Source organism: Ammospiza caudacuta, chromosome 1, assembly GCF_027887145.1.
Source record: "Ammospiza caudacuta isolate bAmmCau1 chromosome 1, bAmmCau1.pri, whole genome shotgun sequence".
Classification (NCBI taxonomy): Eukaryota; Metazoa; Chordata; class Aves; order Passeriformes; family Passerellidae; genus Ammospiza; species Ammospiza caudacuta.
Genome location: NC_080593.1, coordinates 127,901,061 through 127,973,149, shown reverse-complemented (window position 1 = coordinate 127,973,149; position 72,089 = coordinate 127,901,061). Strand labels below are relative to the sequence as shown.

Below are 72,089 nucleotides of genomic sequence, written 5' to 3'. Positions count from 1 at the left end.
GATAAGCAAGTTACTGCAAGAAAGGGCTGCTGATATCAAGCTGTGTTTGAGGGAGGTCTGGAGTGCATATTGAGATTATAACTTCCCTTATTCTTTGGTCCTTTTTAGAAAAGTTACCATTAAGACAACAGACAGTTGATTACTTAGAGAAGATTTTGGATTCCCTGATAAGTCTGTATGCATAACCACTCACAATCATCTGAAGAGATTAAAATTTAAGACCTAGAAATGACTGTAGCAGAAATTAAAAAAAATTACCATATACATTTCTTTTGGTGGCCTTCAAACGTGTTAATTTTTACAGATCCTACACCAGTGTTCTGCTTACTGACCTTTCAGGGCACATTATGCATTTTTATATTTACTGCTGCCTTTTCCAAAAATAGGGGTTCTACAGAATCACAAATGAGTAATAAAAAAAGAAATGCTGAGGAATTACTAAGTTAAAAATAGATAATACAATTAATCCTTGGCTTTAAAGGAAAAATAATGCATTTTAAACTCATACTTCCAGCACAATCCCATTAAAACCTAGGTAGGTCTTGGTCATATATTTGCTTGATCTTCTCACAATGATATTAATGCAATTAATTTTTATTACTTAGGACACAAAACAAAAGTAGTGGGAGTGTGAAAATATCTGGTTAGACTGTGCCCTTGAATTTCCAAGGAAGTTGGCTGCATGCTTATGTGGTTTTGGAAAGGCATAACATTCACTTTAACAGTGTGCTACTGGCTTTTACCAAAAACTAGTGAGATGTGAAAAAAGACCAAAGAAGTGCTTGCAGATATATTTCAGCATAGAAAGAAGCTTGTTACAGAAGTTAGGAAAAACTTTCTCATGCTTACCAGCCTCTACAGAAAATGTCATAATATACATCCTTTTAAAAGTAGCTTCCAAAGAAGTATACACTAAATACATGAAATCAGCACCTCATACAATTTATTACTATTGAAACTTGGCTGTTATAAAGTGGGGCTACTGAAAGCATAGTGTGAAGAATAAAGAAGGCAGATTTGATTCTGCCTTCTTGATTTGATTCCTGGCTGTGCACACACTGTAAGCAATGAAGAAGCTAGTCAGGCCACATTTGGGATGCTCATAGGATCACCTCCATAGGAGTAGAGGGGATTCATTAACTGCCCTCAGGATTTAATTCAGGAAAACTCTGTATTGGAAACTTCAGAGGACATAGAAGAAAGTATTTTCCTTTTAATAACAGGGTCTCATCATAGAACAGGCATGAAATTCAGGTTACCAGTTGTCCAGTTTCATCCTCAATCAATACGATTATCATGTTAATGTTTTTGTGGAAGCAAAGCTCTGCAACTTTTAGATTTGCATTGTCAAATATTTTATTTACATAGTGAAACATTTATTTTGATGCAAGGAGACTTCAAATTTGTCAATACCTGAGTCTTTTAATTAAGGGTAACAACAGGCAGACAACAGAAAAACAGAAAGACGGAAAGGTTGTAGTAGATCTTTTTTTTTGTGGTTGCTGTGGTGGTGAGTTTTTTACTTTTAAGACAGAGAAGACAGTAGCTGCTAGAGAAGTGGAAGAGATCTAAAAATTTGTGGAGAAAAAGGATTATCTGCACAATACAGTTGTGGCTTGATTGTAACTACTGAGCATTCAACAGAAGTTTGTGCCATATTAAGTCATATGATAGGCCCCGAGGAAGAGAATATCCAGAAATATGTCTGGAGTCCATAAGGAAGTCAAGAGAAGCATGCAGTGGAAGAGGAGAGGAAAAATCAGGTTTTTAAATATGAGCTTATGATTGATCTATGACTGTGTAAGCCATCACATGATCAAATGAAAGAAAAGGTGGAAGAAAAAGGAGATTCTGTATCAAGAAGTAGAGAAGAAATATAGTGGGGATAGTGAATGGTCACATCTTGAGTGGAAATCTTCAGGATATTTAGGAGATCATTGGAAAAAACAAAAGACACAGTGATACTCAGAAAAGCTGGAAGAGGAAAAAGTGAAACTTCAGATACAGGCTAAAAGAAGTTAGGTCTGCCCTACAGAGGAGTCCTTGTTAAAGATGAATAAATGTGCAATGGCAGATGGCAGAAAGATAGAACTGAAAGAGGAGTACAGTGTGAGTTTCAAGCCTCAGAAGAGCAGGCAAAATGATCCCTGTGGTACCACAAAATGTCCCCAACCCATTCATCAATTTTGGAGTTCCACGACAATGTTCCTGTATAGGAAATGATTGTATTGACTTAAAGAAAATATTCATAGAAATGCTGTAAATAATAATAAAAAAGCCTAGTCATGCAGCATGAAGCAACCACCACACCGCTTAGAATGTGGACCAAACGTTTGTTGGGCAGACAGACAATCAGAGAGCTGCATGACTCTGGTGAATTTTCCAAGATGTTCAGGTCAGAAGATTTGCAGCACAGTGACAAAATGGGAGACATTTGGAAAATGCATTGTCCAAGATGATCTCCTATCCCTTAGTCAACCTGAAAAGCCCACCCATCACTCTGTTATTGAAGCACACAAATTAGAGAGCTTATGCCAATAAAAGATCATGATCTAACAGCCAATCAAGACTATCATGTCTTCTTGAAAATCCCTTCCATGTTTTTGTACAGATTTGTGATGCCTGTTTAAAAGTTTTCAGTTTCTGTGTGGTAAGTACTAGAGTCTGGCTTACAGAGAATGGGGCTTACAAACTGCAGTAAAGCAAAAGGTGGCACAAATATACTCATTATTTGTCCTTTCACCAAGGAGGTCAGTGTGTAAGTGAGCCTTAAGAGGTTCCTTAAGAGCCCTGAGGACCAGGGAGAAAGCTTATGAGCATCAGCCTGGGAGGCACTGGCAAAATATGCAACATCTGTGCTTGGAGCAGATGAGACACACAGAACCTTGGACAAGCTGAGATCTTTATTCTCTCCCACTAATAACATTCTCAATAGGGTGCAGGTGCCTCCTGTTATTTTGAGGAATTCCATCTAGCTTCCACTGCCAGGACTAAAGAAGCCAAATATGCACAAAGTGCATCCACCCAGTGCACACTATTACATCTTGTAGCAGTTGCAGAATGGTGGTGGATAATTCACTGGGAAAGCTGGAGGCAAGCAGGCATGGTTTCCAGAGTCACTCAAATGCCGATATTATAAATACTATACATATGATGATGATGATCTGCTTTACCTATTTACAACATATGAGAAACTGGAGGTAATTTTGTTTATTACCACAATAATACTGGAATACTGATGAACTTATTAGCTGATCTGAAAATCTGGAAAGGACTCCCAAAAGCAATGGAAGTCCCTGTTCAAGACACTAGAGAAATTAGGGAAGTCACACTGGAAATTTAGTGTAAAATAATTACAATTATTTTGAGCATTTTATGGTCAATAGCATTTTTATAGCACCTTTTGTTATTGAAATTCTTCACATTTTTTTCCTGCTTACTTTTCCTTCACAGAAAAGCAGGAGAAGGACAAAAAGTGTTCTACAAAAAGAAACAGCACCTGTTTTATTATATGAAATGTAACACTTCTTTCTCCTCTGCATACATACACCAAATAAATATAGCCCATATGGCACTCAGAGTATGCATGTGCTCACATTCATGCCACACATAGTTATCCTTTCAAGAAGTCACCTGCTAACTTGTGCTATTCTGCAAACTGGAAGTGCTCCTACTGCTGCAATGCTACACTGAAGAAGATGCTGATCTGTAGGACAGATGTTATCCCTGAAAAAATTCTAAATCTGGTAGTGTATAAAACATTGATTTTTCTGCTGAATTAAGTATTGATTTAATTGGAGCTTTTTCTGCCTCCAATTTTGAGATCATGGAACACTTTTTCTAAGGCTTGTATATATTGCTTGGTGGTTTGCAATATTTCAGTAATGCCTTGAGGCTTTCTGTTTCATTGCAATTGCATTTACAGCAATAAACTGTTCAACAAACACTGAGTTTTATTAAACTGGCAAAATATGTGATAGAGAAAGCTAAACAAGCCTACAGTCAGCTGTGCCAAAAATAAACAAATGCTTTCTTTTAAATGCTAAAATAACAACAAACAAAGTTCAACAAAACCAAAATGCAGAATAATTCCAAAAGTGAAGTGTATATAAAATTAAATTTCACAAGAAGAATAGTCACACTATCCAGTTGCAGTTCCACTACAGCAGAGATTCATCATTCCATGTGTAAGGAAATCCTTAGCCATTTTCTCCTATCCATGGCCACAGTGTATTGCTCCTTCAACTTAACCGAGAGACTGGAGTGCCATCCCTGAGCTGGAGGAAACAATCTTCCTTTTTGAAAACTTTTTTAGGGTTAATTTTCACATGTCTGTATTGACTAGTTGAGAACCAGAGATCAGTTGTACCAGCACAACTGAGGATACTTGTGTTCTCAGGATGACAGCTGGACAAGGGAAGCAACTCTTCCCACACGCCTTGCTGCCTAATCTTACCTGTGGCATAAGTATGGCCCCCTAGGAATGATGCACTCTACAAGCTTTTCTCTTTGCTTTCTACTTTCCCTTCCCATCTTGTATTCCATGAACAAGTGTGCAAGAAGTAGAGGAAGCCATGACCTTGCAGCTGCTGAGCTTCTTCAGCACCCATGGAATGACCCTCAGGGTTCATCCTCCAACCACCTGGAGCAGCACTGCCATATTCCTGTCGAGCAGCAGCCAACTCACCCCACACGTGCTTTCAGTGTGAAATAAAATAGTTTGTTCAGTGTTTTGTTTTCAATTGACTACATACAGTATCTCCTCATTTCTTCTGTATCCTGTCTTGAGTATAATAAAGCTACAGTTTGCATTTTATGGTTCCATCAAGACTAGAAATATCCAAGATGGGTAATGCAGAGGTGAACAGTGAAAGGCAAGTCAACTGTTGTCATATTAGAAGGCAAGTTATTGTCTTTTCAGTCAAGTAATATAGGCAGTCATAGAAACATAAGATCCATCCTCCTCACTCCTATTTTGCCTGTTCTTAGTACCCTTCACTGACAAAGACACGATAATTTGCCCAAGCAGTCTCTTACAACACCTAATTACCTTCCCCATATTTTTTTAACTAGGTGGGTTGTAATTTTCCTGCAAATGGAACATGGACATGACTGATATAAAAGATCTCTTTCACTAGTCAGGGCTCCATAGCTTTCTTTTAAGCTGATCGTCTTGTTCAGAACATGCATATTTCAGAGGTTCCTGACATGAAAAGCATGATGGGTCTTCATGCCAGTGAAAAACTTTCTTCAAGGACACTCTTTTTCAAGTCTGGTGACTGCAGAAGATACACATAAACTGAGGAGCATGATAATTTCTTTAACTCACCCCTTAATAAAAACTGGCAAATGCCACTTCTTTACAATAGCTTTAGAAGAGAAGAACATCACCAGTGTGAAGAAAGAAGATGATCAGGAGCTTTGTGTTGAGAACTTTAACAGCCTATTCCCTAAGAGAGAGAGATCTCCTAAAAGCAGTTTCTTCTGTCTCATTTTCAGTGGCTGTAGCAAGGCTTAAGAAAGGACAGGATATACCCCTCTAGAGCTACTTCATCTAACTAAACACAGACATTGTTAATGAAGACATCTGCAGATGAGTTATTCTTTTCAATTCCCTTCACAGTTAATGGAAAAAAAGAGTTGCATTTGGCTGTGATTCAACTTATGCCTTGGACACCTTCTGTAGGATGAGATGTACCCCAAAATGCATAATTTGCTCCTCTGAGTACAAACTGAACCTGAGATAAATAGCTTGAATATAGACATCTAGACTGTATGGATTTAAAGCAAAGTGAGAGGAACCCTTCTGCTTCTGCTGCTGGCTTTTAACAGGAACAGTTTCCATGGATGGAGTAATTTTATTTGCAGGCAAAATCACAGCCTTGTTTTGATTAACTTTTTTCTGGAGCTGCAGTCCATTAACACTCACTCATGCAGATTGTAATGATGTATTGTATATTATTTTTAAATCTTATATAACAGCTCTAGTGTGCAACAATGTCACGGTAATTAGAATCACAGTTTTGACTATCATGAAGCATTTTCTGCTTGTGGTTCTAAAATATAATTTCTGTCATTTGGCAGCTACACTGCCAAGAATGTAGCAAGGTGAGGGAGATGTGTAAACAATTTACTCTAGCTTCCATTCCAAATCAAAGCTAATGACACCCCAGAAGAGTCAAAATCATCTGTTTCCACTATCAATCCATGGGAAAACTTCCTCCCCTCCAAAATTTTTCTTCCAAGATCAAGCAAAGAGGGCAAAGTTGAGCCTTCCTAGTAGCAGAGGGTGCAACTTAGGCTGCACTACAAAATGCATCTGTGGAGAAACTCCCCTGGCCATCTCATGGAACAGGCTCAGAGCAGAGGTTTGCACCTGCTGAGGGATACCTCCTATTGCAGTGTCCATGTTCTACTACTGCTCTTCTTCTGTTGCTGCCCCCACAAAGAAGCCCCAAGCTGAAGAACTGAATGAAGCAAAGAGTAGGTTAGCATTGAGAGAACCAGCAAGTGTCCAAATTCAGGATTATGTAGCAGGGTAAATAGTGAAGACATTCTTGGCCCTTTAATGAATTTCATTTGATTCCCAGCTGAGCTGTTTCAATATGTGTGTTGTGCTTGTGGCTCTGGTATAGCAAAAAACCAGCTGAGGCGGCTGCTATTAATATTGATGTGCTTTACTACTGCAATGATTGTGCTCACTGCAGCTCCCCCAGACATGCCCCACTCTTAGGACTCTACTTTTCTAACCTGTGACTTGAGTATGAGAGCAACTGGTTGGACTGGTAAAACAGCAGCTAGCTGGCAGTCGGAAGCTCGTAAAGGTTGGCCAAGCAGCCTCCAACACAGTTTGTAAGGAAAATGAGGGATTAAATTACAAATAATGAGATATATGTTGCCACTAAGTTTCTAAGAAGTCAAGGCAGGAGAAGGGCTGGAATACCTAGAAAAAGCAATGTTGAAATTTGACACCTCACAAACTTACCCAAACTGCAGCAGGACCTGGCAGTGCATGAATTGAGTAGCATGTCAAAGAAATGTGTGTGAATACTAAATAGCAATATGGTCAAAACCAGGAATAAGAACTTTCAATTTGGACAGTTAGATTATGCATAAATTTGGAGTAAATACTTTGTTTTGCTTTAGGAGTTTAGTTAAGTTACATGAATTCCCCATATTTTAATTTTCTCATCTCTAATACTGAGTTGAGAAACATGTATACAGAATCCAGTTATTTTTCTCAGTATGAGGCGATACCTTGCTCAAGGAACAGCATGGAAATAATTTCTGCCTCTGCTGAAGCAAGAATTGATTATCTAACAGTGACAAACTGTCACCATCATTTTGCCGTGGCAAGTAGAATAACTGAGTCCTCTTTCTTTTTAGGATAAAAACACAAATCCCTTTATACATGAATAAAACATGCTATCCTACAAAGAGATCATTTCCTCTCCAAATCCAGTGGTTGCCCAGACAAAATCATCTCAGAAACACCACAAAAATAATGAGATGTAGCTGAACAGAAGGAGAGAACACGAGAAAGGGAACAAAGTTAATAAATAAGGATGGGGAAAAGCACAGGAGAATTCTTTTCTGTGAGACAGACACAGGGTTCAGAAATGAGAAAAATTTTAAATGGTCAGGAGGGCGTTAAAGAAACATTCAGAGAGCAGACTTCAGTCCAGAGAGAGTACTGTAATTCTCTTAACTTCAGTACAATTTATTTCGAGTCAGTCAAAAAAGATCCCAAATGTATATGACACACTACTGCAGCTATGAGGAGATGAGTGGCTGGGCTGGGAGCAGTAGAGGTGAACGCAGGACGGAACATCAGACCCTCCTTGACAGCTGCCTGCTGTGTCCCCGCCATCCCTGAAGGAAATCCATGGGACGTGCTGAGCTGTAGAGCCCCAGATCAGAGCCCCTCCTGTCCCTTCCCGGCGGGCGGCTCGGGAGCTGGCACGGCTGCTGACCCGGGAGCGAGGCGTTCTCAGGTCCCAGCGCTGCTCGTCCTTTTTTCTTGAGCAGGAGACAAGCCCTCGTCCCCGCCGCCACACAGGCATGACATTTCTTCTGCTCTGCCCTCTCTCAGAGGGGCACTGCCGCCTGCAAGCACGGAGTGTGAGCCCTGGGAGGAGCGCGGGGCCTGGCCCGGCCCGGGCGGTGGGAGAGAACTCGGCGGAGGGCGGCGGCAGCGGGGCCTGCAGCGTGCCCGGACTGCTCCGTCCCGCACCCGGCACGGCTGCGGGGATCGCTCCGTGCCAGGCCCCGCTCCGTGCCAGGCCCGGGCCCCGCTCCCTGCCAGGCCAGGGCTCCCTGCCAAGGCCTACAGCGTGCTCGGAGCGCTCCGTCCCGCACCCGGCACGGCTGCGGGGAGCGCTCCGTGCCAGGCTCCGCTCCGTGACCGGCCCCGCTCCGTGCCAAGCCTCGCTCCGTGCCCAGGCCCCGCGCCGGCCACCTCCGGGCGGGGCTGGTCCCATGCCTGGCGCACACCGGCAGGGAACGGGGGCTGCCCTGGCCTGATGTCCCCTCCTCAGCTCCCGCCTGACCCCGGCAAAGGCGTCTCCTAACTACAAATTGTTTTTTCACTTTGATATAAGGAAAAACAGCTTCCAGCACTAAATTTAAGCCTCGGCAACATATTACAATTCGAGAATTCTTACACCTCTTTAATGCCCGCAGGCACAGTTAAGACTCCGCAAAACCTCTTAAGTATGCAGAGAGGTGTCTTTAGGAAAGCTATTTCAAGCTTTTGTATCCTCAGCTAGTAAACACGAACTTACACTACAGTAGTCTGTGGAGTCAGAAACTTGGATCTGCAGTGTTCGTTCGCCTCGCTGCCCTTTTAGAATCAGTCTCAGAAGGCTCTCAGGGTAGGGTTTAGAGTATCAAGCCATAGAGGAAGTGTTGTTTGACTGGCTTAAGAATCACTAACATTGTCAATTCATCAAGTTGATTTATATTTCTTTCCCTAGCTTTCCAAAATTGTGTCCTCTTTGCCTTTTCTCACGGCACACTGAATGATGTGATTCTGACATGTTCTCCATTCGTGATTGTCAATAGCCAGGAAGATTTATAGCCTAAGTTAAAAAAAAATTCCTCTGGATATGCTCTCCTCTTGTTCTTTAGCTTAGGAATCCAAAACGGGGAATTAGTTTTAAACTGACTGTAAATACTAATCCTGGAATTAAAATTCAAAATGATACCACTTTGCTATGTATGTTTCAATATATAATATTTTGTGTTGGTCAAAATTATATGAAAAAGCCTCAGATTTTTCAGGATGACTGAAAAAATTTTACTTGCCACTTTTTACTGGGGTAAAGCTGTGATAAAACCTAAAAGTATGTTAACCTGTTCTGTATATATTAATCATCATAGTAATTCTTTTAGAGCAAATGTATTAATTTAATTTTTACCTATTTTTTTCACTTTGTTAAGTTTTAAATTTGATGTAAGAAAATATCTGAAGCTCTAACATTAAGAAATGAATGCTGACTAGGATCAGACTCAAAGTCACCTACATTAAAGCACGAAGCCCTTTAATTGCATTATTCACATTTTTTTAATTCCCTATATTTTTCATCCACTTATTTAACTTCTGGGAGTGATCTTTAGCATCACTAAACAAGACAGTAATATCTTTAAAAGCTTCTCACATCAAATTAAGACTGTCCATATCTTGCATCTGAACAAGCAAATGAATCATTGATTCACACAGAGGAAAAATTCTCACTTTATTCATTCACAACATACATGGATCCTACATGTGTACATTCTTCCTTGTATCATGGCTGTCCTGGAGTTATTTCTCTTATGTCCTACTTTCTTGGAGGATGCCACCTTTGTTACATTACTACACGAATCCCCCAACATTACTGAACTAAAATGGGTCCTAGATGTTATTTATTAGGTGGTGAGCCCAAATGTCTCTATATGCCCCATATCTCATCCACAGGATGCATACTTTGCTTCCATTTGTGAGCTGCAAGTTAAACTATTCTGTGTTTCTTCCTTAGCAAGTATCACTTGTCTGAACAGCAATTCTAACTGGATTATTATTGAACTGACAGACTAATTTCACAATAAAGAGAAAGGTTTTTAATAGCGCACTTAAAAAAAAAAAACCAAAAAATTACCTTTTTTTTTCATTTTCAGTTGTTTAAATGAAGAACTAGCTGTGGTACCTACCAAATGCAGGTGGCAAGTTTTCTGTGCTTTAAAATAATGCCCTCAAACAACCTTTGCATTTACAACTTATTATGTGAAATTGGGATCCCTACCTTCCTACTTGGTTCCCATAGAAGTGGCAGAAAATAACAGATCCAGAAAAGAGATTTCACACACTGTTCCCTTTTTAGAACATTTTAAGCTTTATTAACAAAACACTTTAAACTTTGAATTAAGTGATGAAGCTCCTTGGCATCAGAAAACAGCTTTGAAAACCACTTTTTTAGTTTCCAAGAAGGAAAAGCTTAATACCAAAACCATTTCTGTTTCCAACTATAACAATATCTGGCATAATGTGATATTGTAACAGCAATTCCCGTCTCTTGGTGAGTGTGGATGGCTGTCTGTTCCACAGTAAGAGCAGAGGTATGCAGTGCAAGGGTCAGCTTTGAGCTTGGCAGAACACAGCATTTGTGATTTTAGGCAAGTCGTTCAAGACCACGTCCAAGAAAGGCAGCAGGCAACACTTACAGTGCATAACTTCAGGGCCTGGTCTCCTCTTACAGCTCAGGTGAAGGACTGCACAACTGGGGAATTGTCTAAATCTGGCTAGGACAGAGGTCACTGAGAACAGTAACTGGACTGAGTGCCTGTGGTGTACCATTGCCTGCCTCTTGCCAAGACAAAGTCGTGCGCAGGTGCACGAGCATGGAGCACAAGCACGGAACCAAAAGTCCAAACCTCTCCCAAACGCTTCAAACACACATTTCTGAAATTTCAGCTCCTTCAGTGTTAGATGATAGCTGATGGAGCTTTTAAAAGGATAAAAATATTGGATTTATATGCCTAAAAGTTCTGTGTGTCCCACATTAGGCATTCCAGCAGCACTGAACTCTCCAAGTTAATTTCTCTTTTTACCTCAGGTACTTTAGTGTTACCCATAATGTGCAGAGCCATGTGTGTGCTAAATTCTTTTTGCATCTGGATCATAATCATTCTGTATTCACTCCTTTATACGTGGAACAAGAATATCAGTTCCCTACTCATATACTATGAGAACAAATATATAAATATTTTTGTAAAGTGTTCAGATAATACAGACACTGGCATTTTAAAATTAGATGGAAGTACAGCTATGCTGTATATATGCTTATACTTCCATCTAATTTCAGATCTAAACAATGTAGTCAGTTAGAAGATCAAAAATCACTTTAGAGGGAAGAAAAATCAGGCACTTCCCCTCTTTCTAGGCCACCATTTGAATTCTAGATGAGGCCTTTTAGCTATCCAAGTTGTGATGGGTAATTACACTGTAGATAGTATTAAGAATTACTAGTTTATTCTAGTCAGAAGAGGAACATAAATGCAGAAAGCATTCTTTCTACTAAGGTTCATTTGTTGATGGAGCTAAGGGATTGATTTTGATTTTGACTGAGAGATTTCCCATGAAAGATCTTGTCAGAATTAAATGTCAGACAATTAAGTTTGTGGTGATATTTTCTAAAACCCAGTTTCTTTAGTATACATGAAGTTAAAAATCCATTACCTTTTTTTTCCCAATATGTTCAGCACAGCTACATCTATTTCTTACCAATGATACAGTATTGAAATCAGGAGCCTTATTTACTAAGAAACACTTTATCTCCACAGCAGAAGCTGTGATGCCAGAAGGTAAATAGTGGAGAGGACACAGAGCTGGGCACAGCTGGCCCCACTCCTGTCTGCATATACCTCAGAGCTTCTGACCATGGTTGGAAATTATCCCTGTGGTGGTTCACTGCCCACGGGGTGTCTGGGGCACATGAGTGTACTGGTTTTGCACAGCCTGGTTTTTGGTAGCAGGGGGGCCAGAGGTGGCTCCTGTGGGAAGCTGCTGGAAGCTTGCTGGCCAAAACTGGGCCAGTGAGAGAGGCTGGTAACGGCTCTGTGATGACATATTTGAGAAGGAAATCACAACAAAGTCAGCTTTTTCTCCTAGTCAGAGAAAGAGAGGAGGTGAGAACATGTGAAGGAAAATGGCATGGTGACACCAAAGTCAGTGGAGAAGCAGGGGCAGGAGGTGCTCCAGGCACTGGAGCCGAGACTCCTCTGCAGGCTGTGGTGCAGACCATGGTGAAGCAGCTGTGCCCCTGCAGTATGTGGGGATCCACGGGGGATGCAGAGATCCTCCCGCAGCCCGTGGGGATCCACGGGGGATGCAAAGATTCACCCACAGCCCGTGGGGATCCACGGGGGATGCAGAGATCCTCCCGCAGCCCGTGGGGATCCACGGGGGATGCAGAGATTCACCCACAGCCCGTGGGGGAGGTGGCCATGCCGGAGCGGGTGGATGCCTGCAGGAGGAGGTTGTGATCCCATGGGAGACCCGGCGGAGGGAGAGAGCCCTTGCTCCCAGGCTGGAGCAGCCTGTCCTTGGAGGACTGCACCCCAGGGAAGTGACCCACACCACAGCAGTTTTGGGAGGATTGTCTGCCTATGGAAGACACTCACATTTGCAGCAGCTGTGGTGGTGGACCCACGCCGGAGAAGTTCACGGAGAACTGTCTCCCGTGGGAGGGACCCCACGACCTCACAGGAGTAGGATTCCTTTCCTGGGGCAGGATGAAAATCTCGGTGATGAATTGACCAAACCCCCACGCCCTGTCTCCCTGGACTGTCGGCGGGAACGAGGGAGGAGCTGAGTGGAAAAAGTTGTTTTAAGGGCTTATTTTACGTCTCGTTATCTTACTCTGATTCTGTTAGTAATAAATTTCACTTTGCAACCTTAAATTGAGCCTGTTTTCGCCTTGAAGTGTTTCTCTCTGTCCTTACCTCACTCATGAAACTGGTGGTTTTTTTCCCTCTCCGATGCCCAGCTGTGGCCGGGGAGGGTGAGCGAGCGACTCTCGTGGGTGCCTGGAGATGGGCCGGTGTCAAACCACGCACAGAGAAACCGATGGTTCGCCCTTGACGGTTCATGCGCGTCACCAGGATACCGGGGGCAGGACAAACACTGGCAGTTCTCATGCTGAACCCAAACCACACGGGGCACCTCTGCGCTCGCCGTGTGTTTAAGGTGTACAACCTCATCCCGTGCGAACTGGTCCTGGACAGTTTATAAGGACTGTACCACAGGAAATTAACCTGCAGCCCTTAGTGCCACCTGCAGTTTGGGCTCTGAGGTTTTAACGCCGGTGCCCGCGGGCGGGACAGGAACGGCGCGCCGCGGACTGCGGGTCACGCGTGGCCCCGTCACCCCGCTCCCGACGCGAGCACGGACTAACGGAGCCCAAAGAAAGGCCCGGCGAGACGGGCGCTGGCTGAAGCTCCGGCCTTTCGGGGAGTCCCCTCCAGCGGGACAAGGCTCTCTCTGCTCGCCGCGACGGTGCCGGAGGGGATGGAAGGAGGCCCGCGCGGCCCCGGCCGCGCTGCGCGGGCGCTGCGGGCGTGAGGCGGGCGCGCACCATTGCCGGGCTCTGCTCCGCCGGGCCGGCCCCGCTCCCGCCCTCCCGCCAATGACGGCCGGGGCCGTCACCGCGCTGCGTCACGGCGCGGCCGCCAAGATGGCGAAGGTGTCGGAGATGTACGACGTGACTTGGGAAGGTAACGCCGCGCAGCCGGCGGTCCCCGCCCGGGGCAGGGGCTGTGCCCGGCCCGACTGGCCCCCGGCCGTGGGGAGAGGGCGGCGCTCCTGGATCGCGGCGGGCTCGGGCCGGCGCCGGGCGGCCGTACCCAGGCCTGGGGAACAGCAGCGAGGGGCGGCGGTTCTGGCGGCCGCCCGGCTCCTCGGGCTGTGGGCAGCCCGGCCGCAAAAGAGGCGACCTGTGCTCGGCCCTTCGGTGCCCGCGGGTCCCGGACGGTGCCGCGCACCTGGCCCGGAGTGTCCCGCGCTGCCCCGTGCGCGGCGGGCCGGCCTCCCCTCGCCTCCGCTCCGCGGGGACCGGCCCCGCGTCTCCAGGCACGGTGCGGCCGCTGCGTCGCCGCTTGCCGGCCTTCTCCCCCTCGGTACAGCGCTTGCCAGCAAACGTGGTCTCTTGGCAGGGTCAGCAGTTCGCGTCATAGTTCATCTTTTGGTGAACTAAGAATTTCCAGATACTCTCGTAAAGTTCGATTATAAACATTTATGGGGCAGCTTCAAGAAAGTCTGAAGTGACACAAGTTTTTAAGAATCCCACCCTCCGGGTCTTTACAGCTTTCATGTCTGTTCGATCAAAATGGTGATTTATTTTTCATATAGCAATACTGTCTGAGCTTTATTTGACATTCTCAGTGGTTATTTTTCCATAACTGATATTAACATGTGAGCTCAAGACAACACTCAAGCCCTATCAAGAATCCTCAGTCTCCTATCAAGAATAAATGAATGGTTTAGAGTAACAGTTTTGGCCATAAAGGGGGAACCTTTTGCTATGTACTATGCACTGCAAGCATTATAGTGTAGAGAAGACAATGCAGACAGAAGTTGCGTGATCCTGGGTTTTCATTTACGTACTGCCAATCTGTGAAGAAATAATTGAGTAGTAGAACAATTCCCCAATCATTAATTAATGCTTAGTTTGATTTTATAGCTAACAGGAGGAATGTTGGGAAAACCTTGATTAACCATTCTTTTATATCTCTTGAATGAATGTATAGGACTTGTGAAGCTCAGCTTGGGTGGAGATCACATAGATCATTACTGGTATTACTGTTAGGTTTTCACAGAAGTTGCCCTAAATCACCTTGTGTTGAAAAATTTTCCAGTTTTTATTATTCTTTAGCAGATGTTGTTGCAAAATGCAGGACATAGTTGTTTGGGGGTTTTTTTGTGGTTTTTTTTTTTTTTTTCTGTTTGTTCTTGGGTATTGATGACAGAAAAGAGCAATGAGGTTTTTCACAGGGTGGGTAACACACATGTGGACATCTCTCTGTACATTTAGCCCTAGATTGTTTTGGCCCACAGTATTGCAGAGTGTATGCTTATACTCTAACTTGGAGGCCGGGTAGAATATTCAAGCATACTGCTTCTGGTCTTGGCTAATTCATTATTTCCTACTCTTAGAAATAATCTTCACATTTTGTTTCCAAGAATTCTGATTGACAGTTGTGGCGCTGTGCTAGGTGTAGAGTTTTGTATATGGGTGGGTTTAAAAGAGAAATTTCAGAGGACCAGCTTATGAGTTTTATCATATCAACTTCTCAGTCTCTAAGTATTCATCCAGATGAAAGGCTGGTGTGTGTTGGTACAAGGGACTGACTCCACTTTGGAAGGTCCGCATTTGAAAAAGTTTTTTTTTTTCTCTATTGCAAGAGATGAAAAGTAAAGTGAAAAAGGAATCTTGCAACAGACCATGCAAGGACTCTTCTTAAAAAAGATAGCTTTTCTCTTTTCTGTGTGTGAGCTTTAACAGATCCTGGTGCAAGGTAGCTTTTCATAGGTGAAGTGATCCAGCAGTGTTGTGACCTAGTTCCTAGTACCGCAATTCTAGGAATTTTATGTAGCTCATTTTGAATCTCTTTAAAATGCCTAATTTATGTGAAACTGGGGTATGTCCTTTATATACCAGGCTTTTCTAAACAAGACATTTTATACTTATATATTGCTTAAATATGAATCTGCGATTCAAGGTTAGGAAGGAATAACATGTAACAAATGAAATTTTTTGTACCTTGCTTTGCTTTTCACTCAGGTTCTTTGAGACAGAGGTAAGAATTAAATTTTTTTAGGTACCTGCATGGTACAGGTGGTTAGGAAAGATAACTGAAAATAACTGTGTTTTCCAGTGGAAGCTGTGGTTTTTATTTTTTATTTCTTTACTTTGTTGCTGTATCTCAAGCTTTAAAGTGTGTTTGGAAATCTGTGTAGCAGGAAAACATCTTGTTTAACTTTATGGTCTTGATCGATGGACTTAGATGATTCAATACCACAGAGTGCTGTGGTATTGAAAGAGAAGTTTATATGTTGCTGTGTAACATATATTTTACAGCAAAGCTCATTTACTTGAGACAAAGATGGTATGTTGATCCTTTCTTTTTTTTTTAATACTGGTTGTAATTATTCTAGAGAAAATGGCATATTTCCTGCTTCCTTCATAAATAAAAGAGTTAGAAACTATGTGGAGTGACAGGAAACCAAAAACTGTGGGTGTAGCCATGGAGTTGATGTAGTAGATTTGCACATCACTTGGTACCTGGTGATGTGTAGCCTCTTACTAGGACTTTCTTAAGCTGTGTAGAACTTTGTAGAATAAACATTTATCATATTTTCAGTGATACATGAAAGATTAATTTGTCCCATGAATGGAAATATTTAAAAAAGCAAACACCTGTGTAACTTCATTTTAGCAGCAGGTTTTGGAGTACACAAGTGTAAAACTAGCACAATCTGCAAACAGGCAGCCGTTCAAGAACTATTAAAATAACAATTAACTTTCACAGAAGATGCATCTGACATATTGTCAGAATTGGACAGAACGAGCCAGGTTTACTTTTCTTAACCTTGCACAGCAGCATAATGGTGTTAAACACATCACACGCTGCTAAAGGGAAGCGGTGCCTTTCAGCTGTCACTGCTGAGCTTTTTGGGGATCTTTGAGTGCTGTCACAGCAATTCTTGTTTCAGTCAATAATTCTCTTAAGTGGTTATCAAAATGAAAAAGAGAAAGGAATGGCATATTCTTTAAACTAGCTTTCTTTTGATATAAGTTGAAAAAGTGAAGAGGTATTTTTTTTTAGATTTTTATTAGCTCTGAATGCCTCTTGCTTAAGTTCTCTGTAACATTAAATTAGTACTGCTGCTTTCTGTATTAAAAATTGCACTCCTTAAAAATTTTCATTACTATGTTAATGTGAGACTTTTTTCAAGGAACTCTTTGTCATTTTGGAAAATATCATAAAATGCTTTATAAGATGAAGTTTACCAGTGTTTGTATTCCTTGAAAATATGTGTATCTGGGAACATGTTATATACAAAAAAAAAAATCCAAATTAATTTAGAAACTGAGAACTTCTGTTTTTAATGTTTGGTGGCAAACTTTCTTTCTGTGACTTAGAAACTGAATTCATATTGAGTTTGTATGGCAAGTCTCTAGGAAATAGGGAACAGCCTAGCATTTCCTCTCTGTAATAATCTATGTGCAATTAACTGCTTCTGATGTGGCTTTGTTGTGTTCTGTGCTGTCTTTGCTTTCTTTTAGCTGTTCCTAATTTTCAGTTGTAATCAGAGGGTCAGATCAGTTTCCTCTGGGTTTTTTGTATGGGTTTTTGGGATTACAGCAGGCAAAGGTGAGATGCTGGGTTTTTTTTTAATTGAAGCCCTTTTGACAGCAGAGTTGCCAGGATTTGAGGCAGCATCTGCAGCACCCAGAGTGATGGCTGTGCCTCTGCCTGCACCTGCCACACGAGAGTGCACAGAGGTGGGCTGTGGGTGAAGATTTGGTGGCTGTAACAGAGATGTCAATATACAAATGAGCTCTGGAAATACAATGGCTGTGGGGTCCCCGAGTGGCTGCTGTGGTAGCAGCAATATACCAAGGTGACGTTCTGGAGTTTGCAATTTCTGTCTACCCCAAAGTGATGATTTCCTTCATTTCATCAGGTGCTTTTAGATATCAAGGACTTGAAAACTATGATCCAATTCATCAGTGAAAGTGTAGGTACTTATAGGAGGATTATTTCATATCTGGTTGCTCAGGCCAAAGGAGCTGGCACCTTCCTGGACACAAAAGTGAAATACAGGTTGTGTCCCTTGGCTTGCGTGGTTTTGGGCAAAAGCCAACATTGTCCTGAGTGCCTCCCTTCCCCAGACCTTGTAACATTTTGATTTACACGTGCCATGCGTGCCAATTTAGAAAACCCCAAATCTAAAACAAATGTATCAATTGTTCAGCACCAGCCTATAGGTGACCGGGGAAGTTTTAATTAAAACGTGGACATTTCTTTACCTTACTTGGTTTTTTCTTCCAAAATATGTAATTGTGTCTCACCAGCCTTTTATTATGTCTCCAATATTCAAGTTATTATTGTTCGACTCTTTTGATAGATTTCTTAGTAAAAAATTCATTTTTTGACAACATTGTAAAAAGACTTGTGTAGTTTTACTGCAGTTCTTAGTGTTTTGTTTCTTCTACCTTTTACATAAAATTCAGTATTTTTAAAATCAGTAAATGTTTTGTTCATCAGCTGATGTTCTATTCTTTGTCCTAGAACTTTTTTTTCCATTGCTGTAAATGTTGGACTTGTGTGATGAATGGTAGATGTACCTTCTGTTAATACATAATTCAGACACTATTCCATTTGGAATCACACTGGAATGAAGGCATTGATAATTTCCAAGTAAATGAGTGGGTGGAAATCAGACAGCTTGTTTATTTTTAGGCGTTTAGCTTGTCAGCTTTTGTGAATGTTTGTGTTCACTCACATTCTTGCCGTCTAACGTTGAATTTCCAGGGACCATCATATGTCTAGAACCATTCAGCTTTGCCCATGTATATGTAATGTAACCCTGTGGTGGTTTTGGTTGAATTTCAAAACACAAAATGTAGCACAATAACAGTCTTATGAGCAATCTGAGATCACTTCAGGTAGATGGAACAACTTTTAGTGCTTAATTTTTAACTGTCATTTACATTAACTCTGTGTTTTGAAGTGCAAGAAAAACTGGCAGTGTTTAGATCTATCGCTGTATTTGTTTTTCCAGATGTTGTAAAGTTTTAGAAAAATACTAGCAACAGTTATCCTGGTATTACTATCCTCTTATTACTAAAACCACTATCTAGTAATGAAAACTATTTTCCTTAAGTTTTCTCAAAATTTGTTCTTGTGTATAGAACAGCTATACTTATATAAATATATGTGCATATAAAATCACATTCTTAGCAATTTCCTGGTCTAGAGGATAAACAAAGCTCAGGCAAGGTAGTGTTCTCTACCTGACTTAATGAATCTCTCTGCTCTCTTGGAGATCTTAAATGTACTTTTGAAACAAAAATCTTAATAATAAAATAAGCTGTCATTTCTACCTTGCCTAGGTAGCCAGTGATATTTTTTGTACCTTTGGACACTTCCCTCGTGTAGAAAGCCTTCACATCCATGTGTACTTTTATTGAAGCTCCTTTCTCTAGGAATGTGTAGATTGCTTTGAGAGGGGAAGTTCTATTGTTTTTCCTAGAATTTCAAGTGAAAATTTATCCACCTGTAGCAGAAATGCAATTTTAGTGTTGTTTGTAGATGTGTGAAACTAATCAGGAGAAACCTCTTGTAGCCTCTCTTACCTAAAAATGGATAAACTTTATTATTTATTGGATAACTAGATATACATTTTTTTACTTCATGTGTTACTGTCCCTTCTGAGAGACTGCTAACTTAGAATTTGAATTGATAATGTTGGAGCATCAGCACAGTTTGGGTAATAAGGTTTCAGAGATCTGTTCTCTAGTAATTTTTTAATTTTAGTAGAAGTCACTTTTGTAGCTCTGTTGCTCTTTAATCCCATTCTTCAGATGTGTGTCTTATTGGTCATATGCACATTCAAATGCCATTACTATCTGAAAATCTCAGGGGTTTTTTGCCCCTTTGCCCACAGATATGCGTGATAAAATGAGAAAATGGAGGGAAGAAAACTACCGAAACAGTGAACAGATAGTGGATGTTGGAGAAGAGTTAATTAATGAATATGCATCTAAACTTGGAGATGACAGTAAGTAAACAATTACTATTTTAAAAGTTACCTTGTCTGATTCAGTTTTCGTTTTTCAGTCTGTATTTTAGTTAGCAGCCTTTATATGGTCTTCCAGTATGTGCTGATGTTGATGAAGTATATATTGCTTTCTTAGTCTAATAGGCTTCCAGAATTCCAAGTGCTTATTTCTTCCCCAAATGTGGGCTGCAGTGAAAACAGCCCTAAAAATTACATGATAGAACTGTTAGCTTGCTATATTAGTATTTAGACTGCAGTGTGAAAACTTAATTTGAAACTATTACTAAGATATTATTTGCATGATTTTCTATTCTTCAACACTGTGACAGAAATTGAAGCAAGTCCTCACAGGGATCTGTCTAGAACATGGCAGTTAGGATGTTGGGAAAAATAGAGAATTAGACCTTTCTTGCCTTTCAAGATGTCAGAAAGTACTTTGGCACTAAAAGCGCTAAATTGCTTAAATAAGTTGTTGATTAATTCCAGCAGTTTCTTAATTTGTTCGTGTTTCAGCCATGATTTTTGGGAGTAGAAGAGGAAGAATGTACAGACAGAAATTAATCCTGTTTACATGATAGGTGCTTCCTATTATCTTAAACAAACCCCAAACCAATTATCTGCACTTATTGTCTCTTTGTGTCCAGTTTGGATAATTTATGAGCAGGTGATGATTGCTGCCCTGGACTGCAGTCGAGATGATTTGGCATTGGTAAGTTTTCAAATGACTTTTCTTTCACACTGTATGTATTCATCCTGGGTGTCTCTTCCAGATAGTTTTCTGGAAGTTACAGCATATTCTGAACCCCAGAGCTTGGACTGGTAGAAAGAATATCTATCAAGAAATGCACAGCTATGAAGAAACTGCCACCACCTACGTCCTCTAAGGCATAACTTTTGTTTAGACAGATCACATCTCTTCCAATAGCCATGAAAATATTTACAGCTATTCTGGTATGGGCTAAAGGTCAAGAATAATATTGAGGTTGCCATATTTTACAGAGAGTGTTTGTTTATTGAAAACCTCTCAAATTATATTGGTTTTCTGAATGTTTTGAGGTAAAATGACCCATCTTACATATATTATATGTCATGTTGGCTACCCTGAAAGAAAATCACATATTGGAGCAGGTCTTCAAGATTAATATGAGCTGCACTGCATAGTGTGTAAGGAAAGGCTGTGTTAAATCTTAGGAAAGCCAAAAATGATTTCTGAATACTGATGGAAAGTAAGGTATAAAGAAGGTGGGCACATATATTCATAGGTGTGCAACAAAGACAAGTGTAAGACATAACCTGTAACAAAGGCAATTCCACTTACATATTATGAAAAATTTAGTGAATTCTTTATGACAAATGGCACATTGAAGCTATGGAAACTCCTTTGGAAATGCTTAAGAATATTTAGGTGTATGGCTCTGCACTCCCTTGGAAACTGGCTCTGTTTTGAGTGGGGATTTGGAGCAGGTGGCCTCCAAAAGTTCATTGCAATCCATGTTGTTTGGTGGTTGTTGGTGAAAATATTGTTAATGGATATTTGAGTCAATTTTTATGCAAATTTATTTGAATGATATAAATAAGAATTGAGATAGAATTAACTTACTTTGAACTATAACCTGTTTGTTAAATTAAAAACAAAAAAAGCCACTGAAACAAACAAACAGAACAACCCGGTCAGCTTAGCTGATCCTTGAAAGGCAAAATCAGGAAGATGCAAAAGTTTGTGTTACAGGAAAATGTTAATAATCTTTTCACTGCTCTTTCACAAAACAGTCAGAAGAAAACAGAGGCTTACCTCTGATGCCCTGAATGCCATCAAGCTTGAGCTTATTCTAAGTGAAAAGCCATTTTCAGGGCTCCAGGTCTTTCACTGCAACTACTCCTCTAGTGCCTTGTTCTCCATCAGATGACAAAATACCTCATAAAATCTTTGAGGTTTGTGTGATGTCATTTGGGTAAAACTAAATTCAAGGAGGGTGAAGATAGGCAGAGCTAGACAGGATTATCTCAACATATATATATATATATATATATATATATATATATATATATGTTAAAATGGAATATGCTGGAAAATGTAGTACAAGACTTTAAACTTGTGAACCCACTGAACTTCCCTCTCTTTTGTCCCTCAGAAGAAAATACTGTTGTAGTATAGCTGTTTGTTTAAACAAAAACAAATAGACTTACTGTTTAAATAAATACATTTCTGTGTGCTGATTTATATGTAAAACAGATTTGGTCTTTATTTTCAGGGTCTTTTAAAGAAGACTTTCACAAAATTGTTGACGGAGCCAGTGTTGAAAGATCAGTTGTGAAACGTTCTTTGTTTTTACTAACCCTTGCAGGGAGTTTAAATTTCAGTGTCTGCCCTTTAAGGAATATTGCTTGAGATGAGAGAATGCAACATTTGGTATGCAGCTTGGAAATGAGATTAAAAGCATAGGTGGAAACTTAGAGGATTTTATTTTTAATTTGATTGATTTATAATAAATAAGTAGTTAATTCGAACAAGTTAACATCATCTGTGGCATTTTACTAGAGCTGTACCTCCAAAGTAGACAAACAGCTTTGGCTCTTCTGTTTTTTTAGCAGTGAGAGTTTGACAGCTGGGATGCATTTTGCTTGGGGGATAGGTATTGTCTACTCCAAATGAGAAGCTGAGGTAGTTTTCAGAGTGATTTCTTTGACTTTAGTCTTTTATTTTCCTTTCCTTAATCATTACTTTGTCCTTTCTGTCCTGCACCAAAACCCCATGTGTACTGCATGCCCCTGCTGTAGCCAGCCAGTTGGTTCACACAGGTGGTTTACTGTAGTCACCTGTTGTTGGCAGCACTTGCATTACTAGTGTTTTACCTGCTGAAGTCCAGATTTATATTTCTCTGCCTTTGTCTGATGTTTAAAAAGTCAGAAAGCAAATGAAGTGCAAGTTGAAATTTCACATGCAAATTGTGTTTGCCATTGTAACTGAGAGAATTCTGAGAGAAAATCACAAGTAGATTACAGACATGGTGCAAAACCAGTCCTCAATAAAATAAATTATTATGGAGAACAAGTCCCAGTTTAAAAAGAGGACATTCAGTGCTGCTGAGTCCAGAACATTTTGAAGATAATAGCTGGTGTAGTTTATTCATATGCTTTTGGCTTTATTAGTGTTACAGTGAGTTGTTCATGACTTTCCTACAACTTTTTCTGTCACTTTATTGTGTCTGATAGCTTAATCTACAGTTTATTTTGGCCACTGGACTGCTGTGTTTAGTTGAGTAATGGTTGTGTAGTGAGATCTAATGTGAACAATTCCCATCTTGCATTACTCCTGCACTTGAGCACTACTTTCATATTGTCAGTGAGGATTTTTTAGGTGTAAAAGTCCATCTACAGATTGTGGACTTAAGTATTGTAATTGTTGGGGGTTTTTTTTTTGTACTTTTTTTGAGAAAAATACTACATGTGTTTATAAAAGTCACTGTCTTCCAGGGTTCACTGATCACTAGACCACAGGATGGATTTATTGTATGCAAAAGTTTTTTTTAAAGTGTACAAGGTTGTCAGGGTTTTAAAAGCTGGAGTGAATCTACTTTTCTGGAGTTTTATGTAATTTCTTCTGTCTCTTAAGAATTTTCAGAGATTAGTTCTGTCATCATGTAACATGCTGCTAAGTACATGTAGTTTTTTATGACTAGAGCAACAGCAGTTCACCTAGATATCACTCAAAGTGCCAGTAAGCAATTTCTGTGCTAAACCTGAGCCTTTCTATGTGAAATTGCATTGTAAGGATCTTGGTTCTTTGCAAATTAAGTTGATTTTGATGCAAGTAGTCTGTTCTTGTTTGAGGCTAAGCATCACAACTTTGGTCACTGTTGCTTTTCTCTCTTCTGTTTCTTAGCATCTGGGAGAGATGAGAATATTCCTCTTGGATGTGCTTTAGCAACCTGGTTTTCTACAAAAACAAAGAGGGATCCTACTGATTGCTGCTGATTTGTACTTTGTCCTTTGACCAGTGGATTTGATGAGATGGAGCAGATTATGTGGATAGGCCTCCGTTCTTCAGAACCTTATGTCTGAAGGACAAGTTTCTAAGTTGTGTTGCATAAATAAGTGCCTGGAAGAGGATTCAGTGTGAAGCTTTTAATGTGATGCACACCACTGGTCTGTTTTGAAAGCCTGTGGACTGTCCTGCTCCCACTGTCATGAGTCAGCTGGGAACTTCACAATGCTATTTAGCCAATCCATGATGTTGTTATGAGTTAGCTTGCTGTGGGGAAGTTGTGACTCAGTCCCTCTACCAAACGTCCTCTGCTAATCCAGAAAAATCTGCCTGGGATGAATTCTTTTTATCCAGCCCAGGTGTCTCATTGATTTCAGGAGTTAAAAATTATGCCTTGTCTGCCAGCAGCCTGTACCCAAGCCAGTGGCAGATATTTTCTTTGGATTTCAAAGTTTTATTTTAAAAATAAACACAGAGCATTGTGTTAGTATAGTTTGTTCCATTGTGAAATATCCATTTATTAAAGAAGTATCACTTAAGCTCTCACTGTCTTTGGTTTTTTTTACTGTCTTGTGTTACTGTGGGGCAACTAAATAGAATTCAAGGTTTAATAGTGTCAGAGCTGTTTTAGTAGGTGATTTAGTGTAATTTTCTGAGCAAATAACTACTTCAAAGGAGGCCTGAGCATCTAATGCCCTGTATGGAAGATACTTCTTAAAATCAGTCATCTAACATACAGAATTTCAGTTTCCAGCCTTCTGTTTGTCAATGCATTTTATTGCTTGTTTCAAAAATTGGTATCTACTTTTACTCACAACTGGCATGGCAGACAGTTGAATTATGAGCGAAGGCCTTTTTTTTCTGATTTTTTTTTTCTTCTTCTAGCTTCTGTGAAGATAATTATATTCACAATAGTATTTCTGGTTCTTTGTGTAGTTTTGTCTTCAGGAACTGAGGCGGCAGTTTCCTGGAAGCCACAGAGTTAAACGATTAACTGGAATGAGATTTGAAGCCATGGAAAGGTAAAACCTGAATTTTAAAAAATGTACTTCCTCTCTGAACACATTTGCTCTTTCTTAAAAAAACATTCAGCCATTGCAGAATGGCAAAATAATGCTGGGCAGTTTCTTTATAGGAAATAACAGTGTCCATGATCATATTAAGATTTTTAGACATCTGTATTGCGGTTTTGCGGGTACTGTGCAGTGTTTCATTTTGCAATCTTCCCATCAGAGATCATAGATTAGAAGGATCTCTTACTTCACAGAGTGAACCATTATACTGCACAGTAGAACACAGCACAGTTTTTTGGCAAATTCTGTGAGGCCTGGGTTTCATCTCAGAGAGCTAGGGCAGCATGTGAAAATCAGTGCCACCGGTTTTTTTGCTTCAACTGTTCTTCTGTACTCCTGATTACTGCAGGGTGTAGCTCTTTACCCTTCTTTCCTAAATGTGGGTAAATGAACTTGAAAAGGATTAAATCTATAGAGTTTGTTACAGAAAGAGATCAAACAACAAACAGAATTGAATGGCTGAACATAAAATTCAGACTGACCTTTTTGAAATATCATTTGGAAGGGTTATAACATACTAAGTTCAACAGAAATTACTAAAATAATGAACAGATCTTGCACCTTTCCATATGAATGACCTCAGGACTTGAGGATTAACTTTATTGTATACATTTCTCCTTGGATACATCTTTGTTGTCAACATTCTGTTCTATAGCACTTGTCTTGGGTGTTAAGAATGACTTCCAGTGCATTTGAATGGTAGGAAATCTGTTCCATGCCACGTTTTGCACAAAGTTGGTGAGTTGGGAGCCTTTGGGCCATCTTGATAAAAAGGAATTGGAAGCACTGCCTAAATGCTTTTTTAAAAGATATTTATTTAGCATGTGTTCTTCATCCATTACATTCTTGCAAAATTAGCTTTGAAAATGATATTTGATATGAAACACTGATAAATGTCCATTGCTTGGATCCAGAGTGAATAAATGGACTCCATTCACAGGAGCTGTCTCAGGGCAGCCCGATGCTCTGTTTCACACTCACTTCATATAAGGTGCATATTTTTGAAGAATTTCCATTAAACTTAGCTCTCTTGTCTTCATTTTACATATGATATGAAGACAGAGCATTACAGCAGTTTTTCCCCCTTCCTGAAACCTGTTCAGAAGTACAATGGATCATAATTCTGTTCAGGCTTATGTGTCTGCATTAAAGATGTTACTGCATGGGACCTGATCTTTGTGGGAGATGAGTGCTGCACAGACATCATGTGTGGTTTCTCCAATAAAGCACTATTGAGATCAGAGTATCAAGGAGCAGAGAAAGTAACAAAACCCGAAGTTTTGTGTCCGTGGGTTTTCTCTAGAAGTCAGAGCAGAAAGAGGCTTCAGCTTGGGGTTGTTTTGAACAGGAACCCATCTGCAGGTGCTCTAAGCCTTGCCCCAGAGGAATATGTCTGTCTTCCCCGACTTAAAAAGAAAGATTTAGGCAGCAGGCATCATGTTTCACTTCAACTGAAGTGAATTTACTAAATTCTAAGTGACTTGTAGGATCTAGGGAGGATCCTGCTTTCCCCGACAGGAAAAGGAAACAGTGAAGACCATTCCTATAGACTGGGACATCCTGTAGGCACTTGTTAATAAAAAGAATAACGTTCTGGAACTTCACCATGTAAAGCTGGGATTATGGCCATCAGATTCAGTCTTCTAAACGCATTTGACAAAGCAGCAACTAAGAGAACACAAATACAGCATTTTACAGCACGTCTGCTCAAGTCTGCAGCAGTTGCCTTCTGCTTGTTTCTGCTTTTGTGCTTCCTTTCACAGTAGTTCCTACACCTTAGGGTAGCTGGAGTGGACAGCTGAGCTCTGGTAGCATCAGCAGTGCTTAGGGAACAGGGCAAGTCTGTAAATGAGTGTCTAAGGTGATGTCTAAGGAATGTGGAGCATCAGAAGTCCATCAGTACTATCTTTGACAAACTGCTTGTCAAACTACACATGAAGACACAATGTATGCCCTAGTTCTGTGGCAATAGCACAACAGCTGTGTAGTGAAATATGGTTTGAATTGAATTATTTCATTTATTGGGACCGTGTACATAGCTGACTGAACACACAGAGTTGTTTCCCAGAAAGTTTGAAGGTTTGAAGTGCTCATAGCACCTGAAGTAACCTGTTTCAAGCACACTTCAGATAGCAGAATTAATTTGCTTCAGATAGCAAATAATAAAAGTGGGAAATGGTGGAAAATACTTTCTGTTAAGATTTGTGTTATAATCTGTGGTAGACTCCTATAGGAGTCTTTCCAGTTTCCTGTATGCAGCTACTTACACTTTTTAAAGTCACAACAGAAGGAACTTTACATGAAGTTTCAAGTTACAGCAATGAAGTGGAATGTCATTATTTTGGATGGCTTTTCGAATTTTGGAGTTTCTGTTTCTTGGGAGATGTGAAAGGAGGAGTAGGGATGTGGTGGTTGAACCTATTCAGTAGACATGAAGAGAACAGGCAGAAGAGTGAGATGCTGGGTGTAAAATATCCAAGTTGCTCCTGAAACAGTATTTCATGAAGCAATTTCCATGTGTTTTTCTTAATTGGTGACCAAAAATACTGCTGTTTATACTAAGCACTCTCAAAATAATTTTCTATAAATACAGTTTGCTTAGCATATGTATATTATATTTGAGTACAAAAAAATGCAGGAGGGTTATTAGCTATTGCAGGGAGAGTCAGAAGTTCTGTATTAGCAGAAATAAATGTGAATGATTTCTTTGTACAGGTATGATGATGCTATCCAGTTATACGACAGAATTTTACAGGAAGATTCAACTAATACAGTAAGTTTAAAAGATAATTCTAAACTGCACTGATGCGTTGTTTGAAATTGTGACTATATTTTATGTTTCAATGTGGAAAAATGTATCTGTATTGCTGTATTTGTTTCCTTTAGTTTTATGTTAAAATAACCAATGTCACCATTTCATAATGGGAAGATGTGATCTATTACTTTCTTAAACACTGATTTTAGGAGACAGATTATAATTAGTGATCTTTCCAGAAGTCTTAGTGGTGTTTAGAGCTGGGCCTTTCAACTCTTTCATTTCCCAGAATGTAGAGTATTTAAAAGACTAATATAGTCTGTCACGTCTTCTGTGCTTCTGTGCATAATCTTACTTAAGGATTAACTATTAATACACTCAGGTACTGCTTGAATAGCAGTTATTTTGATTCATGTCTGGGACATTTTACTAGCTCTTGAATCAAAATGCATAAAGCATGCCAATTGCATAAAACAAAATGTGAGACAGACTGTACTGTTCTTCTAAGCATTTTTTGAATACTGTTTGTAAAAGCCACTGTGAGCTATTAGGTGCCAAAATAGAAGTCTAGAGAAACTCATAGCAATATATTTTCATTGATCTTATTTCCCTCAAGGATAAAACTTGAAATATGAAGAAACTATGGAGTTTCAGATTTTTTATAACCTAGATATTTATTGGAAAATAAATAAAATATTATTAATCATTGAGTGTATGTTACTTGGTTTTGAGGAGCTGTCTGTTGGGTAAACTTCTGGGTAAATGTAATACTTGGACTATTTCAGGTGTTTTGGCAATCTCATGTTAACCTTCCTAGGTGTCAGTTGACCTTTCCTTGGTCAGCTTATTTTATGTGGTCTGCTATTCAGGAGGGGAAAATCCACAGAAACATTTTGAGCACTTGGACACCAGTGATTGGTTGGAGGCTGTCTGTTAGCAGTGCTAGAACTCACAGATTTTGTGCAGGGGTAAAAGGAACTATTTCAGTTCTTCACTGTTCTTTTTCATTCTCCCTGAAATAGTAGAAGCTTGAGTTCAATGAGTTTTGAACACAAGATGCATAGGTGTCCATAGTAAATGGTGGATTTTATCGCTGCATGGCCCAGAAAGTTTGACATGAAATCTTCAGAGTCGTGTTGGACCAATATGGAACCCATTTGCAGTGAAATCACAGAATGGGTCACCTTGGTACATGTTTTATGACCTTTTGCTGACACCAGTGGGAAATGGAGCACCATATTACAGTGGCTTTTATGGACCACAGATCTTTGAAGTATGCATTTTTGGCAGTTTTACTTTTTGCTCATCTCAACATAGCTAACATCACCTGAGGGCTTTGTTGGATGGCATTACAAAACAAAATTATATTTAAATAAGTAAAATGCATTATTGTTCTTCATTTGAATTTTCTCCATAACCAAATCATAAAGATTCATAAACTTGTAATATTTAGACGCAGATGTTGTAAATATTAGAACAATTGTGTAGTTGAAGTTCTTAATTCTAATAATAGAATTGGAGAATGTTAAATGCAAAGGAAAGTTCCTTGCTATATAACTAGAATTGGTTGGGAAAGGCTTGCATGTCAAGAGTGAAAGTTAAGTAAAAAGTTTTGGTAAGTTGTCATGTGTAGATTTCTTTGTGTCATTTACCTGTTAATTATTTCCATGAACACATGTGGCTGCTGTAGGAAAATAAATATTTCAAGATTTTAGAAAAGCAACTGTTGCTGAGTTTGTCTTGGCATTCACCTAACTTTATAGAAATTTCTTCTGGTCTGCTGACACATGGAGTTGCTTATATGCATTAAATATTTTGGCAAGTGCTTTAAGTGAAACATAGACATTTGTTCACACAAATCATGTAAAAATCATAGCTTGCATTGACTGATCAAAAGGTAGCATGGAAAAAGATTTTTCCAAAAAATTCCTTCTTTTAGACACATAGCAGAATTTTCCATTATAAAAAGTAAAGTTTGAACTCAAATTATGTAATGGACATTTACACTTTCATGTGAAGTTTTGTTGCTGAAATTACATTAACAGTAATTACTTAATTTCTTAGGATAGAATTCAAAATGGTCTTTATTTTTTAAAATCGGATCATCTCTTAAGTTTTCTCTCACTCTGCACTTACTTTCTGAAAAAGATGAGTCATTTGACAATGGAACAGTGTTAATGTCACCTCAGAGATTTTGTTTCATTTTTCAAAGCATGTAGATGTTGAGTCATAGCCTCTTTTCTAAAGACTTTAATGAGTGAAATGTGACTCTTGTGAAATGCATAGCTTGCATACATTTCAATAGGGTGAGAATTAGAATCTTTTCCATTCTTGTCTGTTTTGGTTGAAAGATGGTCAAACTGACAAATTCCTCTTATTAAGGCTGCATATTATTTTCTATCATAAGGCTCTTTTATTAATTAAAATTTCATGTAGTGTCCAATTGAAAATGTTTATAGTGATGCAGAACATTGACTGATTTGTTTGTAGATCTTCAGATAAAATGCTTATTCTGTTTCTCAGAACAAAATAAAAGAGAGTTATTGATTTTTTTAGTAGCATTGGTAGAAAGGGTTTTTCTGTTTGCTTTTGCTCTTTATGTATTTCATTGAGAAGTCCTTATCCTGCTCTGCTTTGGAGGAAAGTCTTTTAGTTAGACAGCTAAATATTTTTAATTAGTTGGGCTCTTTTTGAGGTGATCTGTTCAGCAGAGCAGAAAAGCTTGTTGATGAGAAAGGAAATTGATTTAATGTATTCCAGACTTAGATTGGAGTCTAACCTGCTTCTGTCATCCTAGTGCACCTGCAGTGTTTCTCTTGATTATTCAGCTCAACCATCAATAAAATTGCAGAGCACTTGGTCAACACCAGGGGAAAATGAGATAAGGCACAAAGTTCTGCCTTAATTCTAATCCATAGAATCTGAAGTCTTTATTAGGATAATTCTTCAGCTGTTTTTCTTGACGTTTTTCAACCAAGCTTTTCATGCAAGACACTGTCTGCTTCCTTAGCTTAGAACATAGTGGATAGTCTCATTACCATCATGGGTTTAGTAATATAATTGTGTGAATATAATTGTGTGAATTTAAAATTTTTGTAGTAAGGCAGTGTTCTCATCAACTCTGTTGTTTATAGGAGTGGACAGGAACAAGTGTATGCCTATGGTCACATGCAGTTACCCTTTTTCTTATTATTTTGAGATTCTTTTTGTAGATGAGCTGGACATATTTCAGAAGAGGCAGAGGAGGTGGTTGAAGACCTCTGGAAATCCAGAATACTGGAAGGATTCAGAGCAGTATCTTACTACTTAGTGTCATGCAAATAGACAGCAGTTATATACAATGAGTATCTGAGTGCATCTCTTTCTGTGACTGTGCATTACTGCCTTCTAGACTGTATGGGTAACCTTTCTTTCCCTACCTCCTTGTCTCCACTGATAAGATGAGAATAATGAGCACTAAATTTGAGCACTGGATACCTGTTTATCATCTGAACTGTGATATTCCTTAAAACTGCTGCAGTAGCTGTGAATTAATTTTTAACAGGGACCTCCTGTGGAGATCTTGCAGCTTTGTACATTTATCTATACGTTGCTCTGAGCTGCAAAAGGGAAAACTGCTCACCAAATGAAACATCTACTAAAGTGCTGAATTTTCTGAGGTGATGTGTGTTTCCTTAAATATATTTGCCACACTTCCAGGAAAGACAGAACTAGACCTGCACATAGGTGTGTACAGTGATAGTTTTAAAGGGAGTTGAAAAAGATAGCTTGGCACTGACTAACACAGGATGGAGTTGGTGAGAGTTGTGAAGAATGGCTGCTACTACTTCAGTTAGTTCCAGCTGAGGGCTCATGGGGACGTTGGGAATGCACTATGTGGTCCTAAAAAAATGGAGATTTTGGTTTTGACGCAGCATCATTCACCATTGCAGGGTAAATCTTTTTTTGCCTTACGTTCAGTCATGATCGGTGAAGTGAGAGAGCAGAGTGCATTCCACCATTTGTCCCATGTTTTGTGTGCATAGCACTTTTAAATGTTGATGGAGATTTTGTCTCTTGAAATTAAGTATTTGAGAACAGAAGAGCAGCTGTACTGTAGTTGTGGCAAAAGTCCATTTTACTTGTTCTGGGTCTGGCAGATACCAGAAGTGTATAAGAGCAGAGCAATGACAGTATGCTGTGGTCTGTTCTGCCAGTTTCTATTCATCTTCATGTTGCAGTTTTCCTGTGCTAGAAGTGTTAACTCTCTTTTTAAGAGCTTTTCATGAAATTTCTGCATAGATGTATTTTTAAACTTGCTTAAGTTTGCCATGCCTACATCTACAATATAATTGAGAAATCAAATGTTATTTTTAATAGATAAAAATCTATTAGTCTATAAATCTCCCATTTGTGGTTTTTATTCCATTCCCACACCTTCAATCTAACAATTTTATTTAATGCCTCTGAATTTGCCTGTTACTGTCAGCAGTTGTTTTCACTTTATTAATACTCATGACTTTAGGGATTTTTTATGCTTTTCTTCCCTCTAAGCTAAGAAGTCCTAATGTGCAGCTGTTCTTGTTGCCGTTCTGTGCCTCAAAACTCTGCTACTGTTCTCTGTGTAATTTCTGTGGTTTTTCCTATATTTGGGTGAGAAATGAGAGGGCTGAATGGCAGTCAGTGTTAGAAATGCAGGAGCATTATGGACTTACAAATAACAAAGTGATGCCATGGATGTGTCTCTTCTGTATTCTTTTCTGATCACTCCAATATCACAGTATTTTCAGTTTGGGGTTTTGGGGCAGAGTTTTTTGATTTTTTAAGATGGTTTCTGGGCACTGAATTGATGTTTTATATAACTGTTTATTGCAAGTCCAGTGTTTCCCTCCTAACCAGACAAACTCAGGGTTTTTGTGTACATTAAATTAGTGTTGTTTGACCCTATATGCAGCCATTTATGTAGATTAAATTTCACGGGTCGTTTTATTGTGCTGGTAAAAGTACTCATTATGATTAATTATTGTGAATGCTATTCTTTGGAGTTGTCTTTTGTTCTTTACACTTAAATAAGTCCTTATCAACATTTAACTTTACATCACTATTAATTCCCTTGTTAGATCTCTTATCAAGAGTGTTGAGCAGTAGTTTTTAATACAGGTGGTTCTGGGATTCTCAGTGCAGAGAACCCTTTTCTTTCTTTTATATCTTTTGACTTATTTATCCATGTGAAGACCTTCCCTTGTTAGGCTGTGGTAACTCTAGATTCCTTCAGAGCTTGCAGCTTCGAGGTGAGACATCTTGGTGAAATTATATTTTAAGTCAAAGATGACTTTTACATGGATCTTTATTCATCTACACTTAAGGACTCCTTGAAGAACTCCACTAGATAAGGGAAGCCTTACTTTTCTCTGTGTAAACTGTTCTTACTTTTTGTTGGTATGTAACATTTTTCATGTTTGCTAATTCCAGGAAAATATTTCAGTGGATCAAATTCTTAGACCAAATACACATTTGCTAAAATGTTAAAAGAAAAGAAAAAAATTCTTTTTAAGGTGAAAAGTATCATGTGTTAAATCATATATTAGTTATACAGATAAGAAATTCTTTCTTTCCTAGGGGTCTCAATCACTGACAATTCTCCTCCTAATACTTTCTTTAGAGCCATGAAATTTAGAACAATGTTAGACTCTCTGTTGGTATGTTTTATTAATGAAATGCAGAAGTTGATAAATGTTCAAGTCCTCACGTCATTTTGAATCTACTTAATGCTAATTAAAAAGAATCATGACAAATGGAGGATTAGTTCTTATGCCAGATTGGGGATTACTAGTCTTCAAAAGAAATACCTTAGAAAGGTTCACTCCTTAATAAATTTGTGCATACTGAAGCAGCTTACTCCATATGATACTGATTCTTTAAGTATTTCTTTAAGATGCATATATCTTTTCATAAAGAATTATGGATTTACAGAATTAGCCAATAACCATTCTAGTGTTTTGCTTTAAACTCTGGAAAATTGAGGGGGAAATCTGTGTCACAGTATCTGTGTGTTCAAATTCTGCAGATCGTGTTACAGCACTGGAGGTTTTGCCTTTTCCTTTTTACTTAAGGTGGAAGGAGAAAGAAGATTGAGTTAATTTAGTTGAGGCTTGTTCTAGGAAGTCTTACTGTTGTGATGTGAAGAACTGAAATGGACCCCTTCAATGCTATTTTTAAAATTTTTGTCAATGTAAGTGTTTGTGACTATTTTAGTAGGCTTCCTAGACATCAAAATAATTTCAGATCCCTGTATTTAAAAAATAATTTCTCAAGAATATTCTTGGTGGACTTGAAATTAATAATTGAACAAATTTGAACTCTCCATTTTGCAGTTTTTTAATATCTTGCAATAGGTCCCTTAAAAATAAGTTTGTGTTTTGAGATGTGAGGTTTTTGGTGAAGAGGGCCTTTAACATAGTTGAATATGAAATTGCCTGCTTTTCTTTTATCAGCTGGTTGTAAGGCAGTTAATATATAGGAAATGTGGTATAAATGCTAGGTAAAGCTTCTGAAGAATTGGTGTGAGTTCTGGCTTTACTTAACAAATAACTATTTTTGTATGCTAAAGTGGTTATTAGTGTTGGCAGCGGTTCTGTGCAGTAAACCATTTTGTTTAGTTTTTATGGGAATAAATAAAAATTGATGCTATGAGTGTAAATTGCCATTAGTTATGCAATTGTCCTCAGGATTCTCAGGAAACTGTGTGAGCTCCAGCTCACAGAGCAGCACTTAAGCTGACTCACACAGTGAGCTCAGGAGCAATATAAGTGAGAACAAGAATTAGAAGTTTACAGCACACAAACTGTGGTCCATGTTTTGTTTGTAATGCAGGCCTTTTTGTATATATTTTTCTAAATGTACTGACTGCTGAAATTATTGAATTTTTTTAAAATTTAAAAACTGATAGACTTCATGTTTGAAAGAAAGTAGGAATAGGAACTCAGATAGAAGAGTAGTTTGTAAATACCATTAAAAGCAACAGTAGTTTGTTTTCATGTCTTCATTTTTTCAGCTGTCATATCAATCCTGTGAATTACTGAAAACCTCTTTGCATATCTCTTGGCTTTATGACTTTATTCATGTAATGGAAAACGTTGGAATCTGGGTTAAAAAAAACTCTGCATTCTCACTGAATTCTTTCCAGTGCTTTTAAAAAGACTTTCAGAAATTCTGTGCTACTAGACAATATTATGTTCTTCCTCAGGATGTTAGCACTGTTTTGAGTGGCTGAGCCTCTCTTTTGTAAACTTGGAGTTCTGTGTAAATAAACTTATCTCCCAGCATTTTGAGGGTGAAGAGAGTGCAGATTTAAAGCCCAGATGTTGCTATATTTTTGGTGATGAGGAAGGTCGACAAAAAAGTTGTAAAAGTGTAATTTTGAATAAATTTCTTGGGATTTGGTGCAGCAGGGAGATTCTGTCAGATGTGAACGTAACTCATTTAATTCCTAAGTGCTACCGTCAGAATATGTTAATTGTGTCTAATGCTTTTGTCCTTGTTATTTGATTGCATTAGATTACATGCTTGCTATAGGTAAACATCAGTTTATATTTGTGACAAGAAATAGTTGTAGCTTTTCATAAATTAATGTCTTGAGGCTCCTGTGATTTATGTTACTTGTGAGTGCTGTGGTTAAGAAATAAAGCAGCTATGGAAAAAAATCTGTTTCCAGACTCTTTTGGAGGAGTGACTTGGATGCAATTGAAGAAGTTGCATTAGAAACAGAGAGTGACTTATGCAGACTGTTCCTGTTTGCCATTACAAATTAAGTTTTTATATGCATTGATTGATTTTATATATTTAATAGATTATTTTAGTTCTCAAGGGTTTACTTTAATCAGCCCCTTGATTTCTTTAAATTTTGAGAATAACTGTGTTGTTAATCCAAGAGCTACATTTATAAAGTCAATAGTCTGTTACCTGCAAAAACCCTTCTGTCTTCCTAGGCTGTAATTACTTGATTCATTCCTTTGGCTGAGTACATTGTTATCCCCACTTTTCCTCTTTTCATGTTTCAGGCTCAGTGGGCTGTGCATAATGTCAGCTTTGGGTAGTGGGTTAACACTGCCCTGGTGTTCCCACCATAGAAGGGGTGACCTGCTTTACAATTGCTTTGAGAACTCCAAAAAACGTGACAGCAAACATTGGTTTGGTTGAGGTTTTTTTGTTTGTTATTTTGTGATGTTATTTTGTTTTGCTTGTTACAGCAGCATGATAAACATGTGGGATTATTCTTTTTGAATTTAAAGAAAATAAATTTAGTTATGCTGTTATTTTTAGAAAAGCAAAAATAAAATAGAGAGTGTGTTATTGTTACAGTAATAAATGTGTCAGCAGTTAAAATTTCCTGTTATGGCTTTTAGCCAGATGTCTCCCAGTAAAAGTAGAATGATGTATGTACCTTCACAGGTTGCAGTTGGAGAAAGAAGCAGTGGAAACCACACTTGTTGTGTTCTCATTTGGCCTCTGATTATTCTTCTCTCTGTCTGTGTCGTACATTTAGTCAGAAGGGTGAAATATTTTTTTTCCTCACTTGAGTTGTTTTCTCTGTATTTCCATTGAAAACTTATTTGTGAGGGAGATAAAGGGAATGAATTAAAAGGAAATTAATTAAATGTCAAAAGCATTTTTAGCTTTTCTGTTTTAGTGCTTGAAGTAATTTACCACTCTCTTGGAAGTAATTGATTTGCTCACAATGGATTAAAGGGTAAAAAATTATTTAGGAGAGTAGTTATGTTTAAAATGCTGTAAATATACAAGAACTTTTGTAGGGTATATGTGACTGTGAACTTAGGGTACATCATGAAGAAGGTTATTTCAGAGCTATCTGAAATTCAAAGATTAAAATTGTTCAATGTTTTGTTGAAGAGTTGTCCTATCAAGGCTTCTGAAAGATGATACCCAACTATATAAACTCTTTAGAAGATATGAAATAGAATTAGAGCTATGAAGGGGATAAACAGTGGGATTTAATTACTAGAGAAGTGTGCTTTGTATTTTTTGTCACTAATATTATCTCATGGAGAAGTGGCAAACGAGGGTGTGTGTGCGTGTTGACATCATGAACACCAGACTGTTGTCTCATGTCTGACCACAGTAGTTTTGTCACCCGAGAGCATGGGGATTAGAGGCAAGGAAGGAGGCTGATGGCATTCCTTTTTTGTGTTATGTTCTGCTGGAATTGTGTTTTCCTTCCATTTGGTCAGATTTCTGATCTGATGACTTTCAGGCTGGCTGAGGTGTACTGTTTGCTCCCAGCTGGGGAGATTCCTTTGTTTTGAAACACACTCAGTTGGTTTGAGCATGGTCCTGGTAACATCAAGGTCACAGGTTCAGTCTCTGTGAGGACCATTCTCTTAAGAGCTGGACTCAATAAAATCCTCGTGAGTCCTGAAAACTGTAACCAGCATCATTTAGAAGCTGAATATTGGATTAAAGTATGGAATAATCAGCTATTACAATCCTCTATATCTTTCCTCCTTCTGGTCTCTGACGACTTTTATGGACTTCAAAATTTAAATATAAAAATTCTTATAACTCATTTTTATGTTGTTTAAGTTGAATTACATTTTCTATCCACATGTCAAAGTACTGCTCAGTTTTTGGCATTGAAATAGAGATTTTGTATTCCCTTTACATTGCAGAGCCTACTTTGTGCTCCAAGAATGATGAGAGACTTGTTTAGGGAATTGGTGTGTATTTAGCATTAGTTAAAGGTGCCATTCAGCCCTTCAACAAGAATATTTTATAGTGGCTGAAAGCCATACTTACACAGGGACAACCAAGATGCATCTGTGGCATTCTCTAGGACTCAGTCACCATTTCTTCTCTACAGCCATAGATCTTGTGAATGACAAGGTGGGGGTAGTTGGAATGGCTGAAGATTAGCATCCCCTGCTGTTTTGTAATTATCAGAATCTGGACAGTCATTTATTTGAATGAAATAATGCATACAGTTTGTGCCTCCAAAGAAAAGCATACATAATGTGATTGTAAGAAGAGATTTTCAGTCTCTCAGTGGGATGTGATAGGGTATGTTTATAAACCTCAACCTAGCAGTGTCTCTGCAGTGGAATTCCACTGGTATTGAGATAATAATTTGCACAGTCAAATTGCTTTCCTTACAAAAACCCAGGGAATTATGAGGCCTAATCCTTTATTAATGTCAACCCATAGGCAGCAAGAAAGCGTAAGATTGCCATTCGAAAAGCCCAGGGGAAAAATCTCGAGGCCATCCGAGAGCTGAATGAGTATCTGGAACAGTGAGTGTCTCTTACAAGAATACGGATTGTGTTTTGCTATTCTGATAAATCTTTTTAATTAAAGTGGAATTTGCATTTAATTTACGCTTTTGCTTCAGTGCTAGTCATTTACAGAATCCCTTGCACATTCTTTCTTTTTTTCTTTTTTCCCTCTCTTGTATCCTCTATACAGATTTGTTGGTGACCAAGAAGCTTGGCATGAACTTGCAGAACTTTACATCAATGAACACGAGTAAGTTGTTTGCTAAGTCTGCATAAAAAATATTAATTTGAAACCCACTCTGTCTAAGTCAAAAACCACAGTGATTTTTTTTAAGAACTAATGTTACAAAAGTATGCTGTCTCATTTCCAATATACTAGGCCTCAACTGGAAATAATTACCAGACTTATTTGGCTACCAAATACTTTAAAAAGGCATTTGTTTGTCAAACAAAAAGAGTTTACTTAATTACCTGTATGTTTCAGTAGTTCTTAAAAATCTGATATTTAAAAGAATTGGTTTGAGGGCAGCAGTGAACAGCACATACTTCCCATCATTTTTTGTTCATGTTATGTATTTTACTTCTTAGAGATATTAAATTCTCTACCTCTTAAATCAGTTGATCCCAGCAACCGATATTCCAGTTTTCTTTTAGCCTACCTCTCCCAGAACTTTTAGTAACCTCTTAAAAAAAGCCCACAAAGCAAAACATGGATCCAGAGTTGGAGGCATCTGGTCGCCTGGGTACAAAACCCAGTGCGATCAAGAATGCTGAATGTTGTAGTAACTTGCTTATTGGATATTTAATGTTTTTGTTAGCTTTTTTTATTGCTGTAGTGACAGGAGGAAATCCCAGTGTGAGAGGATTAGCTCCAAAGCCTTAGTGCAAGTTTTCTAATATCACAGCATTAATTCAGACCTCCACCAAAAGGCGTATCTTTTTTTTTTCCCTGTTTTCTTTGGTTCTTCAGGCCAGCCTGAATTATATCACAATTGTTTCCTTCTTTCCTTTTAAGAAGGTAGTAAAAGAATCAAATTGTCAAGGAAGAAATAGCCATTCTCACCCTGAGGAAAAAATTATTCCCCAATCACCTCTCCTTGCACCCCATTCTCAAAGAAAATAGTTATTAAACTCTTTTAAATGATGACTTCAGGAATAAACTAGAATTTTGATATCCACACTTCCATTTGTTTGGGGAAATCTACCAGCCACTTTTCCAAGAAAATAGCTATTAAAAAAAAAAAATTGGCTGGAAAGATATTTAAGTTTGTCAAATCTGTCAGTACGAAAGTGAATGATAGAGTGGTTCAAACATACGTATTCCATTATTGGGTTGGGTTTTTTTGCTATAATCTTTATTATGAAATTGTGCAATAAAACCCGAGAAAGAAATTGCTTTTGCTTGTATTTGTTTTGGTCTGTAATTCCAATAAAAAGCAATATGTTGAACTTCAGTTGATGGAAAGAATTCATTGTCCTCACTATACTTCCATAAGCATCATTATTATCATTTTGATATTAAGGAAAAATCAGGCTCTTGGCTAAAAGCAATTAAAAATTAAGTTTTAAAAGAGAATGCAGTTCGTCAGTTTATATGTTTTATCAGGGTCACAATCACAGGCTTGTGAAATCACCATGCTCTCACTTTTGTTCATAAATACACATAGATGTACAAGGTTTACACAGTCCTCAGTTCTACCCTGTTCTGCAGTGAGGACTCTGGCTCCTGCTTTTGGAGAATGAGGTTGCTGCCCTTTTATCTCCAGATTAATAAATTATACAGATACATGACAATCATAACATGCACTAGAGAAAACCACAACATATTTATTTTAGGATACAAGATTTTACAGATAATATGGCTTAATATGGTCTCATAATTGCTAAATTGCTTTTACTGCAATATTAAATATCTGCCCACACAGTCATTATAAACCTTGTATCTCTGAATTTTGGAATCCTATGGCATAAACTGAGCAATAGTGCTATCACATATCACTAAATGATGCAAATTCTGCAGACAGTTCTATTTGAAAGATTACAAAACTAAGGTTCTTCACAATAAACCTGCATTTTGAGCTTGATTTCCTAGTTCTTTCTGAAAATTTACACTAAGAAACTCAAGGACTAGCCTTCTCAAATGATAAGGATTTGCCCATTTGGAGAGGTCTGATGCTATTTTCATGCATAGATTTGGAGTGTTTGAATTTTAGAACTGTTCTTAGTATGTTGGTTTTTTTGTCTCAATTCTATGGTTCACTGTTGGTAGGTAAGGTTAATTGACAGTGTAAATGCTGTGATCAGTAGCTGCATTTATTAATCCTCAGGTAGTCGAATTTTCTTAGGAAAAAAAGGAATTATTTTGCAGTTTCAGTTCAGTGTCTTAAAATACCTAATACCTATTTCTACTCATCACTAATGCTGATGAGAAACGGCACTTATTAATAAGAGATTTATATATTAAATGTTTTTTTGTGAGCTATTCCAGTTGTACCTAGACCATCAGATTTTGTGTATTTTCCCCCTGTCCGTGATATAAAAAAAGCAACTTGGTTCTAAACTTTATTTTTAAATGAAGCATTTTAATTAATTGTGAATCATGTGATTTTATGAGGGGAAAAGTAAGGCTTGTGTTGTGCTGGAAAAAAACTGAAGCAAAGAGCTGTGTACTCATGTCTCATTTTATCACTGTTTTTTGTATTTTGCAGCTATGCAAAGGCAGCCTTCTGCTTAGAGGAGCTTATGATGACTAATCCACACAACCACTTATATTGTCAGCAATATGCTGAAGTAGGTATTTCAGAAAAATCAATTACTTCTGATTACATTTTCTGGTTTTATGTTAGAGAAGTGGTGAAAATGGTTTCTTTAATTTTTTCCCTAGGAGATTTTAAGAGTTCACAGAGAATGCTAACATCTCATAGAACTGAACATGTTCTGAAAACTGTGTTTTCATACTCAGTGACTCAGTCACAGTGTGACTAAGCTAAATATAACAGTTAGGGGAAGAATTATTCAAGATAAAAGCTAATTTTAAATGAACTCTTCTTATTGAAGTTTTTATGCACTTTTCAAAAAAGTGCTTGAGAAGCTAAACTTTTCTACAACAATGCTGTCTAGGAGGTTATGATACATTGCCTGTTACTGTGGACTCAGATCTTGGAATCCACATATGAAATTCTGCCTGAAGGAGCTCTGGTGGAAGAGAGGTAAAAGCTAGAGGTAAAGTTAGAAGTTTTAGCTCAAGGTTTTAGCCATTTGAATTTGTCTTTTCTCTCCAGATTATTTTTTCCCCTAAATTATACTGTTAACTGCTTAGAATAGGTTTAATTTGTTTAGTTAACATGGGTAAAATTCGGTTGACATTAAAACTTGAAAGCCTAAGTAGCTTTCTCATAGAAAGACTTTGAAGCATATCTTCTAGTATTTATCTCTCTTTTTGTTGATCTAATATCTGAAAAAATGAATAGAAAAACAATGGACTAATCCTCTAAACTTTGTGTGCTATTTTGAATACATAAAGAAAGGCATTATGTTGTTTTGTTTTCATGCTGAACTGTTTTCATGCATGCTGTGGGAAAATAGTGTCAGTATGAATTTCTGGTAGTCAGAATTAGGATTTAAAGTTTGTGCTGCTTTTCATAAGAGACAGTCCCAAGCTTTCAGGTATTTATAGATGAAAAATCTTGTAACAATGTACTAATGAAATTAATGCTGGGGTTTTTTCTCTTATAGTTAAATTTTTTAAAATGTATACATTGTGAAGAGCTTGGATTTCTCCCAGGCCAGTATTTGGCCTTTGATAGGACTCACCTGATTTGAAATGCCATGTGAAACAAACTTGGAGTGAATTTTTGTAATATCATTGCTTCAAAGTGATTGCCTGAGGTATGAATGGCATGCAAGTTTCAGGCGTTTACCATTTTTGCAGGTTAAATACACTCAGGGGGGGCTTGAAAACCTTGAGCTGTCAAGAAAGTATTTTGCACAAGCACTGAAGCTTAACAACAGAAATATGAGAGCTCTATTTGGACTTTACATGGTAAGCATAATTATGTATTTTCCATGTTATCATTCTGAATATGTTTATGCGTGTATATTATCCTTTCCCATTTGCTGTTTTCCCCCTGATTTGTAACTTAATAGCTCAGATTATTAGCACTGTTTTAAAATATGGGGTATTTTTCATACCTTTGGAGTATGGATAATTTTGTGCTAGTAACTACTCCTTACTGAAGTGCTCTTCACCTTTAAGTCTTGCCTGTATTTTCAAAAGAATTATTGTTATTGGCACAGGAAGGTAACTTCTTGAAAAAGGATTTAAAGTCATGCATCCTCTCTAGAAGATGATGAATTGCTGAAAAACACCAGCACGGTAGCAGTGATTCCTTGCACAGTGGATTTATTTATATAAGTAAAAAACTTTGTTTAGTTCTTAAGTAATATTTTTTATTCTTTCAGGTGAGGGTGAGCATATTTTATCTAGAGTCTTATCTGCTTTTAAAATGTGTTTTCTGATGCTACAGGGGAAAATGTCATGTTTTTAATGGCAGCTTGGACAGACAAGTGATGTATTTTATATTGTCTCTGGTAAAAAAATGGATGTGGAAAACTAATTCATAGCTTTCACTTTAGGAGAAGCAAATTGGGTTAGCTGATCATGTCCAGGTTTGGTTCTTAACTCAGTACAGAACTGAACTGAAATCTAATGTAGCTTTAAATAGAGCAAACAATAGTTTAAAAAGTCTAGCTGAATCTTATCTGGATGCTGCTTGCTGGTAATAACTTTTACATTTTTTTTTTTGTTATTTTCCATTATCACTGTGCATGGGGCTTGGACTGTAAGGATGCTCAGTGTTCTCAGCTTATTTCATGCACATAAATTTTATAATTACACTGGGTTTTGTTTTTTATTTTATTGTATTCCTAGTCTGCCAGTCATATCGCTTCCAATCCAAAAGCAAGTGCGAAAATGAAAAAAGATAATATGAAATATGCCAGCTGGGCAGCAAACCAAATAAACAGAGCATATCAGGTTAGTACTTCATTGCTTTATGATACTCTTAACTTGATCTATAGTTCTTTTCTGCACTTCTATCAGCTGCTTTTCAAGAGGTTAAATATTGCATGTAAATCAGCATAGTCTGCTTGGTTTTTTTTTACATTCTGCTTCTGTTTGATTTCCTGGAAACCTTCATTAATAAAAGGTTAATGTTTCCTGGAAACTTTAATTAATAATTTAAAAGTTACTAATTGCTATCATTTACTTAATAGCTTTAAACATATTTTTCCTACTAGCATTAACTGAATGTACATTACTGTAATATTGACCTTCAAGACTTGATTCTACAGCTATTTTGGTAAAACTTGGTATATCTTAATTCTTAGAGTGACTTTGTTATCCACTTCTGCTTTACTAAAAAACAAATGAAAATTCTAGGGTTTTTGTTTTCCTTGAATTTACTCTAACCTTTCATAATCATATTTAATTGCCTTAATATTTGTGGCTGAAGTTGGTGTTATGTAGTTATGTAAAAAAGTGCTCATTGAGTTGTGAAAACCTAGATTTTTTAAGCCATAATCAAAGCTTGCTGAAGTCATTGGGAGTGTTTCCAACTTTTTAAAAAGTTATGTGTAAATTTTTATATTTCCTGTTGTATTATGAGCCTGTATTTCTTTCTATAACTATGAGTGAAAACATGTTTTAGCTCATAGGCTCTTCTGTCTGTGTATCCCAAATATATTATGTGTATTTGATTCCCTTACGGCTATTCTTAATGATCTGCCAATCAAAGTTTATATAAAAGTAATCCTGGATATCAACATCATGCTGTCCAATTCTTCCCACAACTTTTTTGTTGAGCAAATGTATTGATATTAAATGCAATGACTCAATGACTTTGTATATATGTAGCTCTTTTTAATCCCTGCAATATTTCAGTATTGGAACCCAATATTTAATTTTTTTCTTCTTGCTACTATTTCACAGTTAATACTACCAAATGGCCTTTTTACAAGCAGCATCTATTAGGGAATTAAATTAGATTTTCCTTTTACAGACAGTGCAGTTTTCTTAATATTTAATTGCATTTCAGTTCCTTGCCAAGCGTGCAGCTTCTTGTGGCTGATGTGTTTTTGATATATTCCAAGTTAGAGATATTTTCCATTTCTCCTACTTGGCCCTGTAGCTTCTGACTGCACAGTGAAGAGCATTTATCCCTGGGGACATAATGAAGCATTTTTTAATATGTGCCCAAAGTTTATTTCTCTTCTGCTCTCTAAATCGCTCTGCTTTTCAGTAATAAACCATTTACCTGCTCATGATGGTAAGGTGTTTATGAATTAACTACTTTGTCTGACGTTCCATAAATAACCAAGGCTTCTTTTGACTTGAAGTAAACCTGACATTCCTGTAAGCACAGTGCAGATGGAAAATTCAAGTATTGCAGGACTAAAACCAAACAAAACCCAAAACCCCCCAAAAAACAGCAACAAAATGCCCCACAAAAACAACAACAACAACAAAATCCAAAGAAAAAAAAAAACCAAACACAAATCCAACCAAAACAACCAACCACTTACAAAAAACCGTTCAAGAATGGAATACGCCATGGATTCATAATTGACAGAACAATACAGGTTTTAAAAGATGTGTGAATTTTTAGTGAAAACCAGTATTCCATGTTTTATATCTTAGTAAAATCAACTGCTTAGATTATGGGTTTGCATATGTTTTAAGTAAATATTGTGACTAGAGTTCAAAGTACTGGTAGAGACTTGTTAGCACTTCTGGGAAGCAGTCTCTTTCAGGGTGCAGCAGGGTGGAAATTTAAAACCAGTGAGGGCCATGGAATGGCCTAGAAGACCTGGAAATAGGCATCTCCTGGTTCTAAATATAATGGATGTTGAATTGTGACAGTTTCTAGTTAACTGATTCCCATCCAGATAAGCACACCTGTTTGGGTTTTGGGTTTTTTTCCCTTCTTTTCTGTCCTTGTTGTGGCTTTCTGTTATCATCATAATGTCTCAGATAAAACACGAATTTATCGGGAGAGATGTGGTGCTGGGGGCATTTTTAAGTGCAGGGGCTTAGGGATTTTGGGGGGGATTGTTGGTTTGTTTGTTTTCTTTTAGTTTGAAATTTCTATTACTATTTTTGTGGAGTGCTTTGGATCCTACATTAAGCATTTTTGGTTGTAGCTTACCAGAACAGGCCATGGCCATGTTAACACAACTAACGTACGTACATACATACATACATACATACATACATATATACACACACACATATATATATATATGTACACATATACATACATACATACATAGCCTCCTTTGCTGCTCTTGTTAGCTGTTTGGGATATAAAGTGAAGAACATTGTGAATGATGAGAATATTAGGGGAAATTCAGCTCTCAAGAAAATGGAAGTGCTGAAGCTCAAGCCAGGATTTGGCAAATAAATGGGGTGAATACCCCCATTCCCCTTCCCAGAAGAGCCACAAGAAGCTCCAGTGAGCACAGCTGGGCAGGATATCCCCAGGCCAACCCCCCTGGGTTGTTACAGCGCTGCAGAAGCCTTTGGCTACTCCAGTCCCTGTGCCAGAGACTCAGAGCATCCAGCAGCTACAGCCAGGGGTGTTAGGTGATGCAGTAGGTGGCAGTCACCCTGTGAGTCAGTGCTGATTTGTTGCTCCCTTGGTGAGCTGAGCAGTTGGAAATTGTCACCATTTGGACCTGAGGATGAAACGTTGGTCACTTAGTGCCAAGGGAAACTCTCACAGTGTTCCTGCCTTAGACAGGTTTTATGCTGGATATTTATATGATCTCTATAAATCCCCCCACTTTCCATGCATTATTCACCTGTGAAGTGCAGTAAGAGCCTTAACAGCTTGTTGGGTTTGACATTGACTTGTTTTATTGGCTGGACATTCTCATACTGCTAAATGACATTTTTCTGGTGGCCATGTTCTAGAGAGCAAGGTGAATTTAGAATCCTGATTTGGATATCTATACAAATTATTTGAATTTGTGACTTTAAATTCCAAATTATTAATGCAAAAAATTAGTTTTGAGCAATTGTCTTGCAGTGAGGTCTTTCCCCATTTCCAGTTTGGATTTGAACTTGAATTACCAGCAGTTTGCTCAGTAATTTTGGAGAACTGCCTTTATTTTTTCAAATGACTGGCTATAGTTGCTTTTTAATTATTTAAAATTTTTTTTTATATACAATTTACTTGAAATATTTTTACTGGTCCCCTTCTTTCAATTTATTCTGTCATTCAAGCAGTATGCTTTAGGACTTGATTTTTGTTTTTCATGTGCATTCCTCTAGGAAATCAGAGGAACTTCTTAGTTTGTTGCCATTTAAAGAAAGCAGTATTTGAGTATAGAAAGAAAACCTTACTTCCCCAGTGTTGGTTAGACTGTGCAGCACCGTCTTTACAGGAAAACATGGTGATAAAAAAATATTTAAAAAATTGTCTGAAATGCACAGATATTTGACCTTCCAGCTAGTTAATATGCTTAATTTGATGTTAAATATGTAGCCATCCATGCTGATTAGTACTTCTCATCTGTGTCTAATCTAGGAGAAATGTAAACTTCTTCAGGAAGACATAAAGGTTTTGTAACTAGGGCTGCTGTATGGAGTTGGAATTCCTGGCTGCTAACACATCCTTTGAAAAAAAAAAAAGTCATTATGCTCCAGGCGTCTTAAATGTAATTGACTGGGTGGAAAAAAGACCCAAATAAAATTTAATTTTAATCTTTTATTTCAGAAGCTAGTGAAGTACTCCTTATTCAAAGAATTTGTTTTAAGTTTATTATTATTATAAGCTTACTTTTGCCTTACGACTGGGAAACTGGATCATTCCATGTGTGCAGACCCTGAGAAGAATTTCTGTCTGTTCTAACTGAGGACCTGAGTCACAGTTACTTTAACACCAAAACAAAATAAGGCTACCTGATGCTCTTCAATTAGGTAATTGGTTTAGCATGTCCTCTGGTAGAAGCATTTCAGCAGAGGCAGGCAAGTTTGATTAATGCTCACAAAAATCTTTAATGTGATCCTACTCACAGTAATTTTCCAGATACATGCTTCTTGGGTACATTGCTAAACTCTTCTGTGTTAGCAATCTACATGTTATTTATGGCTGGAGAGAGGTGATTTTGTTACTAACCATTTGGGAAACAGAAAATTAAGTCATGATTTAAGAAATGGATTCCAGCTCAATCAGTCAAATTGCTGTCTAATGGCTGAATAGACAAAATAATTGTTCGTCAGGGCAAATTTGAAGTGATTACATTTCCAAGTGTGCTTCTGGTTGTTATGACGTAGAGTTTGGTTTTATTTGTTCAGTTTAAACTACATGTCAGTATCATGAAGGCAACTGCTCTTGAAATTACCAAGTAGCATTTTTTTAAACCAATGTCATATGTCAATTTTGCTTCCAGTGTCCATGTCAAGAATAAGTAAAATATTTCTTTATTTTGAAGCTTTTCTCTGCATGCTTTCTGCATGTCTTGCCAAGTGCTTTTTAGCTGCAGTATATTTAGGCTTCTGTGCTCTTTATTGAAATTTCTGAATGCTTTGAGTTTGAAACAATTTTTCACTTTAAACTTTTGACTTTTTTTTTTAAACTTACTTATTGTTGTGAAAGGATTTGGAATTTTCAAGTGTCTCTTTAATGTGGACAAAGAAAGGGTATTTTATTCAATCAGATAAAAGCATAAGTTGCTGCTTTCACCTTGGAGTATCTTGGATTTTCCTCTGAAGTTGACTATTGCATGTCACTTTGGAAACTGCACACCCTGAAGAATGGGTTTATATATGCTACTAGAATCAAAACCTGGTACACCAGTTAATGACCTGGAAATATAAAACATGAAAATAGAGTGTTTTCAGTACATCTTTAAGCTGTAAAGTGTTGTTACAGTAACAAAATTTCTCCTAACTTTGATTTGAGATAGCTTATTATTTACTGTGCCAAAACTGTTTTTAAAAAAAACTCAATGCTGATTGGGAGTTGCAATGCTAGATTGTAGCCTAGGGGTCAAAAGCAGGTTAACAGGTCCTGCAGCTTGTTGCTGGTGTGATATTACCTGAGTTTGATGACTTAATCTTTCTTAACAGGTCATGAAGAGTTTGCTAAATTAAGTTAATTATAAGGGAGAAGGGACACATTATAAATCAAGGACTAGCTATGCAAGACACCAGTGGTATTTAAAATAAAAAACTTCAAATTGAAAATTTATTGAGTGTTTAGATGTTACCATTTAAGTAGAGGATCGGTTGTTTTACTAAAAGCAAGTTTTAGTTACTGTTTCTGAAATTTCTTTACTACCCCTCCCAATCTGAAATACAAAACTTTTTAGTGGAGGTGTATTAAAAATGGTTAGGAGTTTCATTTGACTAAAGACCAACCTGGTCAATGAATCTCCTTTGTTAGATATGGCTTATGAGTGATGGCAATTGTCAGTAGAAAAACCCTTTTGAGTTCAACATGGGGTGGTCAGCATTTCCTCTCCTTCTAGCCCTTCCTTTTTAAAGCCACTAGTAGTATTTGTTAAGCTGTATCTTTCTTCCTTATCAAGACAGACTTAATTTCAAACATTCTCTGAAACTGGTGTTTTGATAGTAGTCAAGTACAATGTCATCCACCATGGTTACTCTGAACCATAAAATATGATTATATGTTGTTTGGATTATTTTATAGTAAATTTTGATAAGTAGATTTTTTTTTCTGTCTTACTTTAACAGAAAGTATTTTTTCTTTACTTCATAGAAGAAGGTAATATAGTTTGTATTCTGGTAAAAATTCTGAGGTTTAGTTTTGTGCTTTTAAGTTTTTAGTAAATAGAGTTAATTATTGGTATTTGGTGTGTAGAACTGTTACTTTCATAGGATTTAGACATAGAATTTCATATATATGACAAATAACAATCCTTTCTTTTCTGTTTAGTTTGCAGGTCGTAGTAAGAAAGAAACTAAATACTCTTTGAAGGCAGTGGAAGATATGTTGGAGACTCTGCAAATCACTCAGTCTTAGCTTGGCACAGAGATCTAATATGAAATTTTCCAATACCACACTAACCTGTAATGACCTGTGGGTTATGTTACTCTAGTGCTGTTAAAAGTTAATTTTGTATTGATTACGTGCTATATAAAATAAGATTTTATGAAAAGTAAAATGCCTATTTATTGCTGCTATAAGAAATGTGATGAATACCCACTGAAATGAATAACTTATCCACATAAACAACACGAAGAAATGACGTGCTGCACATCAGTATCCTCAGATTTTTGTATGTACAGTACCTGCTTCTAAGCCATAATTTGTAGAAATAAACTTGTTAAATGATTAAGAAAATACAGTGACTTAAATTTATATATGTAGATTAATAACATATGGTAAATATTTTTCTTATTTGCACATTTAAGAGTAAAAACATGCTTCCAGGGTACTTTCTGAAAAATACATCAAGGAGTGATTATGAGTACACATTATTAGAGAAGAAAGTTTGTTAAGGGTTTTCTTAATGAGTTCATATCTAGTACTGTAGAAATGGTGAAAACGTACTCGTGGACTTTGCTTCAGAAGTGCTGTTGTACTGGCTTAAGGGCGCAGACATTTTTCTCTGTGGCTTTGTGGGTAAATGCTTCCATGTCCACATAATTCTCTAATTGATGTATGCATATTCCCTTTGTTTCTTCCTTCTCTGTGTCCTTTCTTGTACATGTGTTCCACATGGTGAATTTCACGTGGGGCTCTGTGCTGGTCTCTGCTGTTCTGTCTCTCTGGTATGGGCACCCCTGCTGTGGTGCTGTGGCCTCTCCACATGGAGCAGGGGGTACTGCACTGAAGGGGTGACAGGAGAGCTTGCTCAGCTGCCTTGCACTTACTGAGAGATAGTGCTTGTTACACCATCAGCATGAAGCATCTAGCACACTGTAAAACTCTGTTCTGTTTGTCTTCAGGCACTTCTTTATTTGCTCAGACAATGAGTCAAACACCCTCATTCTAGCATTTTGCACCTCTGATCGTTCTGGATGTTGTTCAGATGTGCACTGTGGCAATTCAGTTGTGCAGCCATCATTTCATTTCCTGCAGCTTCAGTAGGATTGCATAACAGCATCAGCGTACCCTTGGCAAATTCTAGTACCAGTACTGCAATGTTGTTTTCATGGCTGCTACAACCATCCAAGATGATTGAACTTTCAGATTTTATACTGCCTAATCTATATAGATGGATAAGTTAAAGTCTGTGTATTAAACCCTATGATCCTTGGACTTGATGTAAGAAAACACAGCTGAGATCCTTCTTAAAAACAAACCAGCAACAAAAAATTCCTTCAGAGCTTCTAAGTTTGTATAACTGAGCTAGTTTTTGCTTGAGACTGGGCCTTCAAGAAGCATGTAGGATCTGACTCTAATCCATGAAGTAGGTTGGAGTGTGACAGAATGGATGCCATGCCATGAGAATTAATTGTATGTGGAATCATAAAATAGCTTAATTCACTGCTGTTTAAATACAAAACTGCAGATACTGCATAGTGTTATATTAAATCATCCAGTTCCAACTTGGGGAAATAGTGCACATCCTTTTATAATAATAATTCACAAACTGGCCTTGGAACAGTATGTGTGCCTAGATTGTATATGCTTTGGGTGGATCATAGTGAAAACATATCATACTTGGTCCTGTGTATTTCTGTCATAGTCTTTGATTGTATGAGTGTGCCATCTAGAGTTTTAAGCCTTCATTAGTATTTTTTCTGTTGTGCCTACACCTCATGTAACTTCGTTGCATTTTGAAATTAAAAATAGTGGGAAGTTGTACTGAAGATTAAAACTACTTAGTGTATAACATTTTACCTCCAATACTTAGTGTATAACATTTTACCTCCAATCTATTAAAATTGAGCAGTGCAGTATTTTTGTGTAGCAGGCACCTCCTGCTGAAATATGCTGTATATAAAGCTTTGTTCAGAGGCAGCTTTTAATATAGCAATGTCAGACTTGGGTATTTAGTATATCAGTTTCTCTGTAAGGAAATTTGTTCTGTTTCTTGTTTTCAGTTATTTGATGACAATTTTCATGTCATTTGGCTGCTTAGCACCTTCTCATTTTCATTACTGTTTAGCATCTCTTTGAAATTGCTATTTAGCACTCTGATTTGTGCCTGTGTTTTGGCAAGATTTCCACATAGTAGAGCTTACAAGTCAGCCTTGCAAATATTTCTGACAAATTTGTGTTTTCTTCAAAGGTTAAATAAATTACTCCAATGAAAATGCATGAGCAGTCTCAAACAGAACTATTCAATTGCAGCAATGGAAATTGAGATTATTTTTCATATTGAAATTTAAAAATAAGGTTTAAAAATCCTCTGCAGGGGAAGTAACTCCTTGAAATGCCCTGCACTCTCAGCAAGAAAGTGCTTGCTGAGAAGAGAAGCTGTCATATAATATGATCTTTGAAAAAGTAATTTTCCAGTTCTAGTAAATGATTTTGAAATGTTACGGATGCTGTGTTGCATTAAAGAATAGGTTTTCAGAGAATGGGTTACTTAATTAACAAATGAACTTCATTAAGTTCTGTATTGTGCTCTGACAGTGACAAATGCTACACAAAAATATTATCAAGCATTCAGCCTCTTTCCAAAATAAAAGGCCATGTTTTCATATTGTTTCAGTTGACAGTGAAAGCTTGGGACCTTTGCAGTGCCAGGCTGAGTAACAATGGCTGTGTCTTTATTTTCTCAACCATGCTTTGGTAATAGGCTTCAGAGGGAGAGCTCAGTGTTACCTGATGAGGTAGAAGTCATTGAAGAGCCACCAAAACCTCCGGTTCTGCCTTTGTGATACAAATTATTGGTAACTTCTTCAAAACCGTTTGTCCAATGTTATACAATTCATATTATGTAGTTGCAAAAAGCACATCTTGTTTAGAACATATCCCTGAATCTCTTCAGTTCAGTGCCCAGAATGTCTTGCAGTTGCTATTGGAAACTGTTATTAGTCAACGGAGCACTTCCTCTTGGCAGGGCTGTATTTGTAATGGCATCCATGTTTGCTAGTCACTGCATTTACAGTGGAACTTGTATTTCAGCCAGCTTTAGAAGGGAGGGGAAAAGGAAAGCAAATTAAACTTGACTTACTGGCATGAATTTGTTAGCTTCTTGTTACTTGCACTCTCATCTTCCAAGAACACTAACTGTAGCTGCAGTCAGGTTTGCAATAATAATTCTTGTAATTTAAGAGCTTCTATATATTCAGCTCTAAACTAAAAACTCTGTTATAATCTAAACCATAGAGATTCCAGTGCAGCAGTGCTATGTGATGTGCACATATCTCTGTGCAGGAAAGGAATACACTCACCCGCCTTCAAGTTGGTGTCAGAGTAGAGTGGCATTAATACAGGTTTTGACTGTGGTTTTGTCTATAAAATTAATGCAGCTTAGTATTTCTCAAAATATTGCTTAGTACTTGTTCAGTGTATGAACAGAATGTCAGGAGTATTGCTTAACTACAGCAAGTAGTCCACTGTACTACTGTCTGCAGTAGTACAACAGACTACTTGAGTCTACCCAGAGAGTAGTTATCAGGAATAAATGGGTCTGCCTCTTAAACTGAAAATAAACTGAAAATAAACCCCCATCAACAAAACCCAATCCCTGCCCCCAAAAAAACAGAAAAAAAATCAGCCCCACACCAAAACAACAAAACCCCAACCAGCCATAAAAGAAAAACCAAAAAGCTGAACCAAACAAACAGAATAAAGCCACCACACAAAAAACCTAGAAAAAAACCCCAAAGACAAATAGAAATCAACCCCACCAATATCACCTGGTAAAGTTGTTTTTCAGCTGCTGGATGTGAAATGAAAAACTTTCATCAGTGCATTTCATAGGTGAATTTATTTTGCCTTGTGATGAGGAAGTCCCCTGTACTAAGCAGTACAGTCCTTTCAGTGCTTATCAGGAAGGAAGGCTGGAGAAGCACACGGCCTGTTCAACCCAATGCCATAGTAGTTTCCACTGGCATGTTGCTAAGAACATGCCATTCACCTGCACTCAGGATCCCAGAGCTGAGCAGTCATGGTGAAAAGGACTAAATGAGCCTGGCCTGGCCCAGCCCAGGGCCATGTGCTCACAGACCCAGCACAGCTCACCAGGGCTGCATTTGCCATGAGTCCCCGAGTCTCCCCACAGGATCTTGCTTCTACTAAGGACTGTTCTGTCCTCTGCTTTGCTTTTCTCCCCTTGGCATCTCCACAGCTGGAGAATCTTGCAGAAGATCTGTTTTTGATTTGGGACTGGCATGGAGGCGAGGGATCAGTTGCTGGAGTGATCCTGGCTCTGTGAAGGTTTTGTGCACTGTTGGCTTCAGTGCACTGAGTGACCAGTGCACCCCTAAAGGTCAGTGTGTAGGGTTTTGCTTTGGACTGAGTCTGCTCAAACCCTTTGTGGGTGCCTGACAAAAAAGTGCCAGAGGCTGGATGTGAGCTGTGCTGAATGACCTGGAAGTGGGGAGATCTGTTACAGTGACATGGTGACTGCAGTTTGGGTCTCAGTCACTGGGCCTTTGTGTGTGTGGGTGTGAAACAGCACGGGGTGAATCACTTCAGGAAAACCATTCCAGCTGGGAGGCTCTTTCTTTATCCAAGTCAAAGGGATGGCTGGAGGGAGGACGAGCTGCCTTTTCAGCTTGAGTGAGTGAGCAGAGGCCCACTAGCTCTCTGCCCCGTAGAAGGTGACAACATCTGCTGCACTTTTGTATTGCCAAAATAATGATAGGTGCTAGGTTGTGTTTAAAATTTTAAAAAAAATTGTGATGCAAAAATGTTTCCCTCATCATCCCTGTGTATTTTAACTGCTTTCAATGTAAACTTGATGTTATGATTCCTCATGACATGTGGGTGGCATGTAGGCATCTCCCTCAAGGCGGTGGAGAAAGACACATTTACAGTGACTGCTCACATGGGGAGTTTCTGGTGGGCTTCTATTATGGCAGGCCACAACCTGTTTGCACTTCTTGTCTCATAGATGGAGCTTACTTAAATAACATTCCTCTTAGGATCCAGGCTAATTTTCCCCAGAGAAGAAAGGCTCTTTTCCCAAATTTATACTTTTTTTCTGTAGCAAGCTTTTAGGTTTTGGACATGATGTTTGGAAGTGAAACTTTAAACCAGGCAGATGTAATCCTCCCAGGAAGAGACTGCAAAAATCAACAGTGAAGCAGTTTCAAAAAAGTGAACAGCAAGTAAAATTAACCATTGCCTCTGTTTATTTAGCTAATTGAGCTTGACACCATGGTGTGTCTGACAAGTTGGTTTGTGTTTTTTATTCCATTAAATACAGATATGACACTCATAGCTGTCACTGCCCATCTGAGAATGTTTGTTTCAGTTTAAACATGGAAAACTATGTAAATGTGGATAGATCACTAGGTGGGCAGCAGTAAAAAAACTACCCAGTAGAACTGTATCTCTTTCCCTGGACAGCTGTTGCAGTTTTACTCTAAGTTAGAATCAAGAATGAAAACCATAAAAATTTATTATAAATCTATTAAAAGTCAATAGCTGCTGTCTGTTCAATTCTGAAATCAGTGTTGTTACTCCTTTTTTTAATTAAATGATTATTCTTTGGGCTGCTTGGCCATTATTAGGCTTTATTATAAGCTTGAATGTTTGAAAGATTCAAGGAGAGGATGCAAACTCTGATAAATCTGTAAATACCCTGGTATTTATGCAATTGAGATAAATTGTATATAAAATGAACACAGAATTTCTGTTTTAAACATATCAATACCATTTAGTGCCTTGTAACAATATTGTAATTGTAGTCATGCCAAGCTTTTTGATCAAAACTTCCCAGAAATGTGATATCTATATAGAGCCAAAAGCTCTAATAAGCTTTTAAGTAAAATTTGATTTAGTTAAGTGTAGGCACCACCCAGACTTAGAAAGGAGCCTTTGCTAATACAGATAATTTGCTCCTCTTGGGAAGCTCCCATATTCAGGTAATTCTGAGCCTGATAGCCATAGGAAAGAAACAGCTACAACTATTAGAGTAGTTTAAAAGAAAATCAAGGCCTTTCCACATACAAACCATCTTCTCAGTGGAGATGTAGATGTGGTTATTTGAGAGCAAATCAATACATGATACCATCATTGGAACTGGATGGAGAAGCCTAACAAGAGACATCTGATTTTTCTTTAGAACTTTTTTTTGTGTGAAGTTTGCTGAAGAAAGAGGAAGTTTGGTGCTTCAGCTGAATACATAACAGTGAATTTTGGGTCTGTGAGCCAGACAGGCTGGTGGGTGGCTGGAGTCAGTGCAAGGAGCAGTGTCTTACACTGGTTCTGGGTTGTTAACACCTGAGCCTTCTATGCCAAGGCAGTAGGGCCTGGTACCCTGCTCCAGCATTTGTGTTGGGGATGAGAACAGACCTTCCTGTGTCTTTTCAATGCCCAACCATCATATTCAATCTTCTGAATGCCCAATAACATGAGCAGTGCTTAAAAAAAAAATTCTAGTGATTTCCCAGTGCAGAGGAGATCAGTGATCCAATTTATTCCTTCCAGCTCTAGGCAGCATTCATACAAATATTTTGTTCAAAATGGGATCCTGGGCCCTATTCCTGGATTCTTATTTAGACAACAAAATTAGGGATGGAATTCTCCAAGTCATCACCTCCCAGCTGGCCTTGCTGGCGTTTTCTTGATTCCAATTTTTTAAATTTTTTTTTTAAATCAGACCACATATTTAAGTGCTTAAGTGCTTAGACATGGATTTTATTCTTAAATTTAGGCACCATTTTAAAAAAATATTTTATTTTGTGTCCTTCATTTGCCAGACTCCTAAGTGGAAGCAGAACAGATATTGTCTGAATCACCCAGGCTCTGTGTTTGTAAGCGTATGAAGAGTAACTTTTCATAGACAGCCATCTGCACCTAAAGTGGAGAAAGAAAGCAATGAAAGTGATTGCTGACTAAAGCAGTAGGATCAATATTTTAAACAAAAATATTGCAAAAATGGCTACAGGTACAGGAAATTGTAGGAGTTAGTGAGGTTAGAGGTCTGCTTGAAGTATGGAAGGTATAACAAAATCTGTGCACTGCTGGGTTCTGGAGATGCCCTAGTCCTTTGCCTTTGTGTCTCCACGTCTATTCCCACAGTCTCTCTCTCCCCTGTTGCCTCCCACCAGTTACATCCTTTGTGGTGGTTCTTTGGGTCAGGTTCTGCCCATGTGCTGTGGCCACCTGTGACACATATGAGGATGGAGGGATAAGGTCTGGATGGTTTGTCTGTTGTTTTGCCCTGTTTCTTTTTCAGTGGTGGGTGAGACTTGAGAGTGTGTTCTCTGGCAGTGAACAAGAAGCACCAGAAGACTGCCATATATTGGCTGTTTTCACTTACCTCTAGTCATTTCAGGTACATGATCCAGAGAAATCAAAAGTGTCAGAAGGAAATCAAAAGTGATCAGAAGAAATCTGTGGGACCAGCGGTTCAGTGCCACCATGGGAGTAGGAGGAAGATGAGCACAAACACCCTGAATAAAGAAGACTAAATAGATGGGAAATTATACTACTGAGGAATGACTAGCATGCAAGAATTCCATTTTACAAAAAAATTGAGGTTTGACTGCTGCTTTTGTTCCATAACAGAAAAAAAGAGAAAGCCAAAAGAAACCTTTTCACCACTGAAAAAGCCATACCCACAAGGTTTAGTCCGCACTGGATTACCAGTAACCCAACAACTGAGTCATTTCCTTGTGTGGTAGGAGGTGAGGGTTTATATTGTCTACCTGATTGCAAGAGACTTTGAACTTGTGTTTCTTGTATTCCCAGCAAGTGACCTATCCATCATGTGTGGAGTCAAGTCTCTGGCCAGGGAGGGTTGGAAAAAAGGGAGAACTCAGTATGAGACAGCTTCTCTTGGCAGCTTGAAAAGACAAACTTTGCCTTGCTTTCATGGTGAACTTCATGTATCAGCAAACTACTGAAAGGTTAACTGAGCTTGAAAAAAGTAAATTATCTTTCAGACATACAGATGCATCTTCAAATCTTTAAGTTTAACTTAGCACATTTCTTGGCTCAGACCTCAAGTGACATAAATGGTGCTGGCAAGGAAGGTGCATACCATTGCAAAGACATCTTAAAACATAACTTCATTTTTCTTACCTGCTTAAGTATGGTGGGTTTTCATTTTTTATATGATTTTAATAGGGTTATGTAGATAAATTTCCTTATAATACTGATCTTCTATAAAAGACACGTGTAAATGCTGTTCTTTGTTACATTAGTAATGTCTTTTTTCTCCAGTCATTCAGTCTGTGGGGTTATTCCTTTTACCTCTCTCTCGGTAGTTTAAAATATCTCTGATGAAATCTGTACGCAGAAAATAGGTAACTTCACTGGAAATTATCTTTGATTAGGTATTTTTCCCTTGTGCAGTGGAGTTACTCAATCTTTTTTAATGACAAAAATCTTGTGGGTAACAGTAGAGTTCTGTAACCAGCTTGAAGCAAGCTGCCACTTCCTTTGTTTTGTTACTGGCTGGGCTCTGCAACAAGGTTCAATTCAGTAATTCAGCGTTTTTCTCCTTCAGATTTCTCAAATGGAAAATATAATCAATGAAATCTTTTGCTCTCCCAAAAAATCACTGCTCATAGGTGTTGCTTTGAAATTAATGCAGTGCTTATCAGTTTTATCCTGCTTTACTTCATTAATGTTCTATTACTAGTTGGCTGATCAAGAAGCTAAATCTGTCTGGGGAAAGAAGTAATTTCTCACAGGTAACAAGAAATTTATGTCATATGGGTCATTCCAGGCAGTGCTTCAAGTGACAGGAGAGTGTAGGGTAAATTTGGCAGAATTCATGTACATTTTATACCGACTCCAGATGTTTTAAACATTCTATGCATTCATTTTAAAAAATGGTCTTTTAATAGTTGAGGTGGTTATTAGTTTTTCTGCTCAAACTGAACTTTAATGTGAGTAGTTGAGGGATATAAATTAGCATGTCTTGCTAACCTAAAAGTTTTTTTATTTATCCATGGTTTATTTTCTATAGTTGTCAAGAGCTTTTGATCCTGTAGTCTTCCTTGACTGTATAAAAGATAATATGCCATTTAGATTAACAAGAGAAATATATTTGAAATATTTTTTATGCAGAATTTTTATATGATCAAGTGCAAAACGATACATCACAGAGTAAAGAGATGTGGAATAAAGTATGAAAAGTCTTGAAGAAAAAAAAGAGAAGTGGTTCTGAATGTTAGTGGGGTCACAACTAATCCTGAAATTAATTATTCTGCATACTGAGAGTTAATCAGCTCAGATTTAACTAAGGAGGAGTTTTAATTTTGATCTGAATGTGAACTTGATGTTCTGAGTTTTAGGTCAAATATTATATTCCATTAAAAAACTAATTTATATTTTGTAAATAATTTTCATTTATAATCATAGGTTTCTCTATATTGAAGGTGCTGCATTGCCAAATACCTTGTAATGAGTGGGACACATGACAAGTCAAGTGTTTAAAGTACATGATAAAATAAGAAACTGATCAAAAATTTTCTCTTATTTTTAAACTATTTTTTCATCACAAGTCTGAAAATTAGGTAACTGATTTTTTTTTTATTGTCATTAGGCAGGTCTGCTAAAATTTATGTTAAGAAGTTTTGGCCTGTTTATGTGTGCTGAAATTTGCCAAAATTGGTAATGTGATATTCCATCTTTAGCAGGACTATAGAGCAATAAATAATGACACATGACTGTATGTGAGTGTTGTTAGTTAATTTTTTTGTGGCGTTCATGAAATGCAACAATCTTACAACCCAAATTCTGCAGCATTAGGCAGCAAGTTGTAGTCTGAACTAAACCAGATGCTGATCAGCTCTGTTCCTATTATCGACTTGGGGCAGAGATGGTAACCAGACCTTATTTGCAATGTTAACATTTGGAACAGATTAACAGCATTTAGGCTGAAATGAGAAACCTCCACTCCACTGAAAAGGTTCAAAACATGTAATGCTGTAAAAATCAGGATGTCTGTAGTATGTTAGATAGGAATAAATAAGTTAACTGTAAGCCGCACTTTCTCCTTCACAGGATGTGTTGTTTCCAGTTTATGAGTGACTCTTTAAAGGAAATGTTTATAAGGTATAGTCAGGCTTAAGTCCTGATAAACCATCTACCTGATGAGGTAAAGTATATCCAAACTTGCAGTGCCTGTTCATTGTGAGAGAGCCCTCCCCAGAGCCAGGCTGTACAGAAGATTTTTGTCTGGGGGACAAATCCCACATGCATTTGTGAAGTGCAGAGACTCAGGATGCTTTTGACTGCTGGCCTTCTGCTACATTCAAACCCAGTGGGGAACATGCCCCAGAAGTCCTGTCAGAGGGCATGGAACACATGGTGGCCTGGAATGCCACTCTGGGCCAGGGATGTGTCTCTGTGCCTGCTTGTGCTATCTCAGAGGATCCACTGTTTGAACTGGAAGGGTTCAACAGGAGTGGAGCACAGGCCGAATGCTTTTTAGGCTGAAATTGGGCTAAGCCTCATCACTTCTTTGTGAATATTGTATAGATATTGGTGCAACCATAAGCTTCTACAATGCATTATTTCTGGTGGTGTATTACCTTCACCCTCCTGTCCTGTGCTTTTTTATTGGGAATATTGCTTTAGCAGGAACTGAATAGCAAGCTTCAATTATAATGAGAGTATTTCTGCAAAAGTCAGTTAGAGATGTTGCTGGGTTCTCATTTTGTCACCTGCTGCATTGTTTCCCTCCAAAGAAGGGCTCCTGGAAGCCTGGACAAGTGCCTGCCTGACGTTCCCATGTGCGGTGGGTACATGCTGGTGTATGCTTAGACCCACACTACCCAGGGTTTTGCTCCTGGCATTCAGTGACAAGAATAAAAATGTTGCCTCCTAGTTTGTGTCCATCCATCATGGATGTGAGGCAAGCTCAAGAGCAGGTTCAGACAGCCTTGGACCTCTGCTGCAGAGGTCTGCTAGCTTTCCCTCCAGTAGTTCACAGCTGCATCACACAGTTCCTGAGTGAACCCGTTTATAGGTCACCCAGGGATATGGGTGTAGGTTAACTTCCAAAATTTATCATAAAAAGTATGTTTGCCTTTTTCTTGACCTTCTAGGTATTTGGGCCTTATGAAAATTGATCAAGCTGTTATTGAATTACAGGTCGGTGTGAAGCCATTCCTGGCCATGGTGTTGCTTAGAAGCTTGTCTGAATTTCAGTTTGCAGCTGGAACTCTTCTGTGCTCCCTGTATTTTAAATCAGAAAGAATCGTTTCAGATGCAGAAGAAAAGCTGAGACTACTTTGCAAGTAATAGTATTTTCCACATAAAAGTGAAAAAGTAGTGAAATACAAATCTGTTAGTTTTTCAAATAATGATTTCTTTGAGATGGTGTATATCTGGGAGGCACAAAGGAGGGATTAATTTTCCCCCTCAGGTTAGCAGCTCTTGCCAAAGAAGCTTGGAGAGAAGTATTTTATGGCACTGGCACTGCAGAAACAGGCAGATGGGTAGCTCTGAAGCATGGTGGATGTTGATATCTCTGCTTAAAGACTCTGAGCTGAGCTGAATTTAGGGTATCTAGCATAAGCATACACTGCAAGGTGGTGAAGCAGGAGCAAAATGCCAGCAAATCACTACAGCTCAGCATGTCAGTATGCACTGCTGCATGGCTGTGGTGTTAACAGCTGCCACACTGAAATGGCTGCAAAACAGTTCATAAAGTAGAAGCATGGCTTCAAGCAAGGCAGAGTTTTGAGAAGAAAACTTGGAAGTGACACTGTTGAACAGAAAGTTTTGTGTGCCCCTTCTTTCATATTTTCAGTCCTTCACCTCTCTGCATTTCTCCATCTCTCAGACACATAGTGGTTCTAAGGAGGCCCTGCTCAGCTGTCATTTCAGCATCCACAGGACCAGTAACCAGGTCTCATTTCTGATAGTAAAATTTTGCTCATCCTTTACCTTGGTCACTTAAAATGTTTTTCTAGGCAGTGGCATATTTGCATAGGCAATATTTTGCTCTGCGGACAAAATCATGCTATTTCTAACTCTTGCGCTCTAACTTCTCTGCTTTACCTTTGCAATGAGCATTCCTATTGTAGAGAGTTCCTTAGCCCTTTTTAATATAAACCATTGCTTTTAAAGGTCCGTTTTGCCTGTTGTAAGAAATCTGACATATTGGAGTTAGTGACAGAATTTTAAATATGGAGGTGATATGCTGTAAAATCTCAGTTGCAGTTTGCATTTGATTTAGATTTAAAATGAGCAAAAATGCAGTTGAGGGATAAAAGTTGGCAATACTCATAGCCTAGGAATTATGTTTCAGACTTTGGAAGGAAAATGGTTTGGCTTATTTTTTTTCACTTTCAGGAACACTATTATTTTCTTACTTAATGGTTTCAGATGCTGTTAAATGAAAAAAATATTTCTGGAGTAAGTGAATTTTGCAGGTGCTTTGTCCTGGGGTGTCTCTTGGAGTTTTACAGTATGACTCTTTATGAAAGCAACAGGTCACAAACCTTCATGAAGTGGCTTCCAGCCAGCCAGGAGTGACAGGTGAAGTTGCTGGCATTGCAGTGACCCTGATGGAGTGTGACCAACCTGCCCAGCCCAGTGTTTCACCATGCTGGGGGGTGGCTGCAGCAGGAGAGCACTCAGACATCCCTTTGGAAAAAATGTGTTGTATTGCATGCAAAGAAGAAGAAAAAGGATTCAGACCTTAAAGGCTCAAGGACTAATAATGGCTTGGCATATTGAACATAAGTGGCCCGATCTTATTGAAGTATTGACTGGATTTAGTTGCTACAACTGGAACTTTGCAGGGCACCCAAACCAGTGGGAGAGGTCTGCTCTTAGCAGGAGCTCCCCATGGGCATCACCATCTCACATATTTATTATTTATTTCTATATAACAATATATTATTACTGTCTCAGGCATGCATTTGGGTTAGCTATGAGATTAATTACAAAGAAAAAGCATAATTTTTGTGGTGATCCTTAGAGGAAATTCTTGTGCTTTCCTTTCCCTACAACTGAAGAAGTAGAGCCCTCTGTATGAACCACACTGCCCTACCTCTCCCTCCTTAAGAGCCCAACCCCATGCTGTGCTCACAGCTCCAGTCACAGCAGCAAATGGGCTGTGGAATTTGTGGAAACAGTGGAATTTGGTGGAGTGAGAGCTCACCCATCAAAGACCAGCACTGCTCTTAGAGTCACTCCAAAGCAGCCAGCATCTCCATCCTGGCACAGAGAAGGCAAATTTGATCAAGAGGCATTTCAGCTGCTTCTGCTAAAAAACACACATAACAAACCATGTGGTCATGAGGTCTGAGACTTCAGCACATTGAACTGGGAGGTGGAAATTATCTTGGAAAGCTGAGGTTTAGGCTATCCCTTACAGCATCATATGTCTTGTGGCCACTCCCAGGAGCAAACAGCTCTCTTTGGGGAATGGTAAAAATGATCTAAATATTTAACTTATTTTAAAGTCAGCCTATGATTTCAGATTTTTGATTGTTTTCCTGCCTTTTACTTGTTTCACTAAACATCAATTACTTTTTTTTTTTGCCCAAATACGTTTTTTTTCCAGCAAAAATTTGCATGTCAAATGATAGAAAAATGTTTTTGGTGTTTTTGAGCCATTTAGTTTTTCTCAAAAAAAAAATAATCCTGACTTGTACTCAAACATGTTAGTTCTTTAATTTCTTAGATGCGTAGTTTTGGTTCCCACTATCTCTTTTTAAATGGAGAAACCTTTTTAGGCTTATGCCAGGTCAGATGCTCTTTCCTGCTTACACAGTGTCACTGCAATAACACCCAAGGCACTGGATGGCTGAGGAGCTTTCTGGAGCATTTTATCCCACACGAACAGTTTCTGAAGTCACCTGCACGTTGTCCATGTTGGTAACGTCCTGAGGCTGGACCAGGCTCTTAAAAGCATCTTGATTTTGTTTTATTTTCAACTTTTATACATGAAAGAGAGGTAGGAGAAATTTTAGTCAGAGATGAAGGTTTTACAAATATTTCTCATTCACCTGATGCAAAATAAATTCTTTACAGCATAACTGGAATGTCTTTGCACGTGTTCCAGGATAGTTGTACCCAGCTCTGAGAAGAGAGCAGTGCCTTTCCAAGTAACACACAGCTAACTCTGCCAGCTTTACACGTAGCCTTTAGTCAGAGACATATGTAATTTCTATTTTACAGCTGTCCAGACACACTTCTGAAAAACCTAAGCCATATACACCAGATGTTACTTAGTCCAGTGTGGTCTACCTTGGACCCATTCCAAACCTGCCTGCATATAATTTTCAAGTCCCAACAGCCCTGCAGTGCCAGAAGATAAAAACTGACCATAACTGTACCCTTTCATATTACTTAGAGCTCAGTTTAATTATCTGAAATGCTACCAGATATGTAGTTCAATCACAGGAATTCCACCTTAACAAGAACTACTACCATATCAATTTTTTTTTTCTAATTTGAGACAGGTTTTGGTTTACTGGCTCTGAATTATGCAAAGTTCAAATCAATGATTAACATAATTACCTAAAGAGGGTTTTTTCCTTAAATTTTAAATAATGGAGTGTGTTTATATGGCCTTATTGAGAAAGACAGCCCATGAATTTATATGATTTTGTTTTATGTACACGTGGGTGGGGTATGTGTGTATGATTTGGACTTGATATTTAAAAAACCTGATTGATGGACTTGCTAAGCAACCAGCAGTGCTGATGAAACCCTCTCAAGTAAGAAAGTTTCTCAAATTTTTTGAGTCAGCCCTGTTTAAGCATTAGCTTATAATCAAATGGATGCTGAAGTGCTTCCATGAAGATGTCAGTAACCCAAAGATGGTTTTAAAACAGGGCCTTCTGTGCCTGTAAAATTTCTTTCAGAGTCCTGATTCTGACTGTAGCCTAAGTCTGAAAAGCTATTTAGATTTCTAGCCTAAATAGCCTCTGTTGTGGGATTTTTGTGCTTTGTAAGCCTTCAGCCCTTGCCCTGGAAGCATAAGGATAAGAAATATGAAGTTGTGTGGAGAGCCCCACTTTATTTAGACAGTATTTTCAATGTATTGATGATTATCTCATATTACAACTGTATTTTAATATGAAAAAAATTAGAAAGATTAATAGTTTGGTTCTTTTGTAGTCATTGCTGGTTTTCTTAGTATTTTCCTTTATCGGTATGAATTTTCTGCATATATTGACTGTGATTAATTTATCTCATTTGTCTTTGCTTTTTTTTTTTTTTTTTTTTGTCTTACACAACTGTTTATTTAGTTTTGGATCAGGAAAGAGTTCAGAGAAACAACAAACCAAGAAAAATATTAGTGAGAATTTGTAAAAAGTGATGATTGATGCTCAAAATGAGTAACTGATGGAAAGAGCAACCATTTGGTTATGAATTAATTTTATCAGCACACATAAGCAAGACTCATGTGACAAATCAGAATAAACAAACACGTTGGATTTTGATATTAAGTATTAAGCATGTTCCTTTTATAAAGTAATCTACATCTTGGCTGTTATTTGCCTGAACGATCCATTACATTTCAAGTAGTGGTGCTGCAGGGTAAAGTTAAATCAGATAAAAGTGGTTAATGAAGGAAGTAGATATTTCTATCTCACTCTGTGAATAGCTTCTTTCCTTTCTGATTTTAAAATAGAAATAACAACAGTTATAAGAAATATTTCCAGCTAATATATTATCTTTTCTAGATTTCTTATAACCTACATTAATTAGACCCCTTGCTTCTCATGTTTTTCCTTTTTGATTTATATTATCTTATGTTTTAACTTTCTTTTCAACTTTAGATTTTGTGGTCTCCTTCATGAGTCAGAATTACAGAGTATTGAAGATTTTTACTTCTTTTTGTCTTGCACTTTAAGAATACATTAATTTCCCAAACTGCCTTCACATTTGTGGCTGCAAGCTCCCTACTCCACTTTCTCAGTCCTCCATTTGAGCTCCTTCTAAAACTGAAAGCTTTGGGAAAAATAAATCTAAGATGTCAATGACTTAAAGCCCAGTGCTGTAAGTTCAAGATGTTTGCCTAATATCACATCACCGAAATGGAACAGATAAAGATGAAGTGTAAAGTATATGTAACGTGGCTTGCAGTTAAGTGCAGTAATTGGAGAATGCAGGCAGCAGATCTGGGAAGGTGATAAGGTAAGCAAAAGCTTCTTGGGAAAGGTAAACTGTCTGAAGAGCTGACAGTGATATGCACTGACTGGAAGGAACCCAAAATTGTTTTAGCCTTTAAGCATCCAACAGACATTGAAGTAATTGAGTAATCATACACTCTGGGTCCAGTATTCCTGTCACTGATACCCCGTGCGTCTCAGTTATTGGTGTAATTTAAATCTGATAGCCACATAATGGACCAAATTCTCTCCTCTACTTTTCATAAGTTGTCATATTGGATTCAATATGAAGAATGTTTGCTTAAGTGCAGTGAGGAGGATTTGTGTCATGAGCCTTATTTTGCTTCTCAAAAGTGGTATTCCCTGCTGTATGTACTGTATAGCACCATAGAAGACAAAATACTTATTCTACAGAAAAATACCCTGAAGCACCATAGATTAGTTTAAATTCTCTAAAAGGTGTGAGCTTTTCTGTTTCTTCCAGTGTTTAGGCACTTTTTCTAAATGTTTATGCCAAAAATTGTCCCCAAGTCTCCCTTTTGGTGCCAGTATTTTGAAAGTGTGTCAGAGTCTGCACCATAAAAGATGACGCCTGTCCCTATGTATTTCTTGGAATGACAGCTTCTACCTTTCATAGGTCATTTGTGTCAGAAATTTTCATTAAAAAATATTTGAGTACATGCCACATACCTTGTCTGCTTATTCAATCTTAATATTCAACAAAACATTTCAATATTGCTAAGCAGCCAGATCGGAATAAGCTCATTGGAGCATGGGAACATCTTTTCGTGCTGGTTTTGTATATAGCACCTCATATGCTGAGGCTCGGGGTGCACAGGCTGTTCTGTGGTGCAGATAATAAATACTAATCATCAGGAGAGCTTTAAGGTGGGACCCATGCAATGAGCAGACAGCTTTGCAGAACAAGCCAGCCCTACTTTGTCAGGGAAAATGGGTGATGGGCTTGCACAAGTCTCCCTAAGAGCTGATTGATTAATATGCATGATGTGTTATAGGACAGGTTAAAAGGATCTGGTTAACTCCCCAGCCTGCAGTGTGTGGAAAGCCAGGCCCACACCTTAATGCAGAAATTTGGCCCTTGTAGAATTTTCCCAACTAGGAGTACAAATGCCATGGGGGAACCTTTATTGAGATTGTGTGAGTTAGTTAATCTTGGGATTTGTTCAGCAGGTTTCTTTTGCAAACTCTCCCTCTACATGTTTCCTTCTACCCTCTCCACTCTCCCCAGCAATAGGGTTGGTTTCAGATTGGCTCTGGCACAGTAACATTAGCCTGGCAAACTAAATTAGTCTGAGCAACTCCTATTAAACCAAACAAGCCACAGCACTGCTGTGCAGTCACACAGTGTAAATGGTAGCACATTTTCTAGTGGACCTGGGCTGTGATCGTTTCTCCATGGAAGTATGTCCACAGAAAGGACATCCCCAACAGTCTGGGGAGCAGGGCAGCCAAGGAATGGTTCCAAAAGCCAGAAGAGATGAGAGCACCCTCTTGGAGGAGAGAGGGGCCGGGTACAGCTGTGCTGAGATGAGCTGTGCTGTGCAAAGTCAGAACACAGTCTGGCACACTGCAATTAAATAAGCAATAGGTATGAGTACATTTGGGGACAAAAAATTGTCCTCTGGTAGTAACCTGAGTCTGTTCATTGAGACTCTGTATTTAGCTGAGATATCCTGCCCCCTTTATACCACAAAGCAGCCTGACAGGCTCTGAGTCTCCCCTCTGTCATCACTTCTGCAGAGAGCAGCCCCTCACTGCTGTCACCCATCTATCTAACTGACACATCACATCCCCACATCTTTCAGAGTTTTCACTCCTGGAAAGAGGACTGAGTTTTCAGAGAGAAAGAAGGGATGAAGATGCCTAGCCTCTCTAAGACATGGCTGGTCCTCTCTAGCTGCATGGCTAAAGCTCACCCTGTAGCTTTCACCTATCTCATGTTCTTGATATCTGCATGCTTTTTCTAGGTATGATGAATGCAGCCTTGCTTGTTGCTTCCATCAGGATATTGCTGCATGGGTCATCCTTCAGCCTTGTTGCTTTGTGCCACTTCTCTCTGTAATCCTTCCTTGGTCCCTCTTTATCATTTCAAAAGTAAACTCCTTTCTCTCAGTTCATCAAACCTTTCCAAACTTAATCTTCATCCTGCCCATTGTCCAGCAAAAAGGATCAGCTCCCCCTCCCTTTACCCCTGTGAGAGGTTTTCAGCCAGGCACTGCCCAGCTCTCTCCCTGGCTGTACTGCAGCACAGTGGGGCTGGGCTCCATCCACGGCCCCATTCCTTACAGCCATATGCACACCTCTGTTCCACCTGCTGCCTATGGAAAACCAGAGGAACGTGAAGTGTCACTGGCTATCCTTACCTCACAGTTATACTGTCTTGCCAATCTTTATCAAGTCATTGCCTTTGGCTTTAAATTTGATTGAAAAAATGAGGTTCGCAAATATGTTTTTGTCAGAATTATGCATTTTAATAGGACATATGAAGCCCAATGTTTTTTTTTTTTTCTGAATTTGGGTATAAATTCTTCTAGAAGAGGGTTGGTATATTTAAATCAGACAGGTCGAGGAATAAACTCTAAGGTGTTCTTGTAGTACAGAATATTTTTAAAAAATAACACTACTTGGAAAAATACCTGACCCTACTTCATTCTGCAGGAAATATACCCAATCTTCTGCTGCCTCACAGTGTTTGTATGGTTTTGTATGTATTGTTGGTCTGGAATAGAAGCACTTGACTACTATTTCTAATCTCAAAATAGGTGTTGATTCCCACAATTTCCCAAGATGTCTGTTTTAAAGTTAAAATCAAAACAGAATCTGGTTCAAAGATATGACCGAGAGGAAATGGTACATATTTTCTCTTGTTTAATTCTGAATGCTGATAGAAAAAAAAAAATCTAGAGTCAGTCTACCCAAAAAAATTATTTTAGGAAAAGTTACTTTAAAAAAGGAGATTTTTGTGGCAAATGGATTTCTTCAATGCAAATAATGAACCACAAATCATAAAATATGTATGATTTTTTTTGCTATAAATGGAACCAGTTGCCTTAGAGATTTGTAAATGTTGGAAGAATATATGAGATCATCTTTCCCAGTGCCCTGTAAAGCTTAGGCTTTTCCACTGAGAGATATCAGCAAAGGTGATTATGCTGTGAGCAGACTAAACCTTGGGATTTCACAGCAGATCTCAAATGTATTAAGTAAGACTAATTAGCTCATTTTTAACTGGACTTTGGTATTTTTTTAAAAGAAGAGCACATTTATATTTTTATAGTGTTTCTAAAGGACCAGTTCAAGGTAATTAAATGGAAAAACAATGTAATAAATTCTTGGAAACAATCCCCTATAAATATTGGTTTATCATTTGGCATTCTCCTCTCATTTCCACCGGATACCAGTGGGATTTGTATATCCGCTTCCTTTATGTTTCCAATTAAGAAACCACGTCAGATTTGTGGAAAACCTACACAATCTGTCACTTTGACTGCTGAGGAATGGTCATGCTTCCCTGACCCCTATCCCCATCAATCTGTATAGATCCAATTTCTTTGATTTATATCAAGTAGAATTTTGTTGGTGGCTACTGCATAAATCTACAAAGACTTTCACATTTTGTTTCACCTAAACAATGATTGGGTGGAATGTGTCCGTTTAAAAGTGACCTTGCTCCAATATTTGAATTTTGGCTTATAACAGGGGGGAGAAAAAGGTTTTAGTTATTTTTGTTCCCAAAGATTAAAAAAAATCATCACTGAGTTTTCCAAGGTATTTGGTTCATTTAAAGTTTTTCACCCAAAATCTGACAATTCAGAAAATTCATAAATGCAATTTATTCAGAAAAAGGTCTTAATAAATGTAAGAAGACTAATTGGATAGAGTTTATTTTTTAAAACCATGTTTCTTTGTAAAAGCCTTGTGCCAGCACTACGCAACTGACAAAGCCAAGCTGAAGTGCATTCAACATTTGAAGACATTCAGTTGACTTCCTTATAAATGTTGAGATGAGCATTTTCTCTTTGGGCTGGACTTGCAAGAGGCTCGGGGCCCAGAGCAGGAGGTTTGCAGGGCTGTAACAGTGCCTTGCACCCGCATCCTCACAACACATTGATGAACCAAAGCCCAGGGGTGAGCAGCAGGCCCAGGCTGTGCCCAGGCAGAGTTTTCCATGCCCCATTTGTCCCCTGCCTGCTGGGACAATTCCTTGGCCCCACAGTGTGACCCGTGTGGGGTGGGAGCAGCCTGACAGCTGAGCAGCAGGGACACCTGCGTTGGGTCCCACAGAGACAGGGCTTAGGGCTGAGGAGGGAACAGAAGGGGTGATGCATCTCCTCTCTGCTGCTTCTTGGCTGGCCCCATGTCTTCTGGCACTCACATTTTGAAATGATACTTTACATCCCTTAATCATATTGCACTTGCTGGCTTAGACAAAGCATGAGGGCATCCAGATTGCAGTGTGAGTCCTGATCTGATGCTGCCTTAAATCTGCCTTCATTTGCCCTGATCCCAGGTATGTCTGCAAGGGAACTGACTGGTGAGCAAGGATGGTTTGGCTGCCCAGCACTGAGCGCCTGTGTGCACACCACTGTCATCTGCAAAGGGAACCACACTGTGTGTTTGGAGCAGCATACTGTGTCCACTATGCAAGCCAAAAGGTTAATAGGCTGTAGCCAGGGGTCTCCCTGCCTCAGAAAATCTTGGAGGGCCCTTCAGCTGATGCAGGAGGTGTCACAGGCTGGATATCAGCCCCAGTGCACAGCCCAGAATTTGATGGTGCAGGTGGAACTGCCTCATTGCCAGAGAGCACACCCAGGCACAGCTGCATCATTTGCTATCACATCATATACAGTATTCACTCATAGTCACAGACACAAGAAGCATCTGAAAGATTCAATGTTTCTGCCTCAGAGTTTTAGCCGTGACTTACCCCAGGGACCACATTCACCATCCACAGCAAGAATTAGGGTTCTTCTTCCAATTTTGGGACCAAAACCCATGCTCATTCATTCTAGCTCGCCCTCCAATTGCAGAAGGAGTTGGGGTATCTGCAGACACAACCTGCTGAACCCCAAAACCAGTCACATCAAACTATGGCTCAGTTTAGCTTAACAACAATTTGGTCTCCTCTGTACTGGTTTGAATCACACTCAAAGCCAGCTTGCCATGAAGTATTTTTTGTGAAGCCTTCCAAAGCACTTCTTTTTGCTTCTAAAAGAGAATATTTAGGTAAATCTTTGATATTTCTGAAGATTGCTTTTTTTCTTGGTGGTTTATTCAAATACAGTGTTTTTGCATACCCAAATGCTTTCCTTCTGGTCACTGTAGTGCTAACACCCATTCCAAAGCACTGACAAACATGATTTTTGCAAGTGCAGGGTGTGCTGCAGGAAGAATTTTCATACTGCAAGATTTCATTACAAGAATCTGGAAAAGTTAAAGCCTTTCTATTGTTTTCGAAGTGTGTGGAAGATGGATCACCTCTGGGTTCCTCAGGTTCCATGAAGCTTCCCTGCCAGAGGTTACTTATCTGGTATTTAGCATCTTATCACTCTCCTTAATTATGGGTACTGCAAATTTCCTCATCTAGATTAACATGTAATTTCTTACCATTTTGGAGTTCTGCATCATAAACTGCTCACTTCATGATGTCTGAGAATATAGATAAAAATTTTAGTTCTAGAGTTGTAAGTAACATCTCCAGCCACTAAACTGGAATGTAATTTTAACCCTTATGTTTCTCTGACTGATAATTCCCGTAGTGTCCTTCTACATCAGTCGTATGTCTTCTCTGTGCCCAATGTTGCTTTGCATACATACATATTATTGAATTTTTACTAGCAACAGATCACAGGCTTTACCAAATGGCTGCATGTACATGCATTGATATTACAAATACAATTTGTATGTTTCAATCTTTGCATTCTTTACTCTTTGGCATCAGACAAAAAGAGGACAGAAGCAGTAAAATGAGATGTAGATGTTTCTTTGAATATGCTTCATCTTCAAACACCTGTGGAAAGATCTTGAGCAGCCCACCTAGGGTGATACAGCAACAACCAGGAAAGGCAGAGAAGCTGCTGCAGATGTTTGGGAATGGTGTTTGAAGTTGTTCAGGAATGTGCCATGTGTGCAATCTGCCTGACAGACACTCAGCTGCCAACTGTGCCTGTCGAGATGCTAAGGAGGGTAAGGCAGGAGAGGAGTAGAAACACAAACACAAGAGAGACCCCGTGTACCACCGTTCATGTACCCTTGGCCTGGCACCTCCTGCCACTGCTCGCTCTCACCTGGGAGCCACTGGGTGAGCCAGTGGTGCAACTTCCTGACAGTTTAGGGTTTTGTGCTGCACTGCCCAACCCTCCTGCATGAGTGGTGTGTCACAGGCCTGGGGGCAGACATGGCAGGAGGGAATATGCCCTCCTCCAAGGGGCTGTAGGGTGCAGGTGTCCCCCGGGCTGATACCTGCTCCTTAGTCCCAGCCACAGGGACAGTGTTTCAAGTAGAAGTTTGCAAACAGCTGGAGAGAATCCAGAGAAAGCTCGGTACATGCTCTGCCATTTTAGGTACAGATGGAGCTTTTGTTAATGCCTTGGGGCTGGATGATGGGAGGTGTGAAGATTTATTTTTTGTTTGCTGACAGAGCTCTGAAATATTTGGATAAGCATGGAGATTACTTCTATCAAGCTGAAAAGTCCAGGGTTGTGTAGTATGTTCATACTCCTGAGACTGAAGAATTATCTGACACTTTAGAGGGGAAGAAATCATATATGCAGGACAATGCAAATATTATGCTGGAGATTTACATTTAAATGCATGCAACAGGGATGAAATAGCGGTCTGTATCAAGAATACAAAAATTCTGTGTTTGTTGTCTCTATGTAAAAAAATAAAAGGAGCTTCCAGTTTACCTGTGGCCAGAGGGAGAGTTGCAATTGAAAATCATTTCACCCCTGTTTGCCCACTGCAGAGAAC

At 38.5% G+C, this 72,089-nt stretch overlaps 1 protein-coding gene across 1 annotated transcript; it reads left to right on the top strand.

Moving 5' to 3' along the window:
- Positions 1-13,681: 13,681 nt before the first annotated feature.
- On the top strand, positions 13,682-49,272 carry EMC2 (ER membrane protein complex subunit 2). The gene is made up of 11 exons (XM_058806031.1): positions 13,682-13,752; positions 19,712-19,825; positions 20,470-20,534; positions 24,747-24,832; positions 27,599-27,656; positions 37,836-37,921; positions 38,094-38,153; positions 40,612-40,693; positions 41,835-41,945; positions 42,834-42,938; positions 48,865-49,272. The coding sequence occupies exons 1-11, from the start codon at positions 13,713-13,715 to the stop codon at positions 48,949-48,951; spliced, it is 894 nt and encodes a 297-aa protein (XP_058662014.1). The 5' UTR covers positions 13,682-13,712; the 3' UTR covers positions 48,952-49,272.
- The last annotated feature ends 22,817 nt before the right edge of the window (positions 49,273-72,089 follow it).

What these genes read in the sequence shown, in the direction of transcription:
- EMC2 (XM_058806031.1), top strand. Translation starts at nt 13,713, where the DNA reads ATGGCGAAGGTGTCGGAGATGTACGACGTGACTTGGGAAG. An exon ending in AGGAAGATTCAACTAATACA is followed by an intron (nt 27,657 to 37,835) that starts GTAAGTTTAAAA and finishes GTCAACCCATAG; the next exon opens with GCAGCAAGAAAGCGTAAGAT. An exon ending in CTTTACATCAATGAACACGA is followed by an intron (nt 38,154 to 40,611) that starts GTAAGTTGTTTG and finishes TGTATTTTGCAG; the next exon opens with CTATGCAAAGGCAGCCTTCT.